Genomic DNA, 72,089 nt, shown 5'->3' with positions numbered 1-72,089 from the left:
ACCCCAAAAGAATACATTTATTGAAATATTTCATCATAAAAGATGGAAGCATTGTATATATCGTTTTCTAGAAAGGATAAGTAAGTACTATAAATATAATATCATTCAGAAAAAAAAACTATAAATATAGTATTTCACAAAAAAAGTAATATAATATGTTCGTACACATTTTCCATTATTACAATGCAAAACACGTGTTTACTTTTTGAAAAAAAAAGTGTTTAAATTAATAAATAAAAAATTGTATAGATATTTCATAACTTACTGCTAGTAATTTAATTTTAGCTGGTTGCGGACTTGTCTTACAATATAGATGAGCTTGTCTGCTTGTCTAGTCAAATAGTTGTTGCTAACTTGCTATTATGATAGCCGAGTAATTTTACTAATATAACATAATTGGATCATGTCGTACCTTACTACTTTATAATACAATAAGTAAACGAAAATTAAAGTATTTTAAAACGGGGGCAGGGGGAACCCTTTTGATGGGTTGCTGTGTTAGAAAGCGAAGCCCGAGTGGGTGTTGGATTAATTTATTGCAATAACACGCCACTTAACCTGATCCTTGTTTTAGACCAGAAACTAAAGAAACCTAAGACTTACTCTATTCATTTCCTTAGGGGAACTTCCCCGAATAGTTGGCCATGTTTTTAAGGTGGAACAAAAGGTAGTTGGGGATCCTCAACTACTTGCCATTCTCAATGCTAGTTGCTGCTCCCAAAATTATTATATCTACCCCCCTCGGCCCACAGTGGCAACCAGTCAGTCACACTGTCCAGTGTACCACGACTTCATGTCTTCATCCTAATCCATCCCCACTTCACATGTACTCAGTAGTTCCATTTAGTTTATTTTTTAAGGGTAAAAATAGTTATTTAAAAGTAAATATAAAAACTAATATTTGATAAACATGTCATAGGATAAAATAATATAAAATCTTATGATCATTCTCAAACGCATAAGATAATCTAATTTCATATCAAATGGATTTGTACAATGGCCAAGCTTTCTCTGCATTTCAAAAGAATGAAACCAAACTCTGTGATGAAAGTTAGACGACTTGATTCCATCAATAAAGTTTTTTTTTTATTCTGGGGAAATTTATTAAAAAAGAACTGCCCAAGGCAATCCCTTAAGATCAGAGATTCCAGGGTAGTGATGATGATGATGATTCTTCCATCTACAAAGTTTTACATAGTAAATGAACTAAGTAGGTTGATTGATATTTGATTTATGTTAACGTGTATGGAATTACTATATTTATTTCAATAACTTTTATTCTTTGAAAGAGACTAATTTTCGGTTAAAAAAATACTCGTGCATTAGTATACTCACAAAAAAAAAAAAAAAAACGGTCTCCGCCGTGTGAATTCTGGATCACTTGGTTGCTTGTTTATGTAGGAAGTTAAACACGCCGAACACGCGTTGTTGTGATGGAAAGGTCGGAGCAAAGTTGTCAATCATTTTCAATCTTGTAACTTTAGGAGCATGAGGTTAAGTATCCTTGATTCCACCGATTCCTTGTTTAGAGGGAACTACAAATCCCTTTTTCCGAACTAATTGGCTATTTGCTTTCTAACTTCACGAACTTGGCTTAGTAAGTATTCACAATCACATTTACTTCGTTTTCAAGGAAGTGGTATTGACATTTAGTTAACTTTTGACGAAGCATTTGCCCATTTTAATCCCCTTTTTTTTGTGTTTTTTGGTGGGCCATGTTAATTTTCCACCTAGAAAATCCGTGTCAAAGAAAATTCCTTCAAAGCAATTAATCGTCGTTCTCCTACTTTTCAATTCAAATACAATGCATCATGCTTGAATCTACCTTAATATCTATAATCATCCAAGAGGAATGGTTCACAAATATATAGTATCGAGACTTCTTTCTTAATCAACCAATTTTGCTTCATATCCCCATTTTTGAGATTGAAACTTTGAATTTCTATCCATCTTCGTGGAATTAAACATATAAGTATATGGAGCTTCTAATGACCGTTCCTTCTTAGTTTGGAATAACTGTACTTCCCAAGTCCCAACAGTTTCTATCCCTACTAGCAGATGCACTTGGGTTACTTAGACTTCTTGTGTAGTTCCTTTGTTTTTATGTTTCTAATGAATAAAAAAAAATATGCCCTAAAAAAATGTGAGTATACGATAATCAATTTCTCTCCATATTGAAGCTGTAAAAAGGTTGTATGTTTTGAAGCAATTTAATTAAACCATTTTAACTGTGTGTTTGGTTCCAAGAAAATAATCGAGAAGAAGTGAATATTTTTATTCCTTTAACTTTATCTCGTTTACATAAAAAAAATTTAAAAATTGAAGGAATGATACGAAAATGAGGGAATTAAAATGTTTAAAGTTTATTTTTATCTCTTCTATAATATTAGTGGATTTGGGGAAAAGAGGAACAAAAATTTATAAATTTAGGCATATAATTTTGGTATCTTATTTTTCAAAATATATCATCTTATATTAAAATATAGATATTTAATTTTCATATTTTTCAAAATCTATAATTTTAGAGTTCCTATTTAAAATAAAGATATTTAGTCATTTAATTGTATAAAATATACAAATTTTGTCATTCTATTTTTAGGTCATAGATCACAAGTATTTCTTAACTCTTTGAATTAAGAATTGATCTCGTTACTGATACTAATAAAAGAAAATTTTACACAAAATAAGAATTCAACATACGTTTTCCTTAAAATTCAAATCCTATAGAATAATATGATTGAATGATAGCAGATTATAAATAATTGAAGAAACAAAGTTACTTTTAAATCATAAATTACATTATGTTATTAAACTTGATTCTTAACATCTAAAGAAGACGTTCGTAGTTTGAATATGGTCGACAACCCTTTAATTACTTTCCTTTCAACTTGGCCTTTATAACAGGATGGGTATGCTTTTCTCTGTAGTTCACACGAAATTGAATTATTATAATTTGGGAGAACACTTTGATAAAGTTGGATTCATTATTGATGATCTTTTCGTACAAATATGTTCCTTGCTCTGGAATTATTTTGTACAGAAAAGGGTCCTTTTCTTTTTTCCCCAACCCTCTCGAAACCAACAGAAATAATATTACCTAGCCATTAGTCTTCCCTTTTCTCTCTCTGTCGACGCACCCGTGTCTACGTGGTGGCGAAGTCCGCATCAAGCACAAGAAAAATAAGTTTGGAATCTAACAAAATCCGTGGCCTAACCTAATCCAATCAATTCCAACATCCATGTCTATCAATGTATACAAAAAAGGACAAAGTTCCCATACACACCACACCACACCACCCAGTCATTGTAGCTAAATAGGATATACCTTAGCTTTAATGTATAGTCCTACGGCATAAGTTGATTTTCAACGCTATAGATGATGAGCATAAATTTATGTCTACACTTTTTCTGTTTTTTGTCATAAATTTATCTACACAGATTTACTCATCATCGCATGAATGCTACCTTACGTCACATGGAGAAACACAGAATCCCGAGTAAAGCATATTTGGTCGATCAGAGAGCAGTTGAATTTGTCTTGTTTAACTAGAGTAAGCAAGAACACATGTGGATGAACTTGTTAGTGCGTTTTTAATTTGTCTCTTTTTATTTTGCTATTTTAAACTAGATTATAAAAAATTGGTTTTGACGATTATGAGAATTTTATAATTATGACTTTCATCAATTTCACGTTAATATATAAGAATAAAACAAATTATAACACGTACACATCTTGAATTTGTCATTTTTGTTTACAAGTCTATTGAAATTTTCATTTCATTCGTTATAAGTTCCTTTTTTTGTATTAATTTTTGCAAAAACAAAATGACAGAAGAGAAGGGGAAAAGTGAAACAAAATAATTCAAATATTAGTCATAAAGTATCTAGAACCAATTTGCAACCAAAATCAAATAACGTGGTCCATATTTTATTGACAAATAAACATGTACGAGTTTGGCTCATGCTGTCAAAAAAGACAAGTTGTTGTTTGTTGGTTTTGTTTTTTCTTTCCTGCGTTCTCCTGTTATTAGGTCGCTTGCAACCGTCTCTCTCTGAGAATTATGTCATTATATTTGTTTCCTCTCTTCAAAATTCGAACCCTTACTAGCACTGTATTCAATAATAGACTTCAAATTGATGAGGGTTGTGTGCAGTATTTAATATATAAGTTGGCTGATGGAGTCAACGGTAGAGTGGTTTGGGTTGACCGACCTAAAAGGATGGGATGTAGTAACTCTGTTAGACTTTTGGCATTGTCAGTTGTTGCTTCCTGCATCTAAAATATTGCAGAAAGAAAGGTTACATACGAAATTGATTAAAGAAGTTAGGTTGTTAGTCTTTTGATAAAAAAATCCCAAATATCTTAAATTATCGAAGCATAGTGATATTAATTAATATAGATGTAAGAGAAGTACCGTGAAACTGAAGTTCGATCCATGCAAGACCGTGTGGCAATTCCACATGACACTACTACAAATGTTATATTCTATGACATTATTTTCAAGAAGTATTACGGTGAGAATTTTGTAATTAATAAAGTGAAAAAAAAAATTAATAACTAACATTTTAAGACGATTATTAAAAATCCTCTTAAAACATATGTTGGTGACAATTATGTAATTTTATGGAATAAAAATTACAACAGATTTTATTTAAAAATCATCTTCGTTCTCATTCCCTAACTTAAAGGCCCTACCTCTTTGCGGTTGATCGCGTTCCCATTTTTGCATTCTCCCATGTCTTAAACATACACTAAACCTTAGTCAAACAAACTTGTGCTTCCCTTATTCTCTCATTCTCCCATTTTTTACACCAAGGAGGTTCGAAACGATGATGACGATGAGGACGGCAAGAACAACGACGTCGTTTCATTCGCGAAGATCCTCACTCCCTCCGACTCCAACAACGGCGGCGGCTTCTCCGTGCCGCGTTTCTGTGCCAACTCGTGCTTCCCTCCGCTCGACTTCCATGCCGATCCACCTGTCCAGGTCATCTCCGTCGCCAACATCCACGGCGTTGAGTGGCGCTTCTGCCACATCTACCGCGGCACGCCGCGCCGCCACCTCTTCATCCACGGCGTCGGGAGGGACTATATTATGGAAAACTAAGTTGTAAATAAAACTAGGTATTCCCGTGGTAATAATCATTTTTATCTAAAGTCATCGAACACGAGCAATGAACAATCAATAATAGTTGCATAAAGAAAAAAAATTGTAATGCACGATATTTTCAATTAATGTTACTTTTTGCGCTAGTTCCATGGGCGAGCTTTTGTAATTGCATGCAGAGATTGTTTTAGAATCAGGTCAGCACTTGAATATTTCATAGTTTATCATCTTTTATCTTACAAGGAAGTGGACGAGTCTCTAATGTCTAGACTGTTTTTAAAATAATAGATATTTTCAACTTATGGGTTGAATCCTTGCATAACATTTACCATATGCTGGGTTTCTTAATGATAAGTTTATGTCTCACTTTACCTATTTCAGGCTCTTACAAAATTAGTACTGCATCTGAATCATGTTTGATCATGTTTCTATATATAATATTCATCACCGATGCATATTTCAATAAAGCTAACCAAATTACATGTATATATTGCAGGCCAAGCACACTTCTTGAAGGTAGAAAAGATTTGTTTCCAAGGGAAATCTGAATGCCAAAATATGCTAGTTTTTCAAGTGATAATAATTGTAAAACATAATTTCTGGATTACTTGGTTCTTGATCCATATTAATTTATAACTATATAACTTGTTTTTGGTTATTGGTGCTTTATTAAACGTGAAATGTTAATTAATTCCATTGCAGTCATCAACATATGGTAAGGTTTTTGTCCTTCATGAATGCGACTTACATATTTTATAGAAAAGATCTTTCTAGGTAAAATTTCAGCTATTTTATGCAAAACCAAAACAAACTTCTAATCTTTTGCATTTATGTGCAATTATTTGTGTTAAGTTAATGTATCAAGTTACAAAAGTATGTGTTTGTGATGTGTTACTTTATTATTTGACCTTTTATACAGGCCTACTATACAACTTCCCTGTGCAAGCAAAGCTGTTGTAGCTGTTCGATTCTGCCCCATATTTTTTAAACTTCGGGGAAAAAATTTAGGTATTTGTGTACTTAGTATACTTATATTTTACGAAGAGCTATTATATATAATGGTGCTAGACTATACTGTTACAATTGAATTACCTGAGTGGTCTGGGGTCAGCTTAAATCAAAGCTTGCATTGCCAATTAGTATTGCTTAAAATTTTGCCTATCTTGGAGAAATTATTGTTCAACAAATGCATAATGCTCATTTTGCTTACTGCAACTGGGTTATTTAATTTTCTTCGATTTTTTAGTACTATGATCAAATTAGGCAATTGTGTGTGAGGAGCTTGACAACTTTTGTCGCAATTATAGGCAACAAATTTTGCTCTATTCGGTGAACCCTTACTGTAAAAATATCTACCTATGTAATTAATGACCCAATACAAATATAGTCAGCTTTTAATGTTAACTAAGCATTTACTACATATTATTGTTCTAGTAAAATCATCATTAACTTGAGTGTCAAAGCGTGATTTGCAAATATTCATATAGAATAATATATATATATATATATATATATATATATATATATATATCTATTATTTTTGAAGTGGAGAGAGACAGTGTATATACTTTGTAAACTACTAATGAGTATAATATTTGGATAAAAGTTATTTTTAAAGTTTGTTTGAGTAAATGTTCTACATTTCAAACAATACACATGCCTTTAGTTATAACTTCAAAATAACTTTTATGGAATAAAAATGAAAAATCAATAAGAAAACAAGGGAAAAAAGTAATTAAAAATGCAACATTTAACCCGCTTCAAACAATATTCTTGTACATGTCTTCTAAATCATACTTATAAAATATGACAAATATTTATGTGTGTTCTAGATAGAGTCAAATTAAGTAATATAATAATCAAACCCACATTTGTATATTTTTAGGGCAATTGTTAACTTATTTAGTAGATAAAAAAATACGAATTTAATTAGCATTCATTCACAGAACAAAGAAAATCTGGGTTTTTAAAGGATGAAAAAAAATATTTGACAGAAATCAAAACCGAAATTCACTCATTTTAACATAGAAAAAAAACAATGATTTCATATTTAAGAGGAATAGAAAAAACAGAGAAAATTGTTTACAAGAATCAAAATCAAAATTCGCTATATTTGTAGTTCTACAAATTGCCACTTCTTCTTTTCTTTTCTTTTCTATTATATTATTTTCTTATTTCACCCTGTCCAATGGCCGTTTCAAGTTTCAACCAAAGGCTCCAGCTCTTTCGGGTTCTATTGCATGGGAGTATATCTGGGTTTTGGTTTTGTAGGAGTGACAATACTTGGCATGACTTGTATAGGTCTCTTTCAATGAACGTGTGTGAATGATTCAAGGGTGTTTTTGGGTCTGACAAAAAAACAAATTTTTGGCCCAAAATATGAGGTAAACCAATTCCTATTGATAAAAATTTATGCTCACTTTTAGCTGGTTTACAAATGGCCGTTGCAACCCATGCTCTCTTTTTTATGTTTTTTTTAAGTTTTTTTTTGCAAGATTTTTAATTTTAAATAATATTGTTGACAATTTTTAACCGTGTGCATAGATTATTTTTTTATGACAATTTTTAACCGCTATTATATAAAATTATTATAAATCTTGCAAACACATGCAGACCAATTTTTAAATGTAACGAGTTACTTTCACGTTAATGATTCAGTGGAAGAATGACATTGACACAAATTTATAAGTTAAGAAACTAAAATTATTTTTTTAAAGATAAATAACTAAAATGAATAAAAATAACACAAATAACTAAAAACCATTACAAACACGCAAAAGATGGCCTCGACAAATTCCATTACAAGCAAGACAAATGAGATTTTGTGTGTGTGTGTGAAAATATTAAAAACCTTCAGAAAAGAGGTCGAAACTACATCAGCTAAGACTTGAAAAGCAATAAAGGAAGGTGTAAAATGGTCCCAATGCTCAAATGACATGCTTGATTATGGAAGCCTTCTACATGTAGGTAGTATGTTTTTTTTAGAGTGATACCTTGCTGGAGAATAGTATGAGAAATGAAATTGTCAAAAAATGCTGAAAAACCAACTAAAGAAGAAGTAAAATAAAAAATTCTAATGGTCTCAATGCTCGACTACCAAGATGATCTAATTGAGTTAGTTGAATAGAGTATGTGAGTATTTTAAATCGTTTGATATCGTATTAAAAAAAAAAAACCAATACTCCAATGAGATCCTTCATCATGGAAGCTTCCTACTTATATCTCGTATGTTTTTTTTAGTGTTATGATACCTTGCTGGAGAATAATACGAGAAATGAAATTATCAAAAATAGCTCAAAAGAGAAATGAGAAAGGGAAATGAAATCACAGGTGAGAGAGTATAGTGAAAGATATGGGATCAGGATTCTCCCATGCGTGGTGCCCTCTCCTGTCCTCTCCGGCACATGTATGGGCCATTGTATGTTATTTGAAGAAAAAAAATTAAATAAATTTTATAAAAAAAATATAAAAAGTTGGTTTATTTAACAAAAGCCTTTGCAAGATTAGACATTTGCTAATGGTATGATAACAGTCTAATAGACTCAATAATAATAATAATTTCCTTTAAAAAAAAACTCAATAATAATTAATTGCTAGAATATATTTATATACTATTTTAGAATTAGAGTGAGTTAATTAAACCAAAAACTATCTTATGAGATGATTGTTATTATCTCTAACATGTCGCACTATTTTAACCATATTACAACTGAATCTACAACAAAGGCGGTAGAAATGATCACAAAGGGTGATTCAGGTGCACGGTAGAAATTCTTGTTGGAGTTGTGGATGTTTCCCATTGTGACACACAGATCAGAGAGTAGAGTGACGGACAGGCCAGCAATCCTCTCATGCTTTAGACGTTGGCATCCACATTCTGTGACCTTGCAAGCTCATTGGCTTCTGTTTTGGATGACATCTTTATGGTGTCTTTGATAGTTACATGAAAGTATTTTTAACACTTAGTGAAAAAATTAGATTCTATTTTACATTCAAAATATAAAATAATAATAAATAAAGAATAATAGATTTATTTATTTGGATATGCATTTTTAAAGTAACAATTTTTTAATATTACGAAGACTCTGCCTATATTCACAAGATGAATCTCTACTAAGTAAAACTATGAACAAATTCTCTTTTTATTTTTTAGGTGTAAAAGATGTGAATTTGAGCCTTTACTCAAAGAAAAAAAGATTTTATTTAAAATAATTTCATATCTCCTTACCTTTATTAAAACAAAAATTATCTCGTATCTTTTATTTTTAAGAAGTTTCCTTTTAAGAAGTTTCCTTCCTTATGTAAGACAAAAATAATTTACAATTAATCTACAATTAATTACGATAATTAATCATATGATCTAATATTGATATGTAATAATAGAATATTATTCTTATCTTATGAACAACTTTCACATCTATAAAATAATATTACTTTTTATATTAATTATATTCTTGGTGCTAACAAAAAATATAATAATATTTCACTAAAATATGTATTTGATTAAATTAAATTATCTAATTTAATTATCAAATAAATTATTTTCTTTTGTAAAGATTGAAACACTTATTTATGTGTGACTTCATAGGTTTAATACTAAATCGATACTAAATTAATAATGATTAATGTACTAATTAAGGTAGACGTCGAGCAACACTATTTAACGTTTAGATAACATGAAATAACATTTTTTACTTTCAAGAACCAACCAATAAAAGAATAATGTTATATTTGTCTGCATCATTTATAGTTCAAGGTTAACTTTAGAGTACATTATTATTGTCAAACTATGTTTAATTAATGAATGACTTAAGAAACTCTCATCTTTTTTCATTCAATTTTATTGACTAAGGTCTTAATTATATCATAAAATTCAAACTCATTATCTAGAATTTATGAATTCCTTATTGATTAATCATTAATTTTATAAGTATTTAATTATATCTAATATTCATTCAACTAGTGTCCTAAGACATTGGGTGTCTGAAATTAAAATATAACAAATAACTTGTTAATTACTATGATAATCTCATGTCGAACAAAATTATTATATTTCTTTTTGAGAACTTTTGACATATCAAGGTAATGTTACCTATTAGGAATTCTCAATTAAATCAGTTTAATGATTAGATTCACGTATACATAATCTATATATGTAATTTAATAAATAAGATTTATTAATCTTTATCCAATAAAGACTATTACATATATATTGATTTATCCATATTATTGATGTCTTACTCACAATAATCTTACTTTAGATTAAAATTATAAAGAATTTATTTCTCATTATCATAATTTCTATCATAATAATAAGTCTCTAATTTTAATCATGTATTTGTTAAATTAACAATTTAATAAAATAATAAATATGATAATAAAATAAAGAATAATTATTTATTAAAATTGATAATCTTCAACATATATATTTATTCATAATTTTCATTTTATAATGTTACTTATTATACCTTCTAAATTAGTGCCTCATTGGCTTTCCATTGGGCGAAAGGGCACATAAATAACAGTAGCTAGCCACGAATGCTCACTGTTCTCTTCATTTAGTGATGTAGGTTTGCAATAGCATTTGCTTTAATTTTTAGCCTTCTTTCTAGGTCTTTGAAATGGAACATAAACACTAAACAGAAGAAGTAATCAGCCACCGATTTGGTTAGGAATCCCATTCTATTCGATTTAATTATTTTTATAAATAAATTCGAATGAATTCTGTTATTTGATAAGTTTTTTTTTTCATTTACGTATGTTAGTGATTTGAGAATATATTATGGGTGGTTGAAATTTTTTAATTAAAATCTGATTAGCTTATGATGTATATATATAATATTTCCAACAATAAATAAATTATTTCTTTTAAATAAAATGAATTAAATTAGCTTTCACCGTTTCTCCTGTATCCAGGTATCTGCTACTACATACGTTAAAATTTAAATAGATAAAGTTTGGATCTATTACATCACTTCTCAATGCCTCTTTCATGTTTGCAAAGTTGCATCGATATTTTTAATCACATCCACCTTGTCTATTACTTATGATCGTAGAAAATAATAATAAAACTGTTAAAAAAGAAATATTTTTTTTTCATTGAGGCTTCCATGCCCAGGATAATGACTGTTGACTGTTCCTTAGATTCTGTTTGTTGTTGCTTTTGAGCTTCAGCCCGTTGTTCACCACTAATAAAAAGAAAAAATTTATTAGACTAAAATTACAAAAGTTATTTATTGCATATATAAAGAACTATATAATTTATAATCATTGATTTATTGACTCGGTGGATAGGTATTAGAAAAATTGCGTGCACTAGAGAAAATTCAAACAATAAATAAACTAATGCAAATATATATTGCATTAAAAAAACGCAAACATATATTTTTTAATAAAATGAATTATAGTAGGTGGCTTTCACCACCGTGTATCTGGGTAACTGCTACTACATACCTTTAGTCTTTAGATAGACAAAAAGATCTACTGCATTACTTCTCAATGCTTCTTTCTCGCATGCATACAAGGAAAACATTATCCCTTATTCTCTGCTAGCTAGTTCTTTTATGTAAAGGATATCTCAGCTGTCTAATGTTTAAGCATAACAAATAAACATTAATTTGTAGGTACGTATTTATTCGATTCTAACTTGACTTTGGCGTAAAATATGTTTTGATTGAGTTTAAGTTCAATTCGAACTTCTTCCTTATTTATAAAAGTGGATCATATATAGCATTATTTTCACGAAAAGTATTGCAACTGTAACTCATGTATAAAACACTTGAACAAAAAATAAAAATTATTGACATCTTATATATATTAGTAAAATATTTAATATTAACGTAGCACATTTAATTAATGCATAAAATAAAAGAAAACATTAAGTATATGTTATTAAATATTTTTATCATCCAATTATCATTACACTTATCTTCCACAAAGGAATTGAAAACAAATTAGCATGATCTCTCCTTGGGGAAGGGATATGCTTTTAAAATAAGAATAATTGAACACAAAGTCTAAAACTCAAGGAGTTGCGGATGCATTTTATTTATTTATAGATCAGGTAGGGTTTTGGGGAGTGGCATTTAGATCCAAACTCAAGTTGCCTTGGACGTGACCCTCTTTCTCATTCTTCATGCCCTCCTTCACATCCTGCATGATATCTTTCTCCAACGCTGCCACGTCATCGCCGTAGCTCTTGAAGTACTTGACCGCCGTGTTTATTCGGCGGAGAATGGCGTAGAACTCCTCCACCTCCTCATCCGTCACCACCTCCTCCTCACGCGCCTTTTTCTGCTGTTGGCTCTCCGGAACGGCGTCGTCGTCTACGCTTTGCTTCCTCTTCTCCTTGGCGTCAGACATGGTTGTTGATGTTCTTTGCTTGCGACTCGTGGTCGTGTGTTTTAAAGAATGCTCAGGCACAGTAATATAATGATGCCTTTCTCACACCCAATAAATGGGAGACACGTGTTTTCTGGTTATGCTTTCTGCTGGTTGGCTTAGAATTTTTTCATTTTTAAATTCAATTTTTGTACTTATCATAAAAATATATATTTTCTTTTGTAGTTTAATTTTATCAAAAACTTGAATAAACCCGATAAAATTTTATAAAGAAAATGAACAAATTTACTTTAAGCTGAAAATTATAAGTTAATTGATTTGATGAAAAATATCCGATAGCCTAACTCTCTAGATAGGAATGAATATTCATGCCTATAAAAATAAGCGACTAAAATATATTTGTGTATCAAACAAATTTATTTTAATAAAAGTAGTTTACAAGCTAACCAAATAAAATTATATAAGTTTCTCCAAAGCCGTATCAAACCTATTAATTAGTTATTTATATCCTCATTTAATTCTAAATGTCAATTCTTTTTCCTCTGGTCATTACAATACATATAATCTTTAATAATATTTTTTCCTAACACTTATTAAAAATATTATTAACATTTTTTTATAACATATATAATTCACAAATAAATATTATTTTTATGATATTTTATTAAATATTATGTATAACTCATCGTTAAAATCTTTAATAACATAAGTTTTACATAATATTTAATAAAATATCATAAAAATATATTAGAAATATTTATTTATATTTGACAATGTTGTCAAAAAAAATTTAGTAATATTTTAATAAATATTAGAATTTAGGGTATTAGGCCAAAAATTGTTGTGAAATGTAACAAGTGTAGTCGTGTATGTACCTAGAAGGCTAAAACTGTAATTACACCGGAGTTTTAATGTCATTGTCAGCTATCAGATGAAAAATTTGTTTAAGAGAATCCACTTCGAAGTTAGTCTGTTAACCTAGCTTGATCGTCAACTTGAAAAAAGAAATTATTCATTGCCTTTTTCAGCATTTTCAATGTTCCAGAACGTAATTTACTGCTTAATCTAAATAATTTTAAATTAATTCATTGATAATCTCATACTTTTATAATAGAGACCACAAGTTAATTCACCGATAAAAACATTTTACTTAAAACTCATATAAAATAATTTTAATACAATTTTATAAATAACTTTTGTGTTGAATGACATTTATTTTATTTTATACTAAACAATAATTTAAATTTAATTAATTGATATATTATTACTAAATAATATTTTGATTATATGTTTAATAATTTTATATAAGATTTTTTTATTTTGAAATTAACTTTATTTTATATTGTAATTTTTAATATACTTATGACATATAATATCATTATTATTCCTTAATGAAACTTTGATAAAAAATTATTGGATAAAAATATTATTCTTTTGATAGTTATAATTAAGAATTTAATGTTTATATATTGACGGTGTAAAATAATTTTACACTATTATTTAATTATAAATTATTATTTGAATTATTTTAAGATAATTATTTTAAAAATCGACAAATTTATCATATATGATGGAATGTGATTGGATACCTATGTAAAACTTTATACACTTCTAGTGTACCCTTTTTCTCTATAATTAATATTGTTATAATAACATATTGTTATTACTAATGTATTAGAGAACTTAATAGTTAGTAACTTAATAAATTTTTTTAAGGGACAAAGATAATGTTAAACACTTATAATAATACATCTTACCTAAGTCCTAATGAACTATAAATTGTCAACTTGAGATTAAAATGATAATTTATTTTATAATATTAATTTAATAGTTTCCATCTAATTTAATTTTTTTACATTTTAAATAATTTAATTTTTGATCAATTTTAACGTTATAAATTTAGTTATTATTTATTTATAAGATAACCGTAAAATAATTAGAATATTTTATTATTTCATAGTTTAAAATTTAAAATATATAAATTTAATCAAAATTAAATCCCTTTCAAATCTGTGTACATAATAATTTTTCATGTAATTTTATAAATATTTTAACTCAATTGATTAAATAGGATACATGAGTTTTATAAATTTTCTAACATTATCTTTTCACATATAAAAATAAGTCTTAAATTAGATGATAATTTATGTGTGATTATTATTAAAATAAATTCATTTTGGAGAGCTTTATTAGTTAATTGTGTTTATTTCAACGAAAATATCTAATTTTATGAACATGTGTATTTCTAACATGCGTCAAGGGATGGTTCGTGCGGATACCTAGCTAGTTGGATCAAGAAAAAGGAGGCCGAACATGTTGGATAAGAAGTTCTTAATGGACAATAAACCTACACTTTTAGCAGAAATTAACTTATAATGCATTCATTCTCCATGGTTTGCCAGATTCTTTTTTATTTGTCGTTTATATCTACTCTTTCTTTCACAAGTTAAAAGTACTTTTAACATGTGAGAGGTTAAATTCACTAAAAACAAATGGATACAAGAAGCATGGGAAATTCTGTGGTAAATTTTAGCAGGTTTATGTTAGTCAAATTTTAGCCATGACTATTAATTATTTCATTTCAGTCCTCTGATCAGTAAAGGTTGGCATAAACTCCAAAGAGTTGAATCAAAGCGAGTAGGATAAGAAAATGGACAGATTTGACTCACGACGCATGTGTGGTTTTAAAATGTAAAAAGACAGAAAAACAAAAATAAGTGCGAGAAAGAAATACCAAAAAGCTTTTAAGATATCCCCACCCACTTAGTGCAAAAAAATGAGTAATGCAAAGTGGGTCCACAATCCCCGCATCCACGGAGATAAGCAAGAATGTGGGGACCATTGATATTGTGGCTCAACCCAACCAAGTCACGCGTCGTAATGGATCCGATGAAGACAAGCATCACAACAAACTGAGCTATGGCTTCTTCTATTCGCTTAGTTACTCTCTGTCTCTCTTACCTCCTTCTTACTTGGCTTCTACATGTAACCGCTGAAGAGGCTACTAGCTCCTCTAACAAAATTGGCCTGGGCTACCGTCTAATCTCCATCAAAGATGCCCCTGATGGTTCCCTTGTAGGGCTCCTCCAAGTTAAGCAGAACAACAATGTCTATGGCCCTGACCTTCCCCTTTTACGCTTCTATGTCAAGTAACTCATATTTACTAGTATCGTTATTATGCATTCACATTTTCTCCATCCAACTTTTAATCTGTAAAACCTATTATGAGTAACTAGTCCCACATTTATCTGGCCAGATATATAAGAAATGTGACTCGTCTACTTAATTGTCTTGAGGTTTTGGATGGTTGTTATTAGGAGAATTAGTACTAAACTCTTGTTCATTGTTCTTGGTTTTACAGGCACGAGACTGAGAACCGTTTGAGGGTACACATCACTGACGCAAAGAAACAAAGGTGGGAGGTTCCTTACAACCTTTTGCCAAGGGAGCAACCACCGGCTCTGAATCAATACATCGTATGGTCGAGGAAGAAGAACCTAGTATCAGTGTCCGAGTACTCTGGCTCTGGCTCTGACCTTGTCTTCAGCTACATTTCAGACCCGTTTAGTTTTTCTGTCAAAAGAAAGTCAAATGGGGATACCCTTTTTGACTCCAATTCTAATGAGTTCAACTCATTGGTCTTCAAGGACCAGTACCTTGAAATTTCTACCAAATTGCCCAAAGATGCATCTTTGTATGGTTTAGGAGAGAACACACAGCCACACGGGATCAAGCTGTACCCAAATGACCCGTCCACTTTGTATACCACTGATGTATCAGCCATTAATCTCAACACTGATTTATACGGGTCACACCCTGTGTACATGGATCTCAGAAATGAAGGTGGCAAGCCTTATGCACATGGTGTTCTTTTGTTGAATAGCAATGGAATGGATGTGTTCTATAGAGGAACCTCTCTCACGTACAAGATTATTGGAGGGGTGCTCGATTTTTACTTCTTTGCTGGACCCACCCCTCTCAATGTTGTGGATCAGTACACTTCCTTAATTGGCAGACCTGCTCCAATGCCTTATTGGGCTTTTGGTATGCTTCTCTTTTCACTCTCTCTTATAATTTTTTTGCTATTTAGTATGCATTTGCATTAGTCATTTGGGTGCCACAGAACCATTCCCATTTGTAGAGGAATTATTAATTGACATAACTGGGGCTTGCTATTTGTGAGACAATAATACTTAATTGACAAATAATTCTTGCCTTGGATCAAGCGAAAAAAAAAATAAACAGTGTTTTCAACTCTCTGATTGTAAATTCAATGAGTTTCTTTATGTGTGCGATTACAGGAGCACGTTCTTGGTGTGCATATAATGCAATGGGCCATGGTTTTCCAATTAGAAGTTTTTTGGCTTTACCATGTCTGTGACATTGAATGACAGGGATGTTTTCCTTGTTTGTAAAAGTTAGGTCCGCAAAATTATTTTAATTTCTGAATCTATTTGTATTATTTGTATACTAGGAAAGCTTTCAGGTCATATTTTAATTTTAATAATGCCTTTTGGTTATATATTAATGCTCTTTTTGACAGAACATTCCATTGTAATTAGCAAACAACAAAACATTGTCCCACTAGTTGCTACTAATTAGCAAAGTGAAACTAAATTAATCTTTACTCGTAATCTTTGCCATAGAACTTTGGTTTTTATGACTTGCATGTATTGTGAATAAAGCAATTTGTGGGTCTTTTTCAAGAACCATTTTTGTATATGCATTATGATACCTATCATTCTGTCCTTCTTTCTTTCTTTCTTTAGAGGTGGTAATATATATGTATCTGTATAAAAAAGTATTGCTATCTTGTCTAGTAAATAAGGTTAGCCTTCGATTGTGGGAAATAATATCGGTAGGGCTATTGCATATAAACTAATTCATCATGAAGACAGAACAGGCATCTGTTTTGTTTATATCAATGCATAGTCTATACATATAATAACGAGGAGAGCATGAACTTGATGAAAATAGTAAAAGATTTTGTGCTGTAACTCTACTCAAGCATTTATTTTTGAAATTTTTTTATGGTAAATATGCTTGTCAGTTGTTTCCATTTTACTCGCTTTTCCACATTACTTGGCAATTAAATATATGGGTAGGTAGGATTAATCATTATGCTTTGCTTCAAGATCTAGCTTAAAACTTATCAAGAAATTGTTTAATTCCCAAATATATATCATGTTTCATGCTTGTCTGCCAGAACTATCATTTGTATGAAGAGAACTTGTTTGTAAAAGGTACTTGACAAACATGCTCACTTATTTTATTTTTGGTATAATATTATAGGATTCCACCAATGCAGATGGGGCTATCACAATCTATCCGTAGTAGAAGATGTTGTCGAGAATTACAAGAAGGCAAAAATCCCACTTGATGTGATCTGGAATGATGATGATCACATGGATGGCCACAAGGACTTCACACTCAATCCAGTTAACTACCCTCATTCCAAGCTTTTAGACTTCCTGGACAGAATACATAGCATTGGCATGAAATACATTGTAATCATTGATCCAGGAATTGCTGTTAACTCCAGTTATGGTGTATATCAAAGGGGTATCGCTGATGATGTTTTTATCAAGTATGAAGGTGAACCTTTCTTGGCTCAAGTTTGGCCAGGAGCAGTATATTTTCCTGATTTTCTCAATCCAAAAACAGTTTCCTGGTGGGTTGACGAGATTCGTCGCTTCCATGAACTAGTGCCTGTTGATGGCCTATGGATTGACATGAATGAAGCTTCAAATTTCTGCTCTGGAAAGTGCACAATTCCCAAGGGAAAAGTGTGCCCTAGTGGAACAGGACCTGGGTGGATATGTTGCTTAGATTGCAAGAACATCACAAGCACACGGTGGGATGATCCTCCCTACAAAATTAATGCTTCTGGAGTACAGGCTCCTATAGGCTTCAAAACTATAGCCACTAGTGCAGTTCACTATGATGGTGTTTTGGAGTATGATGCTCACAGCATTTATGGTTTCTCTCAAGCAATTGCAACTCACAAGGCCCTTCAAGGGCTTAAAGGAAAACGACCTTTCATATTGTCCCGCTCCACTTATGTAGGTTCAGGCAAATATGCTGCACATTGGACTGGTGACAATAAGGGCACGTGGGAGGACTTAAGGTACTCAATATCCACGATGCTCAATTTTGGAATATTTGGGGTTCCAATGGTTGGTTCAGACATATGTGGTTTCTATCCAGCACCAACTGAAGAGCTTTGCAATAGGTGGATTGAAGTTGGTGCCTTCTACCCTTTCTCAAGGGACCATGCAAACTTCTACTCCCCTAGACAGGAACTTTACCAATGGGAATCAGTAGCTGAGTCAGCTAGAAATGCTTTAGGTATGAGGTATAAGCTCCTCCCGTATCTTTACACCTTGAACTATGAGGCTCATGTTAGTGGAGCACCAATTGCAAGGCCTCTTTTCTTCTCATTTCCAACTTATACTGAATGTTATGGCCTCAGCACTCAGTTCTTACTAGGGAGCAGTCTAATGATTTCTCCTGTGCTTGAGCAAGGAAAAACACAAGTTACAGCACTCTTCCTTCCTGGAACCTGGTACAATTTGTTTGATTTAACACAGACCATTGTGTCAAAAGATGGAAACTATGTTACCCTTGACGCACCTTTGCATGTGGTCAATGTACATTTGTATCAGAATAGCATTCTTCCAATGCAACAGGGTGGAATGATATCTAAGGATGCTAGAATGACACCCTTCAGCCTCATTGTGACCTTCCCCGCTGGTGCAACTGACGGAGAAGCCAAAGGGAATCTATTCCTTGATGATGATGAGCTGCCAGAAATGAAGCTTGTAAATGGCTATTCAACCTACATTGATTTCCATGCAACTATCAAAGAAGGAACAGTGAAAATTTGGTCAGAAGTCCAAGAGGGCAAGTTTGCTTTAGATAAAGGTTGGGTTATTGACACGATAAATGTGTTGGGATTAAACCGAAATGGAGCACTACCTAAAATTGAGATTGATGGAGAACCACTAATGAGTTTGTCAAATGTGCAAGTCAGCACAACTCAACATAAGTACTTGTACGGGCAGGGAGATGGAGATAAAATATTGATGGTAGGATTGAAGGGTTTGAATATCCCTGTAGGTAAAAATTTTAATGTGACCTGGAAGATGGGATCATAACTTGAGATTGTTTCATCTTAATTGAAACTTTGTAAGTTATAACCTTCTTTTACAAGTTTATGTTTTCTATAAATCTCATCAGTGTCGTGGAAGGAGAGATGAGCTAGTATAAAGCTCCTCCTTTGGCTGCCTCTCAATGTTATGTGAAACTTTGACATGCTTGAATTCAAATTTCGTTTTGCCTTTGGTGCTTAGTGGAATCCTGATGTTAGTGTAATAAATTAAATGTATCTATTGTTTATAAATTTAGTCAAGACAACATATTTATTGGTAGTTAACTAGTCATTATATTCCAATTCATGCAAAGATACATGCACAAGCAAGGATTATAGATATTAAAATTCTGAGAATGTTGGCCTTACAAGTTACAAATGTGGTTCTCAAAATATCAAACGCAACATATTTTCTTCTGACAAAATCGAAAAATAGAGCGCTAAAATCCTGTAGAGTCAGAGACGGTATTGATTATTAAAGAACCACAATAAAAAAATGGGGGCAAAGTTGCTTTATTATAAGTTAATTCATCCAAAATTATGTCCACCTAAAGATATTTTGTACCAAATGCACCAAAATGCAATAGGGAATTATTTATCTTGATTCACCCCAAATAAATATCTAAGGTTAAGTCTAGTTTTCTCACTAAGAGAGATTTTTTCATTGTAATCAACCTGATCACACCTAGAATATTCTCAAATCAGACTTTCCAAGCCTATATAGTATATATTCGAAAACCTTACAAGGTATACTAAACTACAGGCTTTGCACAACCTTATCAATACTAAGGCTCACTCCCTAGCTTTCCTTAATCGAGGACTTTTTGGATTTTGGTGTTTGGGTCTAAACTAATACTCGAACAAAGGAAAAACAATGAAATATAACCCTGATCAACCCAACCAATAAAGTCCGACACAGAATATATGAACAAAAATTGTTCCCAGTTTATGATCAACAGGATTTTCTTTTTGGCACTTCAACTAAATTGATTTCTTCGATTCTACATTGCAAAACTGTTTCTTGGCCTTTTATTTGCAATTTTCTCTCTTATTGATATCTTGCTAAGTTGATCATAACATTATTTTAATGATCTTTCAAATGTTAATCTTTTGAAATCCTTGCTTCATTTAAAACGCGAATACCAGGAAACATATGATGATGCAAATCTTCAAGAATTTTTTAACTTCTAATTAACTTTTCAATTATTTGTGTGAAATAGAGCCATTGTTGTAAGATTAAGCTTTTGGAGGTATTGTCGTGATTAGGAAATTCTCTAAATGATTGTCTTGTCTGATATTTTAATCTTGATCCACTCCATAAGAGTACAATTTGCTAATTCTTGCATTCATAATTGTTAGCCTTCTGATAAAATCACAATATATAATATATATTTTTATTACAAAAACATGCATTCGTTTGCAAATATTAAAATCGTAATTTATACGATAAATTCAGCGTAGACCGAGTCTAATCGAACAGGGATTACACTGGATTGAAGATACAAGATCACAAAAATTCATTACTCGGCTCTAGCTTTGTTGTTTAATAAAACAAAAACAAAAAAAGTTGGAAACTAATTTGGCCTTTTGGTCGATTATTAGGTGAACAAAGTCTACTTAAAAGCGAAATGACCCCTGTTTTAGCCGACAGAGGCGTCACTCTCGCTAATTGTTTCTTGACCCGATACGGAGTTTTTGATTGAAGTTGAACTAGTGTGTTTTTATTTTTGTTTCACATTCCTTCAGATTTTGCTAATTAATTTTTTGACGTATAGGTTAATGCAAGCCAATTCAAAAATAATATTAAATTTTTATACAAATATTTATATTAGGTATCTTATATAATTATATTTGATTCCAGATGGAACTAAATATAAATTCTGAACTCACATTTTTTGATAAAAGTGGCGATATTTATAAAGATTATTATGCTTCAGTCAGTAAGGAACTAAGTATCTCTTATTCTTTTTATTTTTATTTATATATTTGAATTTTTTTTCTTGATTGCATGTGTTTCTCTTTTAATTTAGTGCTTTTCTTTTATTTTATGTCTAAATCGAATTGTAATAATTTTATAGCAAATGCAAACAATGAAAAAAAAACTTTAAAATATAATTTATCGTGTTACGTAAATTAAAACATAATTTATGTATTAAATATAATTATTTATAATATTTTAATTGAATAAAATAAATATGTATAACGTGTAATACAACAACTAAAATACTATACAGTTTTGTACAAATGTCTTTTTGTAAAAAGTAAGGGTGAATGATGATTTTTTTGTACTTGGCAAGTGTAATTTATTATCACTTAGATCCTTGGAAATATTAAATTTAAAAAAAAAAATCTTAAAAGTATAATTTATATGTTACTTAGTCATTAAAGTTAACCTATGTGACAATTAATGATATACATATGATACATACATGATAATTGATATTATACATTTAGTCGTCTACTCAAGAATCAAAATAATAGTAATTGTCATTTGTCTTCTACACCCATATTGTTAGTTGTCATTATCATTTACTTCTTGTATTTTTAAGTGTTTTATACGTGCGTATCATCAATTATTACGTAGAGAAATAACATGCTAAGTATGAAAAATGTTTTAAAAAAATATTTTTAACGGCAGAAGTAAAATGACAAAAAAAATACACTTTGAAGCATAAATTAAATTTGTAATACTTTCTTGAGCTGTGATAGTGAAATATACTTATAGATGGCAGAATGAGTATTTAGCCTAACAAGTAACTACGTAGGTAGTAGAGTAGAGAGACATACATATACATGGTGGTGAGTCGTTGACAAGGGTGCAGCCAGCAGCGAAGGACACCTGTCCCATCACTGAGCACGTGTGGCGCGTCTTGCGGACATTTTTGGCGCCAAAGATGGGTTCCACGTCGGCGCTATTGGCGGGAAACCGAAGCAAGCACCTCTCACTCATTCACTTCCGTAACCCACATGCATTCCCCTTTTTTCCCCACCCCACACCACACTCTCTATGCTGCTCATCCTTCATCATGTGCATATATAAGACCATTCCATGAGTCACGTGACCCGTCATCATGACAAGTGAAAATATCTTACTCTCACTCTCACTCTGCCTGCACACACGCTCGCATCACGTGATCTTCTAATACCGGTCGTGTTAGTACCAGTATTAAATAATGACTAGATATGATCCAACATGATCCATGGCAATTTATGATTCTTGCTTGCACCTAACAACCCTTATTATTTATTTACAACACTAATGACCAAGTACATGTTTAGATTTTGAACTATTCAAATTTAAGCTTATAAATTGAGTTTGTAAAAGTAATTAAATTTTTTCTTTGGCAAAACTTAATTTCAAGATAATTTTTATTTGCAAACACGTTTTTGAGGATAATCACACATGTTACTGCATCAAAATGACTTTACTCTCCAAATATTCAAAATTACTTTTCAACTCATTACCAAACATGTCATAGGACACTCTCCACGCACGTTCATTTATTAATTTTCTTCGGTTAAACAAAAAATAGAATAATAAACTGACGATTTTAATTTATTTCTAATAAAAAGGTTTTATTATAAACTATTTAACCAGTCTTAGAGCATTAGCCAACAAAACCCTGAAAAAGTAATTAAGGTCACCGCTTCTAGTTAATAAGAATTAAGGACGTGTTTGGCATTTGATAAAATAAATTAAAAAAAAAAAGGGAGAAATATTTTATGGAGTGACTCTTAATTAATTAATTCCGTAAAATTCAGTGTCCGAGTTGGAACTCCTTCATCTTTGCGAGATCCCACGTTGGAGCTCAGTTATCGCTGAAGCACTATGACGTCAACATACTGGAACCAGGATCGGTAACTATAACATGAAGACTAAAAAAATATATCTTGTACTTTCAATGACTGAATAAAATATCCAAGCAAGTGTTCACTATATTATTTCTAAAACTTTCTCTGACTGAATTAAAGGGGTGATATAGCATTTTTTATATTATTATTGTTATATAATATAGTTTAATAGTATATTAATACCCTACGCAGTAAGATTGTTAAACCTAATCAAATAAAAAAAATTATAAGATTTTTTTACTTTTAAAATGTTTATTTATCAATGAAAATAAATTAGTCATAAGGGTAAACACATCCCATCAATTAATTTAGTTTTTATTTTTATATCAAAATTAATCATTTGCATTTGAGTATTTTCATATTTTTACTATTATAACTTTTTTCGCCTGCGTTTTCAAATATCCATACAATATTCATGCACCGCATTATGGATGCTTGCCAGCTATTACTATTAAATTCTCATATATTATACTAATATAGTGACCCATACAATGTTTGGAGACGTATTACTTACTATTTAAAAAAAAAACTTATTTCTAATTATAAAAATATCATTTAAATTATAAAATTTTAGAGTAAAATATTGGATTACATACATAATATATATATAAATGTGATATTAGAATAACATTTTTTAGCTGCATAAATTAAATATTTATATCATTTCATAAAATACTTTTATTCTAGTATAATTTAGTTATTTGTGCATATGTTTTTTTTAATTAAATTATGTTAACTAATTTTTTTCAATCAAATTGACTTTCTTAATTAATTAAAATTAGTTATTTTTTTTATATTTAAGTTTAAAGAAATGTGAATGAATGATGTAGTAATTTAAGATTTTGTTATATTTTTATGAATTAATCTATTTAACAAAAGAACTCATATTTAATTTTCAGAGTATATTTAGAGTCAAGATATTGCAAACAATATTAATCATTGATCCAATAAGTAGACCCAAGGAAAATAAATAAGTATTTAAGTTTAAATAAAGTAGATTTTTGTTCCGGTAATGTAACTATGCATTAATTATAGGATTTACTGATGCTAATACAACTAATTAATAGTTTGTGGCATGTGCAACTTACATTTTTTTAAACTAATTACATATATAATTTAATATTTAAAGATTGCATCAATATATTAAGAATCAAATACTTCATTTAAATATATATATATATATATATATATATATATATATATACTAATGCAGTAAAAAAACAAAGAGGTGTATTAGTTGATATTGATAGGTAAGAAATTAGAAACTAAATTAAAAATAATAAAAAATTAGATGTTATATGATATTTAAAATAATAAAATATAATATTTAACTGATTAATAAATATGTCATATAATCTGAATATACCATAGTTTATATAGTAATCTCAAGCTAATTAGTCTTTTATAAAGGAGGTAACGGATTACTTTTTGATTGAATTTCTTTTTTGAGTTATATTTTTTTATCTAGGATGGTTAAACATTAGATCTTCGATTAAATTGTAATTTTGGTTTTTTAATTTTTTAAATTTATGATTTTGAACTTTTTAATTTTTAATTATAATATTTGATTTTTATAATTTTATAAATTGATGATTTTGGTTTCATAGTAGATTATTAACTAATAGTTGTGATTATCAAGAGACATTAAATTAATTATATAAATTAAATAAAAATTATTAATTATTAAAATATTAATAAAAGACTATTAATCATTGTTATCGGTGGAGTTACGAAAGACAAAATAGGTGGAAAAGGTGTTTGAAAAAAAGGAGAAGCACATTATTGTTGAAAATTATAATTATTAATAATTTATTATTATTATTATTTTAATAACTAATGATTTTAGTTGATTTATAATTAACTTGATAACTCAATTAATCAAAATTTATTTTTTAATAATCTATCAAAATAACTAAAATCACTAATTTATAAAACTAGAAATCAAAATTATAATTTAACATAAATCTTTTTTTTTTATGATGTAATGTTGGTACACATCATTATAGATTACAAAATACTAACATTCATACGTTATAATAAGAAAGAAAGGAAAAACATGTGCACACGTGCACCACAGCTACACCCACACATGCACCATAGTTGTATTGTATATAGAGCGTAAATTATAAAATATACAAATACGTACTCACACATACAATAAAAAAACACACACCACACAAATAAGAAAAATCCACGTATTTACACACGGACTCACATATAATAAGAAAAAATATTTTCCCCCTCTTCATAAAAAAGAAAGAAAGAAATATACACAGACAAGCGTAGTGAGAAAAATATGCACACACAAAATAACAAACACACACATAATGAGAAAAAAAGAGACACGGGCACACGTATGTAAGAAAAACACACATACACGATGAGAGAAACACACACGTACACTAAAAAAAAAAAATGTCTATTTTTAAATAACAGTAGCACGTATGACCACTAGTATTAGCAAGTGGTGAGGAATTGGGATAGATGCGTGAGCATGAGCATTAATGTTCAATTTTCATAGCCGTTATTGTACACTAAAAACTTCTCATATATTATATGAGCATTTTCAATTAAGATGATTTTTTAAAATATAAGTATAAATATACAAGAAAAACACACAATTGTTAAACAAATGGTAAAAGTTTTCTATTTTAAGAAACTTGTGTATAATAGAATATATTTTTTATTATTACTGGTGATTGGTGAAGATTATATTTTATCAGTATTTCTATATATATAATCATTTGATAAGATAAATTAAAAAATTATTATAATTTTCGATGAGTAATTTTTTTTGGTGGAAATTCAATGAGTGAATTAATATAAAAATATTTAATTAAATTCAAAATTTTCTAAATTCATTTTATAATTATAGCATGAGGTTATTAGTTTGAATTCTTCACCAGTAAGTAAAAAGTAAGTAAACTAATAACTAACATTTTCTCATAAAAAAAATTATAATTATAAAAAGGATATTTGAAAGACAAACACATTTGTTATTGTAGAATTAAAAGGATTCAATTTGAATTTAAATTTTAAGGTCATAATACAGTCATAATAACTATTTTATAAGAACAACAATAATATAAATTTAAAAATTTATGAATTTTAATGAATTGATCCCACTGCAATTGTAATAGTTTTTTTTAGAATTTGTTCGTAAGTAATTCAAAATAACCTTATATCATAATTTAAATGACTGTACATAAATTTAAAATATTTGCTTTTTTATATAAATAGGAATAAGAATATTCAACAAAGAGTTTTTTAAACGGCTAGTATTAATCAACATGAGATTTTTAGTATTTTTTATATTTTTTTTAACTTAGTATTTTTCTTAAATGAAAGCATTTTTTAAAGTGTTTTACAATGTTATTGGTCTCATTGAGATGCCCGTCTTATCTAAATCTCATACGTTAAACTTAGTGTCTTTTTTAAATATTATTAAATACGTGAAATTAAGAGGGATGATGCGAAAAGTAACAGTGTTATTTCGGGTACACGTCACTTAACGGTCTCATATTAATGGCATGTATCAAAGTCAACAAATTAAAAACGTTAGATAAAAAAATATTAAATAAATAACAATCTAAAAAAATTATATATCTCATATAACAAAAATATATTTAAGCCTATATATTATTTGATCTAAGAAATATTTTTATTTTTATTTTAAATTTTATTTTATTTAACAATTAGTTAAAAAATTGTCGACATTTTCAAATCACTCTAACTTGCTTATCTATTTCAATCTATATATTTTAATTTTATTATTTTTTTAAATTAAATATCAAATATTTAAAATAAACCTGTATCACAAAAAAAAAAAAAAAATCGTTGGTATCTCACTTTTGAAATTGTTTGTTGTAGTTAGACTGATATTTTTTTTATAGTTTAAAAGAGATGAAATTAACTTTTTTTATGATTAAAACAAAGTAATAAAAAATAATGAGTGTAATCGCACTCTTAATATGCATGCGTACACGTTGTAGCTTAACCCGCATGGTTATGGAAAGACACATGTTTTATTGAGAATAAAAATAAATCTAAAAATACTTTCATCAAAGAATAACTTTTAGAGATGTTCTTATTCGAGGATGATATATAATAAAAAACAATAATTCAATTTTATTATACACGCTAGATTAATATTAAAATATTTTAATAAAATGTAAAATATCTCCTTTAATATGTTATTAAAATATTCTATGACATATAGTGACTAGCATGGCGAATCGAAAGCCTATTCTTTTTTCTTTTTTTCTTTTATCGATATAAGTACATTATCAATTATCATACAGCAAGTGTTGAGACAACTAAAAAAAACAGTATTATAGTTAGATTTTCTATATTTTTTAAAAATACTTGAATCATTATCTTGACTATTAAATATAGAAAAAAACATTAAATATGCTATAATTTCAAACATTAAATATATTTTCATATACATTGAATATCATTTTTCATACACAAGCACGCACACACTAACATTTTAACATGCGTAATTTATTCAGTAAAAACAAACATGTGTAATTAATGCACATGACAAATATTAATTTTATATAATTAAAATTTATAACTAATAAATATTTTTGAATATATAAATAATATTACAATTAAAATTTATAACAAAAATATTGTTTAACATGTAAATTATATTTCAATTTTATGATAAACATTTTGTAATGTGATATACCATTATTTTTAATTATTGACAATTTTTTTTTTAAAAAAAACTATAGGAAGAATAGAGAGACATAGTTAGAGGAAAAGACATAATGAAACAGATAATTTTTTTATAGAAGTTAAATAAGATAAATAGTATTATTTATTTTATGATTAAAACAAAACAATAAAAGCATCAACGAGTGTAATAAAACTGTTTAACGTAACATGGATGCATGTATAATGCATCTTAAGCTACATGATTATGATAAGGCACATGTCTCATTAAGAAGAAAAGAACTCTGAAAATACTTTCACTAAGAATAGGGTGTCTCTATGAGCTGAAAAATGAGATTTGGAAAGTGAAAGGAAATTTCTAGAGTTGTGTTTTACTGCATATTAGGCGTGATGCAAACAATTTAGCAGATGGATTGTTTTTATGATTCTGTTCCTAGTTATGCTTCAAACTCCTTCCTTTATGGAGGATGTAAATGTAAGTTTAACTCAATTGGATATTAATTAACTTTTTTGTCCGGGGTGATTCTTGTCATGCAATTCAGGAAAATAGGTATGATCACAAGTAAAAATTAGCTTAAATTATTTCACCTTAAGTGACCTAATAAGATTATATAAATTTTATGTATAAAAAATTTGCATAAATGAATGTATTTTATTGGGTCACATGATGAGATACGATTGTTTAACTCCATTTTTAACTGAGATTAGTTATACAAACCCTTAAGAATAACATTTTAAAATGTTTTCATTCAAGAGTGATAATTCCTTTTTTTAAGTAAAATAATTCAATTATTATTGTTATCATGATAATATTATAGAGTATCTAGTCATTTGTAATTTGTTGATTATTAGTTTTTGTCAATAATTCAATCGGTTCCTTTCATTAGATCTTAATTCTCAATCATATTCTTTATTCATAAAATTCAAATATAAAATACTGTTTATTTTTTCTTAAAATACTATATTGCATATAGTCACTAGCTGGGAAATGGAAAGCCATTTCTTTATCTGTATAACTATTGTATAGTAGGTGCTGAAACAAATCAAACCAAAAAAATTAAGAGTGTTGCAGTTATATTTTCTCAGCTTTTATTAAAAAAAATATTCTAACCATGATCTTTAAGATTTAATATAGAAAAAAATTAAATATTTTTATTTTGATTGTAAATTGTAACTTTGATCCCTTTACTTTTACATAATTTTTATTTTGATTCCTCTAAAAATTTATTTAACATTTGGTTGTTTTAGTTTTCAAATTTTGCAATTTTTGTCTTTATGCTGATTTCAAGCATTTAATTGTTATAGTTGACAATTTATTAGATGATATAACACATTTAAAATGATTTTATTAAAATATAAATATAATAATTATTTAATTAAATTAAGTAAAAAATAATTAAAAACATAAATATTCTGTCGGTGTCATTGTCTTCCAAAAGGCCAAGGGTTGGAGAAGAAGGAGTCGCCAGATTTAATTTAATTTAATTTTTAATAAACTCATTTTAAATGTATCATGTGATTTAATAGATGATGGTTAACTATAACAATCAATACTACAAATTAACAGAAGCACTAGAATTGCAAAGTTTGAAAATCAAGGGACGAAATGTTGTAATAAATAAAATTTCAAGGAGGCTAGAATTGAAATTTTGTAAAACCAGGGAAACTAAAATTACACGTTCCCCTATTTTGAAACATTAATATTAGTACCGAATAAAATTTTACACACACTCACTATTAATTTAATGTGTGTAATTAAAGCACATGAGAAATATTTTTTAGACGACTGAATTTATAATTAATAAATATTTTTGAATATGTAAATTATGTTAGGTTTTTTTTATAGAAAATTATATTAGAATAAAATTCATCATAATAAATATTTTTAACAAGTAAATTACATTTTAAATTTATGAATGATTGAAATTAATTTAAAAATGTACCAAAAAAAGAAACTTAATTTAAAAACAAAAATAAAATTTATTGAATGAAAAACACAATACAGCGAGTAGCTAAAAATAGTAAACTATTTCATGATCTTTATACTATTTTTGATATATTATATTGTTATGTTTATGGCATATATTAAGAGAAAAAAAGTTATGCATTAAGAATTTAAAAAGTTTTATACAGTTGTTTAATTATATAATCAATAATATAATATAAGATGAATTTATTAATTTTTAAAATAATTATCTTATAATAGTTTAAATGATGATTTATGATTTTTTAAAAAAGAAATAAATTACACTTACTTTGTTTTCTCCGTACTGTAAATAATGGAACAAATCAAACAAAAAAGAAAAAAATACTCAGTATTTAGGGTTAAACTCATATTAAAAAGATAATATATGTTTTCTTCGTATACAGTAAATAATGAAACAAATCAAACAAAAAAGGAGAAGTATTTTGCAAAAAAATAAAACAAATTCCTAGAAAATAGTAAATATATAACAGTAAAAATTAAAAATACATTTACTCTATTTCCCTTTTTTCTCCTCCTTTACCTTTTTAAATTTTTTTATAAATATAATTTAATTTACTCGGCGAAAAGACAGGCACCAATATTGGCATTTCCAGTAAAAATATCAGCAGCGGTGTCCGTTATCATTGTGTAGTGTTGCAACCGAAGCGTTCCTTTTGTTAGTCACCGTTGGCGGCGTAAAAAGCTGCATCCCCGAGGCTTTCGTTCCCCCAATCGCACTTTACGCGCGTGGATTTCACTTGGCGTGGGATCCTCGTAAAGAAGCCAGCCCTGCACGTTAGATGCACGCGTGGAGCAACAGAAACATGGGATTCCGAGGGAGTAAGTATCGAAAGACGAGACGTTACACTATATTGGCATGATATATGTTGATGGGTCATGCATGGTTGATGTAGTATGTGCAGTGTTACACAGCCCCATGCCAGCTCACACCTAAAAATAATAATGGAAATAAAATTAACTTTGCATAATTAATATTTATATGTTTTACCTACTCGGTACCTTTAATGCCAATTTTTGACCGGCGATAAAAAAAGGCGAATGGCTCAGGCCAGTGCTGTGTACAAGTAGTAGAAAAGAGCAGAGAGAGAGAGAGAGGTCCCTCACTGCCAAGCATAGAAGACAGACAGAGACAGAGGAGAGAGAAACCAAGAGAGACAGAGGCAAAGACAGAGTAGCCTCCTCCTTCCCAGTGAAAAACAAACAAGGTAAATTTCATTGTGGAATGTGTAATTTCAATCTTTTCCGTTGATTTTTCTTCTTCTCCTTCTCGAGAAACTCATTTCGATTGAAACATTGCCTTTTTTTTATTATTAGTGGTCGTGTAATGGCGTTTTCTTTATTCTTAAAAATATAAAATTCTCAGTCTGTGATGTTTTTATAGAGATTTGCGCGTCTGTTTCACTCTCTGTGTCAAGGTCGGCTATTTTTTTTTCTTCTGTATTTATTGGACTTGGTTCACCCGAGTCACAGCCTAGTGTTTTCTTCATATCGATAAAACTAGTATTTTTGTTGTACTGGAGGATACAATCTTGGCCATAGATTTGTAATTTTTTTTTAATCTGAGGAACTAAACTAGGCTAGAGTGTTTTTGTTTTGTTTTTTGGTTATATATATCAGCATCTTTCACTTGTTGATACTCTTTTCTCTCCTGCTTGGGCGAGTGAAGAGGTGAAAGCTTGAGAGCATATAAAGCTTGAGGCCTGATTTCTGCGTTTCTCGGAGAATTTGTCTTCAAAAAAGAAGGGCAACCAGTGGATTTATGTCGTCTTGGTTTATTCTGGCAGTGATTGGGGCTCCGTTGAAGCTCTTCATTGTTTATGCTTTCGTTTCTTTCTTCTTGACTCTCTTCGTTTGCTACTGTTGCTGTATGCTACACTGCATTCTGAGCCACAATACTGTGAACCTACCTGTTTCAATGCGATTGAGGCCAAAAAGGTTCGTTTGGTGTGTGTTGTTTTTTTTTTATTTCCTTGGTTTTGTTTTATGGGTTTTGGTTCTGATGTTTTATTTTTCGTGTTTTTTTTAACAGGACTTGTTGTGGAGTGGAGTGTTTCGGAGGCTTTCACATACAAAGATTTTCTTATCTCTTCATATTCTTAAGAGGGGATTTCACCTAAGACCTTGAGAGATTTTGCTACCTTTTTTTTTTGTTCCTTGGAGATTCCCTTCTTTGATTCGATTCGGTTTCCTTTCTGGGTACTCTTGAGGGAGGTTTTTGGAGGGTTTTTCTCTTTATTTTTTTTTTACCACCATGTCCGAGTTTCGAAAACAACCGGCTTCTAGACCGAAGCAAAAGCTTCGCCAACAGCACTCCTCGAAAGAGTCAAAGGCGATGAGAAAACTTCGCATCATTTGCGACGATCCTGATGCTACTGATTCATCCGAAGATGAGTCTGAGAGGGTTCAGAAGCCGAGAAGAGTAAAAAGAAGCGTGTTGGAGATGTCTCTTCCCCCTCTCCCTCAAACATTCACCACCACTACTCCTGAAACTAGCTCCTGTGAGGTGAATAGCAGCAAAAATGCAACATTGAAGGTTTGCACTGAAGGTCAACCCCAGAGCAAGAAGAGGGTTTTGACTCACACTCCATCAACGAGAAGGAGCACTTGTGGGAAATATAGAGGTGTTAGGCAGAGAAAATGGGGTAAATGGGCTGCAGAAATTCGTGACCCGTTTCAGTGTACTCGTATATGGCTTGGCACTTTCAACACTGCAGAAGAGGCTTCCAAAGCCTATGAAACCAGAAGGCTTGAGTTTGAAGCCATGGCAAAGACTCAAACTCTAAAAACTGGTTCTGAACCTTTGTCTACAACTTCTGATAAGAGTAACTGCTGTAACTCCTCTGCTGCTGCCGCCGCCGATGTGTCTGTGTCTGAAAAGTTTTCTACTACTTCTGATGACTCGGAAGAGAGTATGTTGTCACACAATTCACCATCCTCTGTGCTTGAGTTGGATACCTCGGCTTCCAAATCCGTTGAGAAGGGTAATGGTTCAACTGAGGAAGCTACTGGGGCTAATAATTTGGTGGCTGAACTTGCAGGGCTTGAGATACCAGATTTGAGTCTGTTGAACCTGCCACCACCACCATCTGTTGCTGCGGATGCTGCTGGGATTGAGCCAAATTTTGGGCTTGATTTTGATTGGCTGTCGTTTAATGATTATGGACAGGGTTTTGAGGATTTCGGTGGCTTGGAGAACATTCATATTGGTGGGTTTGATGACACTGAGCCTAGTGAGCTTCCTGACTTCGATTTTGGTGATTTTGGTGCTGATGAGTTTGCTGGTTGGATTGAGGAACCCCTCAATATACCTTGTGCCTAAGTTTTGTTATTTGTTATGGCCTCAAGTTCTGTTAGTTTTGTTTTTTGTTTTATTTATTATTTGTGAGATCTCAGGAATTTGCAATACCAATTTCTGAGCGAGTGAATGTTACTTTATGCGTTTTATATTTTCATTTGTTTTTGAGGGAGTTGTTAAGTTCTTAGTAAGAGTTAGAGCAGTGAGATGGGGAGAGAATCTTTTGGGTTTTTCCCGTGCTGTTAAGAGCCGTCCAAGGGGATCTCGAACCATGTTATACTATGTTATTAATTTAAGGTTCTTCTATGGCAGAGTATTTTAATGAAATGAACTTCGATGTTTTGCATCGTTTTTTCTACCGTCTCATTCGACATGATTTTTTTTTTGACGTCTGAATTATTCTTTTTCAAAATATTAGTGATATTTGTTTTTTTATACACGAATTTGGACATGTGTGAAGAAGTTCCGTTATGTATGTATTTTCTTCATAGTTCGTAGTTTACTAGTTTATGTTTATCAAAATCGATTTGGCTGGTTGATCTGTGGCTAATTATCATAATGAATCATATCACTTTTTATGAATTGATAATTTAAAATTCGATAACAACTCGACATTTTGTTTGAATCAGTAACATAAAATTGATTTCTTTATTAATTATTCTTGAATATTTATAGTTAATTCATTTATTTTGGTAAGAAAAAAATACAAGTTTTAATTGCCATATATTAATTTTTTATTCTTCAATTTTTTAAGTTAATAATCGTTTATTAATTATTAATTCATTTTATTTTAATATGAAATTAAATGTTATATAATTTTTTTTAATTACTATATAATAATTTAGGCTAAAATGTAATTTTTTCTTCCCATTTTTTAAAATAGTCTCTCTGTTTTTCAAGTGAAACTTTTCTTCTTCCAATTTTTTAAAATAGTCTTTCTGTTTTTCAATTGAAACTTTTCTTCTTCCAATTAAAAAAATTGGCGATTAAAATCTCATTTTTAATTAGTTTATTATTTACATCACAAATATTTTTTAAAATTATTTAATTACGGTCAACAAGTATAAAATTTGACTATTATAATTTTTTAAAAAATGGAGATAAAAATGTCTCATTTAAAAAATAATAAAATTAAAGTTGTATATTTTTCAAAAAATAGAAGACAATATTTTAATTAAAAAATAAAAAATTAGAACCGTATATTTAAGAAAATAGGGCAACACATTATATTTTAGCCAATAATTTATTATTTATTTAATATGTAAAAGCATTTATTAATTGTTAAATAATTCAATTTTTGGTAAGAAATTAAATTTTATTAAAAATATAATATTTTATAGTTTCTATATATTCACTTTTTATTCTTGAATTTTTGAAGTTAATAATTCATTTATTTTGGTAAGAAATTAAATGTTATTAAAAAATACAATTTTTAATTGCTATATATTAATTTTTTATTCTTGATTTTTTAAGTTAATAATTCATATATTAATTGTTAAATAATTTGTTTATTTTGGTAAGAAATTAAATTTTATTAAAAAATACAAATTTTTAATTGCTATATATACTAATTTATTGTTTATTTAACCTATAAAAAAATATTAGTTATTTAATCTGAATTATATTGCAAGTGTTTCTAAATTTGAATTTGATTTCAAACACTAATATTAAATTCAATTACTATTGTGCAAACTAATTTTCCGGTCTTCTTAGATGGTTACGTTAAAGTCATTTAAATGTAGAGAGTGAATGTGAACATGTGATTCACGTTCACGTCTCTTTGATTAAATTTATTTAAAAATATTTTTCTTGATCTATTTAGGCTGTAGCCTTTTATGTCATAGGAAATGCTTAATGGCAGGGAAATCACTATAGTTTATTTTGAGTAGCAAAATGTATTTATAAGGGGAATAAAATCTAATTAGAGAGCCTTGATTCCCACGTTTCTGCATCGAAACAAATCAACTCCATAAATATTATTATTATTAGAGGAATAAATCGATATTAATATGTGATTATTGACTTAAAAAAAAGAAGAAGAAAAGTTGTAGAGTTGAGGGTAGTATATGCAGAAAGTGGGGCCAAAGAGGACTTGTTTTAGCTCAGAAAGGTGCACTGTAGAGGTTAGGGTAGAATAGAGCACATAGCTGTATCGCATTGCCTAATATTAAACGTTTTTGAGGGTAGAATAGAGCACAAAGAAAGTGGGACCCTTTATTCCACGTGTCCCCTGTCAATAAACGTTTTTGTATACGCCACTAGTGCTACGCCCAAAAGGATCCCATATTTTCTGCAACATCACGCATGGCCCTGCTAAAAAAACAAATCACCATATTCATTCGGATTTTCCATTTTCGACTATATTTCTGCTTTAATTTAAATTCAATTTCTTTTCAGACAATACTCAAGACATCATCTCCACATTTTTTTTTCTTAATTATTAGACAACCCCTTGACTTAGGAATTTAAATATAAAAAAATGGTTTCGGTGAGTTTTTTTATTATTTTTTATTAGAGTAAATAAACTTGTCTTTTAAAGATGTCTAGAAGTTCAACACTAAAATTATGCATATGATAAAACATTTGTTACAAAAATCAGTTCCTTAAAGAAATATTAATACTTCAAAAGATTAGTTTTTGATTCGTGATAATGGATACCTTGTGTTCCCCAAAAAATAATTTATAGAAATTAAATCATAATATTTTTATTACTTAATTTTAATCTATTATTAGTGTAACAAAGTTTACAATATCAATTAATTAAATAGTTACAAATTTTAAAGTGATTATTTACTAAAATTTATTATGTCTAATAATTTGTAATTAGATGATGATATATAACATTTTTGCACTCTTAATGTTATCATTCAATTTTTCTGATTATTCAGTAAATTATTATTAATTTTCATATTAATTTTTTCGTTTCATTTTAAATCTTGTATGACTCAGGTTTTTTTGTTCTTCTAGCAGCGAAGCACTCGGTGTGGGTTGTTCATGCAGACAATTGAGAATCTCAGATTTGGTTCATATGCCTACGACTTTTTGATTTTTTTTTTCTCCCATAATTATAGCAATTCAGTTTCATTTTATTTTTGTTGTTGTTGACATTTCCAACTTTTTTTCATGCTCAAAAGGAGAATCCTAATGTAACAAGTAACAAGTTGGTCCATGCATAGAGAGTGTAGGGGTTTATTGAACAGGACACGTGGCTAGCATCAAGAAGTGGAGGACCAGAAAAAACTTTGGTGAATGGTGGTGCGTCGAATAGAATAATGTTGAAGGGATCAGGGATAGGTAAGGGGTGATAGTGGGCCCCTTATTGAGAATTAATCATATTCTGATGATGGGAGTGAGAATCAACATTTGTACATGGTGTTGGTTTCCATGGGCAGATGCACAACACACTATTGGTCCTAACCTAGTCCATGTAATCTCTTCTTCTTCAACTTTATTTTTTCTCTTGGTCATCATATAATATTAGTAATTGTACTAATCTTTTATATTAATAAGCCTTAATTAAGCTTTATTTTTTGGAGGCAATGCTGACTTTGTCACCATTGGTTGCAAATCTTTGTCAATTGTCTGTTTCCCACACCCAAACAATAATATCAACATCTCCCCACTTGTGTACTTAACAAAAGTGTTTATACTGTGCTTTCTCGTGTTAACTAAAAGTCGAAGGAGTATAACAATTTTGCTTGGGCACCACGTTATGGCGGTGGACTTTATATGATCCTTATTTTCTATCGTGCAATTTACGTCATATCTAATTGAATTGCCTTTTTTTTTTTATAAAAAACAAAAACTTTTCAATCTGACTTTTAAACTTTTTAAATACTTCATTATCCTAAATACAGTATGTCCTAAAATTTTAATTACTCGAGAAGAAACTAAATATTTAAAAATTTTATATAAAGAAAAAACTGAAATTCATTAACATTTTAAAAATTTGAGAAATTGAGTCCATAATAAAATATTAAAAAGACTAAAATTACACATTAATTTATGCCAGAATAAATCACACATTAATCATGACAGAAACAAGCTCAATTTATTAGTTGAATCTTGAGTTTAATTATACTGTCAACAATATTTGAGAGAACTTTTCATGAACTGGTGCCTCTGCCAATATTAATTTCTTGTGAAAAAATAAACTGAGTAGACTGTGTGGGAGAAGAATCAGACGTTAGGTTTAGTGGGTCCTTGAGAATTGCCAAGCTATAGTATGGAGAAGGAATGAGTATATTACGAGGTTTTTGAGAAAATTTCCGTTCAAGATTTGACTTCTTCGGTGGAATAATAAAACTTTGGGACAAGAATGGGGTATACTTTAAATAAATAAAACGAAAGAGAAACATGATCAGACGTGATTACAAAAATAAAATAATCAGCACAATAAATTATGTTAATTGCATGCATGCTACTCATCATAATACTCACACTTTGGCAACTGAAAATTATATTCAGCGCTAATATTTTTTTACTAATATTTTTAATTAATATAAGCTAATTGTATTCGGAAATAAATTAATGTTAATTGCATGCATGCTACTCATCATAATACTTTAGTGTAAGTTTTTTTAGAAAATTTTAATTAATACAAGTTATTGCATATATATTTCTTTCATCTTAATAATAAATAGGTTATACAATGCGGCAAAATAGCAATAATAATTTTTTTAACACATTTATTATTAGTTCTACTGGCTTTACCTCTTTATCTTCTTCTTTTCTTAAGTAATCATTTAGAAGTATAAACATGTATAAAATGTGGGTTTTTTTTAACCACGAGTTTCAATTCTTTGGATCATTTATAAAATTAAATGATTAATTTTCAACTTGATACTTAATCTCACCTAAAATTTATCGCTCATTCTCAAGACAAGAATGTACCGTAGGATTGACAAAATGTGGACTATACTCAACAAAAATTTATTATACTGAATCTTGTGGTTAAATTATGTGATCACTCATTCTTCTTTTTTCCTTGAACTTTGCAGAGAAATGTGTTGGTAGATTTATGGCATTTTCAGTTTCACCAATATCTTTAGTAAGACTGAAAACCCAATCTTATCTCGATTTTCATCCTTTGATCAATCTATCCATTTCTTCCCAATCGAAACAATGTAATTAGGATTCATCTGCAATGTTTTTCAGTATCGTGTATGGATAATGTATTAATATATTTTTGAATAAAATACATTTTCTGAACCTTTTCTTGTAATTTTTTTTTATAAAATATCTTACAAAATATATAAATTATTTTCCTTTTAACGGAAATGATTCAAAATCAAAGAATCTAGTCCTGGAAAATGATTATAAATTTGAATTTATTATTATGTGAAATTTTGTGTAACCAATTTTTGCATTGTATGGAGAATTTGAAAGTTGTGGATGCATTCGTTCTATCTAAACCTGGGCATTTAGTACAGGCTCATTCATTCAGACATTCACTTCAGTTATTGTTTTTTAAGAAAATTACAAGGGTTTTTCTTTGGGCACCATACAAATCACTAATACACCCAACATAACATATAAAATTTCAATTTTACCCTTCCGTAAAACTGATACGGATTGACAATCCATATGAGGCTTACAGATTGTCAATCCGTATGTAATCCATAGGATTTATTTTTAAATTTTTTTTCAAAAATATATTTTACGAATTAATTTGAAATTAATGGTCAAAACAGAAATTTAACATGTGACTTTCGTGTTATTAACATGACACTCTAATCAACTGAACTAATAAATCAATTATATTATAAAATAATTAATGTTGTTATATATAGCACTAAAATTTCTAATGTATATTTAATGCACATATAAATTTACATGATAAATTTTGTGACAATTAATTTTTATTTAATAATTAATTTTTTGACATATATAAATTGTAAATAAAAATCATAGGTTTAATAAAAATTTACATATGTAAAAAAAATACATTATTAACATAAATCTACTAATGTATTTTTTGATCTTATTATAATTAATTTTGATATAATAATGTATTTTTTTACATATATAAATTTGAAATAAAAATCATAGGTTTCATAAAAATTTATATATGTAAACAAATTAATTATTAGATAAAAATTAATTGTTACAAAATTTATTATGTAAAATTATATGTGCATTAAATATACATTAGAAATTTTAGTGTTATATATAGCGACATTAATTATTTTATAACATAATTTATTAATTAACTTAGTTGGTTAGAGTATTGTGCTAATAACGCGAAATTCAGATAATCTTATGAAAAGACAAAAGTGGAATTTCCAATATTATGCTTGGTGTACAGCAATTTGCACAAAGAAAAGCCCAAATAACAATAAAAAGATCAACCAGTTTCAGCATGAGCTTGAAACATGAGTGAGCTAAGAATCAATAGATCTATACTGTAAGGGCATTACTATTAGCACTCCCAAAGGCTTAACAAATAATCATTGTACCTGTATGAGTTTTTCTATACCCTCGGTCCTTCTCCCTTCCTCTCTCACTTCTTCATAATAACACCCCACCTTCACTCTTCCTCTCTCACTTCATCATAACACCCCCACCATTTCCCTTCCTTTCTCACATTATTTTCTTCCCCTCCATTTTTTATTGTAATCATATTAATTATGAAATAAATTAATATCTGATTTAATTACTATTAATAAAAGTAATTCATAATAATTAATTCGATTATGTTTATAATTGATAATTTCTATCCAATTAATTCAATTTTAATTAAAAAATATACTGATTACTATTAAAAATAGTAAATTACATAATAGTTCATTTGATTGTTTTTAAAATTAATTAAAAAATTCATAAAAAATACGCAATAAAGTCATATTTCCGTTGTGTAAAAGGAAGTGTAAAAAAAGTACATAATGAAAATATGATTTTATTGTGTTAGTTGGAGTGAAAAATTATACAATAGAAAAACAATTTTGTTATATACTTGTACAATAAAATTATATTTCCATTATACTTTATTTTTTCATTCTATATAGGCAACAAAATCTCGTTGTGTTTTTGTCAAAATAAATTTTTGGAATCCTATTTAAAGGTGTCGATGTGGGCAATGTCAATAGCAATAATGATAGTACTAATAGCAATTCCCTACAATATCAGGCTTCGCTTTTCTTTCTTTCTTTTTTTCCTGCCTATCAACCATTGAACTTTATGAATCACATCTTTGTTTTGTATTTTTAAAACAAAAAATAATTACACAACAAAAATATGATTTCATTGTGATATTTGTTGAGACAAACAATAGAATCGTATTTTTCTTGTGTGTTTTTTTGTTTTAAAAAATACAACGAAATCATAATTTTGTTTATTTTGTTTTCACTATTTTTTTATTAATTATAAATGCAAGTTACCTTTTTTTAAAGTAATCAAATTAGTTGTTATATAATTTATCATTTTTTAATAATACTCAATATCTTTTTTAATTAAAATTAAATTAATAGGATACAAGGTATCATTTATAAAGATAATTAAATTAATTATCATAAGAATTATCTTTATTTATCATAATCAAATCAATTCAGGATATTATTTTGATTATAATTAAAAATATTAATTTATGTTATCATTAATTTTAATTTAAATAAAAAGACAATTTATGTAACAATTAGTTTGATTACCATAAAAAAATGTAATGTGTGCTGCCATTACTATAATTTGTATCAAAATTATTTAAAATAAAAAAGATAATTTAATTATGCAATTAATTTTTCATTAAATATACCTAATAGAAACACATTTTCGTTGTATAAAAGGAAAAGCCAAAAACTTACACAAAGAAAACTTGTTTTCATTTTGGATTTTGTACACGGAAATACATTTCTATTATGTAATTTTTTCACACACCCTTTTTATTCAACGGAAATATGTTTTTGTTATTATATCTAGGGCAAAAAAAAGTATAAAATGGAATCATGATTTCATTGTATATGTATACAACAAAATCACAATTTTGTTATAATAAGGGGTGTGAAAACCGTATAACAACATAATCAAAGAATCATGATTTTGTTGTCCATTTTACTTAACGGAATCATGATTACATGGGAAAGATAATTTTGGAATAAAATTTTTTTAAGCCTCTTGATAGGGGCCAAGAGTAATTTGTATGGGACCAATAGTAACTCCCTATACTTATGAGGACATCCATAGTGAAGGTTCAACAGATGACACATAAACCTTTGTCAGCATTGTGCTTACGTTGTAGGGGCTTGGGGCTTCAATGACACACAAAGGAAAAAGGGGCAAGGAGGTGTTAATGTTGAGAAAGGAAGGTGTTGAGATTTAGTGAAACATAAAATGAGAGGTGTAGGATACAAATACCTCAAAATACTTGTGACTTGACTTCTAAAAAGTAATGTTATTTAATCAAAGAGAAAGAATTTTGTTTGTTTGTTTGTGGATATTCTATTTTAATTGGAAGAAGGAGGGGAATATGTAGTCAAGTAATTTAAATTCGCGTCCAGACAAAATAACCGTTAAAGTTTTACTTGAAAAAATTAAAAAGAAATCAGGATATTTATTTTTAAGAGATATATACATTGTTATTTATTTTCTACTTTTTCTCAAGTGTTTTACAATGCATTACAAAACTTTTTTAAAATACGAATCTTTATGAAACGATATGTAGTGGTATTTTATGGAAAAACTATTAACTTAAGAAAAATAAAAACTACAAAACTGAGCAGAAATCACCCCATATATCTTTCGTGCAGTTTTCATCAAATTCATTCGTGGTCGTCAAATTCAAAGACGACTAAAGTTTACTCTAGACTTAATGTTACAGCATCCTATAAATTTTTGAGTAATTTTTTAATATTTTTTTTTACTAAAACGTAGCATCTCTATCGTTATTGTACGAGTTTGCTTGAATAATAAAAACTCAACTTTCTGTTTGCTGCTTCTCTTTCTATTTTCGTCATTGTTTCTTGCTTAGGCCTGAGTATGTTGGAGGTTCTCAACTACTATTTCCCCATCAGAAATAGCCACATAATTATGGGTGGCATACGTGGTTTATTTACTTGCTTTGAGGGCTACGGTAGGTGGCCGATGGTTGTTTCAACTTCTCCAAATTAATAATGGGTCTCATTCAGTATAATAATAGAAATAAGGAGAATGTTAACAATATCTATAAGATACAAGTTAAAGACTTAAAAATAAAAATAATGTTATAAATACACTTGATTTTTAATACTATTGAAAGTTTTAACAAAAACTTTTTATTTAATAATTTTTACTAATATCTTTAAAAGTTTAATAGAGATACATTGTTAAAGTAAATGTTTTTATATTACCGACCAATAAGAACTATTGATATGATTTTTATTGTAATTATTATGATAAAATAAATTAAAATTATTATACTTATATAATAATTTATGAGTGAATGGGAATATAAACATTCCTTACCGTATTAATACATGTATTATTTGTTTTATCTTTAAAATACTACTAACAAAACCCTAAAAATAATTAATAATAGAAAGGAATGGAATCAAACAAAAATACACAACGTGGATTGAAATCGATCTTGTGGGTGTATAGTCTAATTTTTACACCTAGAAAATTAAAGTATGGAGCAGATCAGTTGTCTCATTTTTAATGGAGAAACGTGAGAAGGACAGGGACAAAACACACAGTGAAAATTTTAAATCGTATCATTGACTTTATCGTCAGTCAAGATGCTGCATGCATATAGTGCTTTTAATGAAAAGGATGTTCACTCCCATGCTTGGTCTCTCAGAATTTTTTATACAATTATCTTAGTTTTGGTAATTATTATACGATTATCTTTGATGAATCATGAAACCGAAAAAACTCCAAGTGGCCAAGTGAACCACCACACACACACACAGGAAAAACGAGCAACGAATATTCTACTTATTATATCATGGGAGATTGTAAGTTATAACTAGCCCAACCAAAATGACGGGAAACGATAATATTAAACAAAACTTATACTATAGTACAATATTAATTTAGGTTGATAATGGCTCTAATTACAGTTAACTTTTTATCTCATCCTCTAACATTAGCAGTATGCAATTACTAAAAAATTCTATTTTGAATAAATAATAAATAATACTTATGATGCTGTCTTATAATAACATCACAATTTCATTCAACATCTTGAAACAACAATTAGTGATTTTCAATATGGATATATTCATGACCCATCATGTGCCATGGATAAACCTAGCCTAAGTTGAAGTTATTTTAAACAATTTTTAATTTTACAAATAATATTTAATGTATATTTTGAAGATATCTTTTTTAACTCGTAAAAACAGGTTGAATTCGATTATAAAATCAAGTTAGTCTGCAGTAATATTAATAATCCATTCTCATAATTCCTACCATAAAACCAAAACACTCAAAATATATCACAGCTTCATATTTTTTAAAGTATATTGGCTTAGAGCCTTAATTAGCTAGATACTAATATATACTCACGAAAACGCAATAGCATGCATATATGAAGTTATCACATGATTGGCAAGTAAAGCGTGTGGTGCTGAGTTTCAGCGTACGTTTTGATTATCACATGTTTGGTCTGATAAAAAAATGATAAGTAGTAGGCATCCAATTATATATGCTTTTGTCCTCTGCATGCAAAAGGGAGTGTCCACGAATTGGAAACAAAATATATACTCGCGCTTAAATGAAGTACGTAACAAACAAGCCAGTAGCCTAGTAGTAGTAATTCTTTGCATCAGGCATCAGCTATTAATTAAACATAAACTGTAATTTTACTTTTAAGTTAAATTATACAACGACTCAACTGTACAACTGATCCCAATGAAAAAACGATTAAACTTAAAATAGAATATGATGTGCATGTATTCAAGTATAACTCCACATATATATATATATATAGCCTGTAACATCATCATCAACTGCAGAAATTCAGCGGCACGATTAAGAACAACTACAGCTTTTATGACAAGAGGCTTACTTGTTTGCCTTCTCCCATGAGTAGGACTTTAAACTTGTATTTAATATTTAATTTGTATAATTAGATTTCTTTCGCTTAAACACAAATCTCTAAAAGTGAAAATACATTTGGAAGATTTTCTGTAACTTAAATTATTTCAATTTAAAATGATCCGACCTAGAAATTCTTACCGTATTAGTTATAATGAAGCTCTTTTATGTATTAACTCACTTATGTCCATAAATTAAAACTGTGTTTAATCACTACTGACAAATTCATAATAATTAAAAATAAGGCCTATATGTAGGCGTGTTGATACATGCATGCATGTTTTAAATTAAGGACAAGCTATATTATATACAAGTCTATTACCATCGATGCGAACAGTGTTTGTTAGCTTGGGTTGTATTTAAATCACCAAGAGCATCAACGGTGAAGCATGAAATCAAGTCAATCATGGAATAGAGAAAACTAAAATAGTTTCAGTCAATTTTGGCATGGATGTTTCTGAGAGAATTAAATATATAGTGAGCAAAATGAAGGAGAAAACATTGTCGAAGGAGGAACAAAACCTAATCAAGGAAATCCGCTACTTGAGATTTGATCTTGATCTGGTTAAGTTCAATGAATAGTCAAGAGTAAGCTTATGTGGAAAAACAAAAAGATAACTTTCATGTGAATATCAGGAAGAACATATATAGGTTAAGAGACCTTTGCTGACAAAAAAAAGGTCAAGAGACCATACACAAAACAAAAAGCAAACCTCAATAAATAAAGCCTAATATTGTTCAATTTCCTGATTGAGTGGATGACATGGATTCTTAAGTTTTCTATCATGTTATAAATAAATAAGCAGTTCTTATTGTCTCAAACCTTGTTAATTGAATTTTACAATGCTTCCTTTAGCAATTAGAGCTTTTATCCAAAAGAAAAAAAAGAAAAGAAAAGAAGAAGTATCTAAAGCATATCTATTTTTTCATATTCAAACTTTGAGAAGCTGAATCAACAGAGATGAACTAGAGAGTGAATTAAGAAAATTTAAGTTGAATGAATCCGTACAAAACTAAATCGATGATGGAAGGTGTTGCTTATAATGTAGTATAAAGAAAATTAAAACTTAAAAAAGAATGAAAGAGAAAATAGATCAAACCTGAGCATGTACTGGAAGAAACTTGTGAGCAGTCATGATCAGCTACTTATTAATCAGCGGTTAGCATATGACAGCACATCAAAGTGTGGAACCACAGCCAATCTACCTTACAATGAAACAAGTAGTGTATATATATAGCCTCTGAAACCACTGCCGCATATACACACACAAAGATAATGCAAAGAAATTAAAGTTTTTCGGCAGCAAAACCTTAATTAATTTTTTAGGGTCCTGCCGTAAAAAGCTCAAGCGCATGCAGATGTGTAGGGTCTGTGCTTTTATTAGTTTTTATTCTCAACTAATTACGTAAATCGTGACTTTTACTGTTTAAAAATAGATATTAATGGCTGTAGCGTATTTTTTTTTATATTATTAAGTATCAACTAATAAGAAAATATTGTTGGTAGACTTTGAGGTAATTTTTATTTTTTAATATATGATAATTTGTGAGTGAATAATAATATAAAAATTATTTTATATTATAAGTATGTAACATAAATTTTCTTAGAAATATTTTACTTAATAGATTTATTTTTATTTTTATAATTATTAATTTTTTATCAGACATAATAAATAATTTATCGTACATTTTATTTTATAAGTATCATTTCTCTTTTTAATTATCATTTCAGTTAATTTTATCAAAAATAGTAAAACCAGTAAAAAAATTCAAATATAGTCCAAATGTACCCTTCATTTTCTAAACAAAGAAAATAAAATCAATTGTTGACATGAATTGAAGGAATTAAGATAATGATAATTAATACTAAAAATAAATAAATAAAAACACATATGGTTTAAAAGCAAGATGAAAAGACAAAACAATGAAAATAATTAGAATATTAAATATTATTTTTTATATAAACAAATATAAAAAATAAAACAACTATTAATTTGGGAAATTATAATAATAATAATAATAATTTAGGTATAAAATAAAAAAATATTTATCATTACTGTTTCATGATAATATGTCTTTATCATTTTTTATTTTCTTAATAAAATTAACAATAATAAAGATATGAAAAATAGAAGTTTTTTTAGGTGGCCTTAACAATTAATTCTGCGTGAGTACTGAGTACTCTATAGTCTAAGAATTTTCAGAAAATCTGCAGGTACGAAAGTCTAAACATAATTTAAAACGAATTGCCACCTGCTAGTGACATACTTCTGCCAACGCCCACCTTCTCATTTACTTTGCAAATTGCAAACTACCTTACTTTTATGATACTTTAATTAGTTTTCAAGATCGGTGACCCAAAAACTTCTTAAATCCGTCGGTGTAGCTTTCTTTAAAAGATCTGCTCTGCTCCTATCGGCTTCCGCAATATCGTTTCTACTTTCCTTTTTGTTTTTTCGTTTTAAATCCTCAAATCGTAGTTTGAATAAAACCTACAATATTCTATAAGTTTTGTTATCATCATGACCCAATTCATATTTTCATCTCTTCCTCAATAATCTCACCCTACACCTTCTTTTGTTACGGAAATTAAGATTAATCTAGAATGAAAGTTTTACATTCCGAATTACCTAATATGAAATTTATTAAAGGGGTGGTTGTCTAGGGTGAAATTGTTGTGGTGTAAGAAGAAAAGACTATAATGTAATAGGTCACCTCTTTATAGCAAATACCAGCCCTCGATCCCATCATGCTTCTAGAATATTAAATTGAGAATTATACCACATATAAAACTAAATCTAGCAAGAGTGACAATATATAAATACCTCTATATATTGTACACTATAATGATTTCATCTTAAGTATTTCTTTATTTCTTTCTGTTTCTTTTCATTCTTACACTTATTTTGTTGTTCTTTTCATCTCTAACTGTCTACGTATTAAAGTTTGATGTTCCCCCATTTTTTCCTCTCTAACTGCCTATCTTTCTTAGCTGTGATTTATTAACGATAGACACAACACTATAGAAGGGGAATCAGGTTCCTCTATCAAAAGTTAAATATTCCCATCGCTTAAAAAAAAACAAAAAGAATTATACAGAAACAAAAGTAAACTCCTTTTAAAAAAAATAAGCAGACTGAATTATTTTTTTGTCTTAAATCCCTAATTTATTAGAGAAAAATGTCTCTAATTAATCTAAAGTTCGATAAAAAAAAGTAAAATCTGATAAAAAAAATATTTTCAAAAAAAATTAAATTTAGATAATATATCCCAACGATTCAATCTTAACTTTAATATATTAGTCACTTATATTTAATCACTTAACTAAAGGAATTAAATAGAAAGCAACAAATTAAAAATAGAAACAATAAGCAAAAAGTTAAAAATATAAAGAGCATAAATTAAAATAAATTAAACAAAATGAGAGACCAACAATAATAATTGAATATATAACTCGATCAGAATAGTAAAATTAGACAATCCAGCATATATTCTAATTTGATTCAAATGACCAAACCCCATAACTTCATTTATTTAGAATTTTTTTTATCAGCAAAAATATATCTATGATAAATAATAGTTGGGCATAAGAAATAACCAGCATTACAAAAGTACATTTAGAATGTATATTGGTTTAAACGTTCGGCTGCAAAAAAGAGGTTGTTAAATGATCAACAATTTTGACTAAGGTTTTTCATTCAACGACACGTTCAGCTATCGTTTGTGTTGCTATCGTCTTTATCAATTGTTGAAGCAATCGTTAAATTGTTACAAGCAACAAAAAAAGTTTATTGGTCACAATGTTGTTACTATAAGTGACAAATATATATTATTTGGTCACTAAATTCAATCATTATTTGTGTTTTTTTAATGGTGATTGTTAAAATTATATTAGTTTATAATGTAAATTTTATAATTATTATAAATAAAAAGTAGTTTTAAAATTCAATCATTTTTGTTAATAAGTCTTATACTCTTATATATAATTCATTGTTAGAAAACGAAAACGTTAAATATAAATGTTAGATTCTCTCAAGAAGAAATTAACTAAGATAAATACAAACTAAGAAATAATTAAAAGGGACTACTAATTTACTATCATTTATATGATAATTGTTAGCCATGAAACTGGATCCACGAATACAGATTATTTTTCATTATCGTGTTTACGTTAATTTTGAAATATTTTTATATAAGTTCTATCATTGACTAATTAAAGGATATGTAAATGTTTAAATTTTTTAACACTGTATTTAAATTTTACGGATAAAAAAAAAGAATATGAGAGTGTTTTTTCAGATGTTAAAGAAACATATTTTCGTATGATTAACTTTTCTTTTTGTATAACTAATAAACCATATGCATAACAATGTTTGATTAAGACTAAGAATCATAATATTGGTTACATAAATAATCAGATGACTTACTTTTTGGTCTACCCATTTATGAAATAAATATGAACTGATGAGGTGGTAATTGACTTGTTTCTTGGTGACTTCCATGGTGTGACAATATTAGTTATTCAAAGGATGTGGATTTATTCTAAACAGGCATGTGTTCCTAAATATTTTGTTAATTTTTTTTTCAATCACTGAATGTTCAAGTGTGTACTTTCTTGTATGCGCGCACATCGATCGAAATAAATCATCATAATATTATAAATAGCAAAAAGCATTCAATTTTGATAAGATATTATTTTCAAATTCAAATGGTTAAGAGAGTGAGAAACAACTATAGAAACATGCCAATTTTTGATGTCAAAACTGAATTGATCGATGATGAACCAGTTCAACAGTGAACAAAACTTGTGACTAGTCCTAGCAAGCATGTATAACCAATGATTCAAGAATCAATGTCTAAAATGTTGAACCGACACTGAAATTGGCAAAACCAGTAACTAGCTAGACCAGTTTGCCTTGTAGTAGAGACTATCTTGTTGCATGAAATAAAAATACCGATATAATTTATCCAAAGAGTCAAACCTACAACTTATGATAGTGACAGAACCTTCACCCATCACTCCACCTGCCCCACTTAAAAGGCTTATGCATATGCACTTTCTAATACATATATTACACTACATTTGAATATGACGGGAAAAAATTACTAAAAACATTTGATATTAACTATTATTATAAAATACATGGTTTCTGATATGAGACGATTCGTAGCCTGATATTGAGCCAATAGGATTAGGCATGCCTAAAGGCCAAGTCCAAAATAGTTCGCTAAATTTATGATTATGGACCTTATTAATTAATATGTCGATCTACATCGACTTTTTGATAGAATTTCTAACTTCTATTCATGCATTTGGTTTAATGTGGTTGTAACTTGTAAGTTTTTTATGAGGAATGTAGTTGTAAGTTTAGGAAAATATATAAAACTTTTTCTCTTAATTAATATTTTCTTTTAACACTTAGTGAAAATATGAAGAAAATAAGGATAAAAATTAAAAAAAAGTCACCCTTGCTTTTAAAGATAAATAAATTAAAATATCTAAATTATGACATTGTGATATTTGAGTTTTCAAGAAAACTAAACTAATGTGTACATGTCAAGTTGTGTTGGATTAAACTTATCTTATCTAATTAAATAAAAATATTTTTGTTTTTGGATTGGATTGTGTTTTTTTTCTTTCAAACTAGTTGAACCAACCTAATTAGTGAGTAGTTGAGTTCGGCTAGGTCATGTTTATCAAATAATAAAAAACTTAAATATTATTTTAAATTTGTAACAAATCATAAATAATAAATAAAATATACAAAATCTATAAATAATATTTTTTTAAAAAAATATCACGTCAATACAAAAATTAAGGGGATGTTTAGTTTGATTGTTTATTATTTTCATTTTCACTGAAAATAGAAAATGTTGATGAAAATGTGTTTAATTAGATTTCTGAAAACGTTTTTAGTAAAAATATTTTTTCAAATGAACCAAAAAATAAAAATAATAAAATCTTGTTTTAAGTTGAAAACAAAGATCTCATTTTAGATAAAATAAAAATATGATGATAAAAAATGAAATTTTAAACAAATTTTAAAAAATATTTTCTTCCTTTTAAAAATAAAAACAGTTTTGGAAAAATAAAAATACAAACAAAAAATCTAAATGTGTGTTTGGGTGAGGTCCCCAATGTGGGAAACTTTTTGTAACCATCTTTATTAATTTTAATGGATGGAAGAGATTTATAGATTTATTCTTTTTTCTTCTTTTTCCCGTTTTACCCATCATCTCTCTCCTTACTCAGCCTTCATCTTCTTCCTTCTTACCCCAACCGCCATCGCCACCATGTGTTAGAGGCAATTTTCGGCAATGACATTTTGTATTTGTTTTTTTTTCTTTCTTTTTCCTGATAATAGCCAGCCTCTTCCTTTCCCTCTTCTCCCTTTTCCCCTTCCTCTCCATATTTGCAAATCCATTTTCCAAACCAAATCTGAAAATTGAATCCAAATCACACTACTCATCCCAAATCCCAACAACCCATGTTTCTTAATTGATCTTGCGCACACTTCTGTCTTCTCGCGGTATGCCAATTTGGGAGCGAACGAAAATAATACGAAGACTTTGTGGTCGTGGTGATTTTGCTGTCACGCAAGGATCATCATGAACCGCCGTAAAACCCATCGGCAAACCACCACGACCCATAAACATGATCAATATCAAATTCCATATCACTGTTAACCACCGCGACCCTTTGCAAAAAACCACCATGAATCGTAGCGAATCCACCGCAAAAATGTTTCGGGAACTACCGTAGATCGTCTCCTTTCGTCTATAGTATTGCATTTGCTATGATTGATTTTTGTATGATTAATCTTTGTTGTCGCTAACGGTGGTGATGCTATTGTGCAACAACGTTAAAAGAGAAAAAAGGAAAGGGAAAACAAAGGGGACAAAAATGAAAAAGTGAGAAAAAAGAAAATAAAAATTGAAAAAAACAAAACATAATGATTTTAAAATAAACAAATCTATCGGATAAAAAAAAAAAAAAAACTCTCTCTGCTAAATGCATAGGGCACTTAGTTTTTTCCAGGCTGCCACCTGTTTAACCAATTCGCCGTGCGTTGGTCCAAAGGAAGCTTTCTTTTTTCTTTATTTTATTTTCGTAATAAAAATATACTGTTGTCTGATAGGATATTACATTACACGCTCCTGCTACGCTATTAGTACTATCACACTGCACGGTTTAATTGTGAACCCAAACAATGTATTTTTTTTAAATAACAATCTTAAATATTTTTACGAAATTATTCAAAAAGTAGTTATTTTTTAAATAATTTGATTCAATCACGTACTAATTAAAGATTTGGTCCTGTGCTTCAAATGTTTGGCCTCATACTTTTGACGGTTTCTAGTTTATTAAGAGAAAACAGTTTTCCACTAAAAAAAATAAGAGAAGAAAACAGTTTTCTACTAATAATACACGAATTAAGTTTGAGCTAGAAACCAAACATTGATCAGCCGCCCGACATTTTCATTGTGTATTAATAGACTAAAAATCGTATAAAAAAATAGACCAAAAATATTTCATATATATATATATATATATTCTAAAAGCCTGTATTATATAAATATATACAAATAAGCTGTAAAAAATACATATATACAAATAATAGAAAATTCAAATATTTTCATGTATGGGTTAATCTTATTTATTTATTAATGATATATTAACATGTGAGATTATATATGATATCATAGAGATGTTTAAGTAAACAACAACATAGAAACATTTACAATATAAAAGTTATTCGGATGAATTGTTTTATCTTTAATTTTATGAGTTTTATAATTTCACATAAATTTAAATATTCTATAAAAAAATTCACTCAAATGTTAAAATTATTAAAATAAATATTTAAATTAATTTTATATGTCCTACAATGTTTAAAAATATATTATTTATGGTATAATCTTGTTAAGCAATAATTACTTATATAAACAATTATGTTTATATTAGTAATTCCATATCATATACTCAATTGGTAAAAAAAAAGAGTAAGTTAAACAACTTATGCAAGTGTTTCCGCTGAAGACACTCTAACCAAGTATTTAATGAGAAAAATAATGCTTGCAAAATTCTTTTTAATATTCTCTTTATTATCATTCAAAATTTATTAGATTTTTTTTTGTAAATATCATTTTTTATTTAAGGGGTCTTATGATTTTAGAATTTTTAATAAATTTTAATCAATAAGAAAAAAGTATTAAAAAGTATGCTACTGACCCTTCTTATTTGTTTTTTTTAACCACACTTCTCATTTATTAAAAATAAGAGTTTATTAATTTAGGCAAGTTTTCTTAAATTCTCAATTCAATTTTATCCTAAATTAAAAAAAATTACAGATTTTTTTTTACATAAATTACCTCAAACCCTATATATATGAACTAGCTAGTAAGTATATCTTCTTTTTTTTACTGCAAGTACATTTTTTATTAGATTTAATAACAATTTTAATTTCTTTAATTTAAACAGTGCAAAAATTAGGTCCTCAAGTTATTTTTGAGTCTTCTAATCTATCTATTTGTAAACGAAATTAAGTAAATTTTCCAGCTATTCCTTTTCTTCAACCTAAAATCATGAAATTCTCTCTCTTTTTTTTCTTCCTTTTTATAAAAAACTGCGCAAATCAAATGAATTAAACTATTTTAATCCCTTTCTACTCAAAACTCACTAATCATCTCCTCTCTATAATTTAGATTTTAGAGTTGAGTTATGTATAGTTCATTTTAAAACCAAATACTAACGATTCTTAAAATTGTTCCTCAGATTATTAATCATTATGCAGAGCAAATAAACTTGAAAATTTTATCAAGACGTACGTGACATACTAAAGTGTGTATGTATATATATACGCACACAAAGATATTTAATATTTTTTTAAACAATTAGTAAAATATAATGTTTTTTATTTAATAAATGGTTTTTGTGATTCTGATCTGATGTAATAATTTCTTTTTCTTTTCCTTTAACATTTTCCTTTTTTTTGTCTCTTAATTAATTTATAGACTTGGTGAATAAGATAAAAAAAAATTGAAGTAAAAAAGTGTGTTAGTGGTGCACGAAAAAATGTCAGTGATAACTATTAAAATTTCCTTGAAAGAGGAACTATTATATAAGCTAAAACTATCTCATGAGATTAGTCAAAACTATAAATATATAATAGTACGTCCTAAAATATATTAGTATATATTTTAATTTCTCCTAACAAATCTTTAGAGTATGTTTGGATAAAGTAATTTAAAATTCTAAAGAATTTTAAATTTTGAGAATTTCAAATACTCTATTTTAAATTCCTTTATTTTTAAAATTATGTGTTTGAATTTCTTTATTAAAAGTAAAAGCAAACTTCTCGCATCATGCTCTACTTCTATCATCACATGCTTAACAAGTTCGTGATCTTACTCTACCGACGAGGACGAGGATGAAGACCCCAACGAGTTCCATGACTTTTTCGTCAATCCAAACAACAGTGACGGAGATTCCAGAATAGTTCAGGTGAAATTGATGCCGGAGTGCGCTGTCATCTCAGCCTCACAAGCATACGAGACCTACGCTTTGGTCTTAAAAGTGAAGGCTCCACCGCCGCCACCTCCTTCACGGAGCAGCGTGGCATCGTCCCAGTGTGCACCAATAGATCTGGTGAAAGTGCTGGACGTAGGTGGAAACATGACCGGCGGGAAGCTTCACATGTTGAAGCGCGCGATGCGTTTGGTTATCTCATCGCTTGGCACCGGTGACAGGCTCTCCATCGTGACTTTCTCAACCACCTGCAAACGACTCTTACCTTTGCGAAGAATGACAAGCCAAGGTCAGCGCATGGCTCGTCGCATCGTTGACCGGCTAGTGATAGGTCAAGGCTCCAGCGTAGGAAATGCGTTGAGGAAAGCCACCAGAGTGTTGGAAGATCGCAGAGAAAGAAATCTGGTGACCAACGTCATACTCTTATCAGACGATCAAGAAAAAAAGATTCAAACTAAAGAATTTAAAATTATATTCTTTCAACTAACTAAAATCTCTTTTAAAATTTTAAAATTTTGAATTCTTCTTATTAAAATATCCAAATAATTACTTTTAATAAAAAAAATTTAATTCTCCATAAAAAATATATTACCAAGTTAAATTATCTTATCCAAATACATTCTTTAAGGATTTATATCTACTACTGCATATGCCAAGCTGAAGAACAATTATTTCATTTTCGTGGTTGCATAAAAAAACTCGTGGAATAAGAGAGGTATTGAGCTGTAAGAACCTTCAATCAAGATCGAGCTTCAAACAAACTCAGGTTCGGGTCTTCCCTATATATAGCTAGCTAATCTTTTTCTGGTGTTGATAGCTAGCTAATTTTTTGGAATGCACTGTTTACACAATTACACTCAACAGTTTAATTTACAACAACTTAATTAACCAAAAAATCTGCCTTCAATTTTCTGCTTACCATTGAAACTCTGCATGTCAAAATGCTACTTGTCACATATAAAAGAGGTTGAGAAAAAGGAGAACAAATTTAAGGAGTAGCAACAATTAATATATACAAAATGAGCATGCGTTTATTATACGCAGCTTAATATCATACACAGTACCTATATATCTAAACAATTTTTTTTGACAAAAGATATGAATAATGTAACAATAAACATTTCGACTCTCTCTATAATTTATACTTAGGTTATTATATTCGTACAGCCAGCTTTTGTTTCATTCTATTTCTACTCTTTTTTTATCTTCTTTTCATTTCTCCTCATATTTACCAATTGTTGTTTTTATTTTCTTATATACTTTTTATCCCTCTATTTCTATCTTTCTTGCACAGCTGCAGTTGCATTTATACGTTGATAAATTTTTCCTATATACTTTCGCAATTATAATACGCGCGCGGTTTGTCTGTCCGTTGACTGTTACTATATATATAGTAGTACTTATTTATTTCAGTGTATGAAAGCCGTTGTTTTCATTTCCAAATTAAAATCTCTATTCGACCTCGTCATAAACCTCAATCCAACCACAAAGACAAAATTTAGAGGGGCACGGAGGACTTAAAGCCTCACAAATTAAAGTCCTGAAAAAATTAAAATATATTTGGGGAATTAATTTTTAATTTTCAATAGATATTCTTAATTAATTTCATACATATAGATGTTGAAATTAAATTAAACCTATGATTACAAATTAATAATGATATTGGGTAAGGTTGACCAAATGCTTAAAAAAGAGTACTTAAGATGAATGAAAAAAGAAGAGAAAGAAATTACGTATTTAAATTTTTCCACTGATATTTCTAAACAAAATCTAACAAATTTCCCGATAAATAAAATGATACTGGGATCTCTCACTCCCTTTTCTCTTTAAGGCTGAACTCATGACTGATGGTTGCCATTCATATGTTCCACTAGTTAAAAGAATAAGATTGACAAATAAACAACTAGAGTTAACGTGAGTGCATTAACTCGTTAAGATACAATGCACGTTATAAATTATTAAATGAACGAATAGTCAATGCTTGACTGTTGAAAACCTTTGAATAGTCAATGTTATCTATTTATCCTTGACATGGATTTTGGCAACATTGATGTTAATCCAGAGTGGAAGGTAAAAAGATATGTCATCTTTAAACGCATGGCATATTTTTTTTTTAAAAAAAATTGATGCATGAGAATAAAAAATAATATAAAAAAATTTATAATAATTTGTATATGTTATTCAATCAATTAAATTAGATTACCTTAAAACAACATGTTTAACATGATAATTAGTGTATAATCTTTATATCTTTTTTTATAAAGATTGATTATAAATAAAATTTATGGATACTTCTCACCTTAATGTTATGATAACAATAATAAATAAATCAAAAATCAATTATCACTTCAAAGGCGCTATATATAATTAAACAATGTCAGTTTTTGTTTCTTTCTTTTTTTAAATGGACGATGAGAGTTTAAGGATAATATAAGCATGAGTTAATTATAATAGCACAATATTTTCTTGTACTAAAAGATTACTCATTTTAAAAAAGTGAGCAATATCAATAAATTTCTTTTAATGATTTATCATTATTTTTTTATACAACTTCATATTAATATTATGATTATAAAAAAATAATTTTAAATTACATTTTAGCTTGCATATTCAAATTTATAAAATTAATTTATCATAATTAATTTAAAATTACTTTTTAACAGATTATTATTAGATAGCCTAAAATTACTTTTTTTATAAGAATCGTGTAATAAAAGAAAACATGTTAAAAATTGAGAAATGTTATTTAGTATTCAATAAATATAGTTCAATTGACTATACGCATTCAAATTGTGGGAAAAAAAGCTTACTTTGATTTTGGTAGAATACATTCTTAAAAATAGATGATGAATTTTAAGTGTGATTAAATTTTAAATTAAAAATTAATGTCATAACCGATCTAAAAGCACAAATAATCTACTGTGTTTACCAAAAATCAATGTTATTTGGCAAAAGTAGCCAAACACAAAACAAATTACTAGATCAGGCGACTTAAATATTATTTTAAAAATAAATATTAATTAATTTTTCTCATAAATGTAAAATAGGTTTCGATGGAAATCACAGGTTGTTGCAAAAACAATTCGTACAAGACGGCGTTTTCCGAAAAAAGCATTTTTTAAAAAATTGTGTATATTTGCCTGTGCCACGAAAGCCTAATAAGTTCTCTCGTTTTGAAAGCACGTTGTATCTACATGTGAACGTATTAAAAAGTACCTAAATTAATCCATGTTTAATTAAACTTGCGGTGTTGATCTGACTCATGGTTTTGTTTTTATTTTTATTTGTTTTTGTTCCCCCATGATCGGTTAATATTCTTTTGGATCCATGAGATTGAGGTGGTTTGTTTTTTATTGTTATCAAAAGATCACACACGGAGAGGAGATATAGTAGTTGCAATAGCAAAGAAAAGGGTGTGTCCCAATTTCCCCATGAAAGCACAATTAAATGAAATAAAGCATTTTACGGGTGTTAGGGTTTAGTTAGATGTCGAAGGGTGGAGTTATGAAAATTAATACCAAGTTAAGTGAGCGTTGAGTGACGTGAAGTGTTTCATTAATACCTCTCATCTGCCCCCGTTCAGACCCTAGGGTCCCTTTGCCTTTAAAACCTCACCACACCCTACGCTCAATTATTACACAATTCAAGCACCTTCTTCTCTCGTGTTTCACAAACTAAAGAACAACAATATGCCTCCAATCTTGCCGGATTTCTCCAACTCGGTGAAACTCAAGTACGTGAAACTAGGGTACCAATACCTGGTGAACCACATTCTGACTCTCACTCTCATACCCATGATGATCGCCATCTTCATGGAGATTCTACGCTTAGGCCCTGAAGAGATCCTGAACCTCTGGCACTCCCTCCACTTGGACCTTGTCCAAATCCTCTGCTCCGCCTTCCTCATCATCTTCATCGCCACCGTCTACTTCATGTCCAAACCCCGCACCATCTACCTCGTCGACTACGCCTGCTTCAAGCCACCCGTCACCTGCCGCGTCCCCTTCGCAACCTTCATGGAACACTCCAGGCTCATCCTTAAAGACAACCCTAAGAGCGTCGAGTTCCAAATGCGTATTCTCGAACGTTCCGGTCTCGGTGAAGAAACATGTCTCCCCCCAGCAATCCACTACATCCCTCCCAAGCCCACCATGGAGGCCGCCCGAGGAGAAGCCGAACTTGTTATCTTCTCCGCCATGGATTCTTTGTTCGACAAAACAGGTCTCAAGCCTAAGGACATAGATATTCTTATTGTCAATTGCAGTCTTTTTTCTCCCACTCCTTCTTTGTCTGCTATGGTCATCAACAAGTACAAGCTCAGGAGCAACATCAAGAGCTTCAACCTCTCCGGCATGGGTTGCAGTGCTGGCTTGATATCCGTTGACTTGGCTCGTGACCTTCTCCAGGTTCACCCTAACTCAAACGCCGTCGTTGTAAGCACCGAGATCATCACCCCTAACTACTACCAAGGCAAAGAGAGAGCCATGCTTCTTCCTAATTGCCTCTTCCGAATGGGGGGTGCTGCTATTCTCTTATCCAACCGAACCTCCGAACGCAGGAGAGCCAAGTACAGGTTGGTGCACGTTGTTCGCACTCACAAAGGCGCTGATGACAAAGCCTACCGTTGCGTTTTTGAAGAGGAAGACAGAGAAGGGAAAGTGGGAATTTCACTTCAGAAGGATCTCATGGCTATTGCAGGTGAGGCTCTCAAGTCTAACATTACTACTATGGGTCCTCTTGTTCTTCCGGCTTCCGAGCAGTTGCTGTTCCTTCTCACTCTCATTGGGAGGAAAATCTTCAACCCCAAATGGAAGCCTTATATTCCTGACTTCAAACAAGCCTTTGAGCACTTCTGCATCCACGCTGGTGGACGTGCTGTGATTGATGAGCTTCAGAAGAATCTTCAGCTTTCTACTGAACACGTTGAGGCTTCTAGAATGACCCTTCACAGGTTTGGGAACACTTCGTCTTCTTCGCTGTGGTATGAGCTCAACTACATTGAGTCCAAGGGGAGGATGAAGAAGGGTGATAGGGTGTGGCAGATAGCGTTTGGGAGTGGCTTTAAATGCAACAGTGCTGTGTGGAAGTGCAACAGAAGCATTAAGACACCGGTTGATGGGCCTTGGGCTGATTGCATTGATCGTTACCCGGTCGATATTCCTGAGATCGTTAAGCTCTAGGATGGAGAATTGTTCAAGAACAAGAAGATAATTGCTTATTTTATGAAAAAAAAAAATAGATGAGTTCTCATAACCCTTCTCTATCTGCTCACCGTAGCCGTACCACAAATCTCTCTCATTTGTCAGTCATATTGGTTATTTTATCATATATCATATCCCACTTTTATATATATATATTTTTTTTCTGTTTATTTCAAAACAATTACATGGGCCTCTTGTGAATTAGCACAGAAATCGATCGCCAACTGGGAGGGGGTCTGTGTTTATTCATGAATTTGTGCAACATGTACGTAAGGAAAACACAGTTTCTATTTCAAGTTTGTATTTGCTTGCACTATTATTGGAAAGCTTGTAATTAGGACTTGAAATGTAAGAAGTGCTTTGCTTTGTTGTTGTTGTCTTGTCAGCGAGATCATATCATTAAATTAAAGTTTCATTAGCATGACCAAAATGAAGTGCTTTAGCTATAAGATTGTCTGGTTGTGTGTGAGGAATGTTACATTTAAGAAGCCGTAATAATTGCCTTTTTCTGATTGTGCGCTAAAATAATGGCGCCTAGCCTGCTACTATTGATTAGAAACACCTACCATTACCAATCATAAAATACTCTCATTCAGATATGCAGTTGGCAGGTTATCGTTTTCTTCCGAGATGGTTGTTTTCAATTGCTCTGGCGTTTGGTAGTGTGCATGCATTAAATTGATGGTTCCCTTGCTTTACTCTCTCGTTTTTGTCACTGTTGGCAATAGGATTTGTTGACGGGGTCCATGATTGGTTATTAGGGGGGATGGTGGTTATGAACATCTTTTTATTAGTATATATTTTGGGCTCAAGAAAGGTAAAGTTGGGGAAAATCACATGAAACATTTATTTATGTGTTTATGTGAAAATGAGAATTGAATAGAAGAGGTGGGACTCCAGTAGGGGCACTCATAGGAGTAATATATATAAATCCGCAGAAAATGGCAAATACTCATGAAAGCATTTGATTATTTTGCTGAACACGAACGCTAACTGAAGCACCTAGCTAGCTACAGAATCTCAGCTGCTACTGGCACTTCAACCTCTTTCTCACACAAAAGGGTCTTTTATACTATAATTCTTAATTAGCTGAAGATTTTGACAGGAATATTGACTTAATACATGTTGATTAATTTTGTGACTATATGGATAATTGTATATTCAGTTAGAAGTTTTCAACATTGTTAGCTTCTGAATATTAATGGAAGGAGATAGTGAACAGTCAGCTTTGAATGCATTTTGACATTCTATTATACTACATAGACAACTATCACTATGATTGTCAAAGAGAAATTAATTGCATGGATAAGTAAATTTTGCACTTTTATATTACGAAAGAAAGAAATAGGAAGAGAAGTGGAATGTTATATATATATATATATATATATATATATGATCAATTGGACATTGATCGAAAATCAGTGACACGATTAGTTATTTATCTCACCATTTTCGGTAAGCAGGAAACAATGATCAGTAACTAAAGTAAAATATTGTATATTTGGAATACTCACCAGCCCTATCATTTGTGATATTTTTTCCTTCCCTTTATTTAAGCAGGCATCACTTTGAATGTTATCATGGCTATTATTTTTTTATCTTTGTCGGGGCAAGAAGGTAACTATCATGGAGACGAGGAACTCGATTAAGGTAAGTTACGCACTACTACTTGCGTACAAATTAGAGATGGTGAAAAGTGAAGTTGAAGATCCGTCTAGCTGCCAAACTTTTGAAGACTAATAAAAGATGGCAAAGGGCTACTAAGTCGGCTAACAGAAATAGAAGAAAGCCAAAACAAACACGATTGAAATTAATACAACTTTGTTAGTTCAAGAATGTGACTGACGCCATTATGGGTATGAACTGGCAGGGTCTCAGTCTGAGGCCGCGGGGCATCACCAATACAAAAACCAAAGGCCATCAAAATCATGTTATGTCGTTCCTCGTGTCCATTAATACCGTTTTGGTAGGTTAGACGTTTTTAATTTTAACCTTTTACTTACGGAATAAATGACTCTACAACGATAAATTACCAATTTATTCCAGCATAATTATGGAAGGTATAACTATGCATAGATTCAGCTAGCTAGCTGGGTAAACTTAACACTCGGCTACTGATTGATCATGCCAAATTTATAGCTCGATTTGAATTTGATTGATCGGGAAATAAGTACAATCAGCACATACCAGAAATTATTATGATGCACTTCTTAATTTCTTTTGTCCGCTTTCTATTGGGGCATTCATGGATTGTAATTAAGTGCCAATTCTTTCGTCTGAAATTAAGTACTTATTACAGTAAGTGAAAAGTGAAACAGTATTTACAAGTTTAAGGAGTTATGATAGTGGTAATACTTTTGTGGGCAGAACCAAATTCGTCCTGTAAGTATAAGGTACTGGCGACTTAGTATCTGAAGGAAGGAAATTAAATTGAGATTTTTTTTTTTTTTTTTTAATTTGCATTTCGTTTATCATCTTAGTTTATACATAGATAGACATTAATTGGTGACATTATTAGTCGATGATGAGGTGGCATCATGTCATATCCTTGTTAGCTTGTCATTTAAAATTTTTATTTTGTTCCATGCTGACACTTGACAAGCGAGCATGAATATTAAAATAATAAATGAAATATTAAAAAAAAAAATAATCATGTGACTTATTAAGATGAGAATAGTTTCTAAAAAAGTTTTTATTTAAAATAATATTAAGTTACTAAAAGACGTACAATTTAAAATATAATCTAAATACGTGCTTAAAATGAATTGAATTGAATTTTTGAAACTCTAATCATTAAAATTAATTTTAAGCTGGGTCGAGTTAGGGCTCATACATGTCCTTCATCCGTCCTTATCTACTTAACATATACTTGTACATGCGGATAAGGATGGGTGATGATTGGAGCTAATACTTATACTCTCTTCCTCCATCTTATTGTCATCACTATATAAGCCAGCTTAATGTGAGACAAGAGGGATAATTGATCCTTAATTGAAATTCACCAGAAAATATCAAGAAAAAAAGTTATGAAAGATATGACCGTGTTCTTATGTTTCATAATTAGATTGCTAAAAGAAACTAATCATATATAACTTCCATGAAAAATCTTTTTGTTTAGAATATGAATGGACAATAAATTATATCATCCATGTATAAGACCATTCACATGAAAGGAATTATAGGCTTTCAATCTAAGCTCAGGAGTGTGGCACACATTAAATATACACTTCTCTATATGATAGTGCATCGTATTAGTCATTTGCCAACCGGTTAATGATTTCAAGCCTCTTCATGTTTAGGCACCTGAGACTAGAGGATCGAATATGTACCATACCGATCATTCATCAATCAACCCACAACTTCAAGCCTTTTCATGCTTAGACACTCGAGATTGGAGGATTGTGTACCGTATTAGTCATTCGTTGACTGATCAATGACTTCAAGTCTCTTCGTGCTTTGACACTCGAGAATGAAAGACTATGTGTCGTATTGGTCATTCGTCGATCGGTCAAAAATTTCAAACCTGTTCATATTTAGACATTCGAGACTGGACAATTGTGTACCGCACCGATTGTCTGCCGAATGATCCAAGACTTCTCTCACATAGCATAGTCTCTGTCTATCAGTTTCAGATCGATTCCTTACTGATAACAGTAAACATTCTATAACCCCCTCTAGAGCTGTAATAATTGCCCAAAAGTCGTCATAAGACACCTATAATAACAATTAATGGAGAGTTAAAGATAAATATAATTGTTACATAGCTTAATTAGAAAGAGATTGTGTCTATATGAACTCCAAGAAAAGAACTGAAAAAGACATTATATTTAGTCTTAGTTAAATGGTCTTCGATTAGGTCTCGTAAACCTTATGCAAGATTTATCTACAGGAACAAATAGCATTGCCCTTTTAGCTTTAGACAATCTATCAATAGTTTCTCTTATTAATCATTCACCACTCTTTCTCTTTTAGGAGCTAGATATCATTTTTTGAGTAACATTACTCTAAAATTTTCAATATCTCTTAGTATATTTAGAGAAATTAGCATGTCAACTCGATCAACGGTCTGCTCATTCTTTATGGTAGTCCATTAATTATCTTTTGTACGTCATTATTTTTCCTTGGCAGTTTCAACCCTACAACATCCCATCTTTGTCACTTCTATGGCCACTTTTATAATACATGCAGTACAGTATGAATTACGTATCCTGTCCACGTTTTGTTTGACATATATTTTAGAAAATAATTAATTAATTTTATAAAATTTCTATTAATAAATTGGTAAAAATAAGTTATTATTTCACTGGAATAAACTAAATCAAATGTAATATTTTATTAAAGAATTATTTTTAATAAGCAAAACAAGCTTTATCGAAAGAGTACATTGGAGCGTAAGTGTGACTAAAAAATCATACATTAAATATTGATAAGTGTGTTAAGCAACATATAAGTGATAAAAACCACAAATATAATGTCTTACAGAATATAAGGTGTACTCGAAAATACATATATTCATCTTAAAATAGTTAACAAATGAGAATTAAGCAAATCTATTGTACACAAGGTTTCATGGACTACTCACCTAACAAACAAGGCTCTTTATTAGACTTTAGCTATAAACCATCTCCATGATATTACCAAATAAGGTCTTAGCAATAACCATAACTTCGCCCATCCGGCTAAACATTGGTTCTTCAAAGTTTAAACTGTCTCCACAAAACATAATTTAGATTTTTTTTTTCAAAATTAAATTGGGTTAGTTATGCATTTTATCATCTAACTATCATTATTTTACCATTATTTTACGAATTTTAATCGTACAATTTCACAATTCTCTTTCTTTAAACATATTTATAGGTGGGATGGCTCAATGCTTTTAAAAGCTCTATTCTTGGGCCTTTTGAGTTGCCCTTTTATTATCTTTTCCTAATCCATTGGATCTTCAATTTCCTTTCTTAATTACCTAAAAAGAAAATTTTGCTGATAAAGAAAACCTAAAAATATAAGAAAATAAATAAAACTTCTAATTAGATTTAACAAAAAAATAAACAGATAATCTCTAGAGGTAACGGTTATAAGTTATAACAGTCATAGACTATTTTAAGTTTCCACTCTATTGATGAGAACCATTATGAGTTGATAAGCATTCTCACAACCTGTAAGTTCAGAGAGTTGAAGACATTCTTCAACAACAAGGTCATAAAGGGTGGTTAGGATCGACACAGTTTGACTGAGCAATTGTGCAGTGTGCTGGCCCAATGTGTTGTTGGTAGGTAGTTATAGGGCTTGCAATATGCAGGAAGTAAAGGAAATACAAAAGTAACTGATAATGATAATGATCGGTTCAGATGTATGGAAATGCCATGCCTCTCTCTGATAGCTAAGCAAGCTCATATGTATATAATATACTCCACTACAGTATGTTTTTAATATGCCATGTGGGTCTAGCAGATCAGAAATTATTTTTATTGTGATTTTCTTGGTACATCGCCATTCGCCAGTTGGGTTTTCTTGGGCATGTTGGATTTGGTTGTTGAAATTCAAATTCAATACTACCACCTTTTACACTTTCTATAGGGATTTATTTAGATGTACCCTTTTTGTCGGGACTCTAAACCAACAGATATGGCATTTTCTGAATCATGGATAACTTTCTCAGGACTTTCCCTGTGGCTAACTCTCTTCGCTCCTCATGCAGTTATTATAAAGTATGGCAGTCGCAGAGACTGTATGGATCCTCAATTCTTTTTCAGCCAAGTAAATGTTATTCATAATTAAAGAGGTCAGCAACAGCAAGGGGCTCCATTAATACCACACCTCATTATTTACTACTATATACATACAGAGATGACACGTATTAAATAAAGTTATTTTAATTTATACCAGAGAGGAGTAACTTGATCATACGTTTATACTTAAATGGTTAAGTTATTTAAAAAATCAAATAACGACTTAACGAGAATTAATGCATGGTTGGTGTTTTTTACATACGAAAGACTTTCTCGTTGGATAGATTTACTACTATATGTTAATATGTGTCTTTAGAGAATGCAGATGCAAGTCAAGGTCTTCTGGAAGCTAGAAATTAAGTTACATCGATTTTCGTGTAAAGTACCAGATAGGTATATGAATGTTTTAGCAGTCACTACTAATGGCCGGAAAGGACATAATCAGTGGCGCTTAATAGTTTACGTCAAAATGAAGTAAGGAGTTCTAGATTGTGACTTGTGATCAACTTTTTTTTATTTTTTTCGTCTTCAACTCATCATTATTACCGCTTTGGTCCAAACGAAGAAAACAAACACCAGAGTTACAGTTACTAGCTATAAGAAGAAAAGGAAAGGATGCAGAGGAGAAAAAAAAATTATCTCTTTAGTTTAATTGCAAAAATGATCCTATGATCAGATACGTACTGGAAGAAACTCACACAATTAAATCCCGAAATAAACGTTTTCCAAACATATCCTAAACTGTAAGATTAAAATGTAGCAAGCGAGAGGTGAAATTAAAACCAAATAAGCACTAAAAAGGGATTTTTTGTTATTATTATTTGCAAGCATGTCTCGTTTTAGTGTGACAAATTGTCCTGGTAGTTAGGATACTTGATGATATATTTGTTTAGGTATGTCAAGATTGGCAAGAGAAAGTGAGAGCTGTGTTTCCATAATTTCCATCTAGTGAGACTGTGAGAGTATGAATCCATAAATTTTGGGCACCCCACTGAAAAAAGATTTGATATCTTCATTGACTAGAATATAGAAGCTGCAAAGCGTTGAAGAATGATATTTTGTTCTATTGCTTCGTTTGTGTCTTTTTTTCTTGTCAAAATTTCAACAACCCCAGGTAACAGAGGCCCAAAATAGAAACAGAAACTCACAAAAGAGTGGCCCAACACTACACTTCGTTTATATCTTTTTGGGGGGTTTTAACACAGCGTTTGGTCATTGGGCCTCTCTGCCAACCGTGGATCCAATAGTTTAGACGTAGATGGTCTTTATTTCAGGAAGTAATAGTCGTGGAGCCAGTTGTTTTCTGCACGCTCAATAATTGTTTCCTACACCTAATTCAGAATGTAAACTTTTACACTCACATTTAGGATTTTTACCTTTCCTGAAGCTAAAAATTTACATTCTGGAAAGGTTAATCCAGATATAATTTTTTATTCCGAATTAACATTTCCTAAAGCTTTAAAAAGGTGTAAAAAAGTAAGTGTTGTGGATGGTTTGATAGGTGAATGCTAATCGAGCCAACTAAGTCCCAAGAACCTCATTTTTTTGTTTATGAGAATGGAGAAGTATTGGGCGAATTAATTAAGTCTTTGGAAACTATTTTTTCTTCTTGTTTTTTAATTTGGCATTTAGGTTCTACAAAAGATGGAGGATTAAAAAAATGTTTATAAATTATTTTTATTCTTAATTCTTAAAAGATGTAAGACTGTTTTAGTGTACCGAAACAATAATAAATAATTATTTTAATTTAAAATAAAAAATCAACATTTTTTCCTGTTTCATATATATATAATTTGCTTTGGAACAAATTTCTCTCTCTCTCTCTCTCTACTCAAATTTAAAATTAAGTGAAAACTGCCCCCATGAGGTACGTATTCGATCTGTAATAATTGCTGAGGTCCACCGTTACACTTTTGCATTGTTATTAATGCTATCAAAATGCCCAAGTATTATCAAAGAATTTCGATAATTACTGATAGAATAGCGTGAAATACATAATGAAACTGCCACATTATTACATAATGGATACTAAGAATTAAAAAATACTACACTATCATAAGTTTTTGCTAAGAGATAATAATTTTACATTTAACAAGCATTTTATATAATAAAAAACGACAACGTATAAAAAAGAATTTAGTTTATGCTTTATTTATTTTAGCATGTAGATTTGGGCATGAAATATCCCACAGAATAAGATTCGAAATTGACATGTGAAACGGAACGGAAGAGAGAGAGAGAGAGAGGATGGCAATGGGTATTGTCCTTGTCACGTCGAGGAATATGTTTCCCCATGAGACAAGTCCTCCATATATGGTTGCCAAATTTTGCATCTGACGTCGCTATATTTTAACTTTGGAGCCATTGATGAGAATTGAAAAGTCTCCACATCCCTATATAATATCCATTCGCTTGTTCCACATTTTAATCATAGCCAAATCCTTATCTATATTAGTTTCTATGTCACTGTATATAATTACGTCCGCTCGTTTGCTTTTTCTCTTTTTTCATGAGTATTTTCACCATGACTTCAAAGCAATAATACTAGTAATATGCTATTTCATATTATTTAATTTAAATTATGTGGATCTTTTATTTAGACACACTTTATTCAATAGTCAAACTTAACTGCAATTCATCCAATATAAAAAAGTAAGATTCAGTTTTTTTTTTTTTTGAGAAATTTTTTCACGCTATTAGAAAATATAAAAATATTGTGTTAATAATGTTAAGATTTTCCCCCAATAAACAATGATAATATCATGTTATAAGACTAAAAAATAAAATAATTATAACAAAATTCATAATTATTTATTTATACTTTATTAATTTTATTTTATTTTATTTTATCTTACAACATGACATTGTCTTATTTTCTATTAATACGGAAAAATTTCTAAAAATATAATGTTTTTTTTACAACTCTAAAAATATAATGTTATGAAGTGTCCATAAGATTTCTCTAACTCTTTTTCTTACAAACAGATTTCTCTACCTAATCCTTATCAAGTAATCGAATCTGTAATGATTTGTCAGCTTTCAATCGAATTCATCTTTTCTTGACCGAGATTTTCCATTTACCCATATATAACTAGAAATTTCCTTTTTGTCCCATTCTTTCGAAATGACCCTCAGTATTTAATCTTCATCGGTCTCAAAGTAATAGTTTTCATATATATTGTTTTACACAAAAAATTATAAATAAACAAAAATGATAATTTTATAAAATAACTAATATCATATTAAAAATTTAAAATAACAATAATTTTAAAATAATTTTTTATAGAATAATTATAATGAAAGACAAGAAGTAATCATTATGTGAGTCACATTTTAATATTTTATTGCAACCTTTGACTCTCCATAAAAAAAATGAATGGTTTATGAATGAAATCATAAATTCAATTTGATCAAGAGAATCAGTCAATCGTTCAATCACTAATTCACTAATTAGTCTGATATATATTAAAAATTTAAAATTATGTATGTATCTATTATATATAAGTATATAATTAACATTATTTGAATAAGAAAAATTTATTCATATTTCAAAATCTAAAATAATAATTAGACATCAAAATGATGTCGTAAAGATGATTAATTTTTATTTATTTATTTATTGTAAAATCGGTCCGGTTGAATCAACTCAATCGAAATCTGGTATCTAATTGGTTAGGTTTAATCGAGTGATCTCAGATCAATTGTGTGACCAATTTAATAATAAAATTGATTTAATTAGACTATCAAGTCTCGATTAAACCGATCCAAATGATTGAGGCGAAACTCTTCCCCAACTATGAATGAAATGTGTTAATGCGCGTGTGATCTTAATTTGTTTGATATCCCCCAACTTGGGAATTACTACTGTCTACTAGCTAGTAGACTGTGGCCTAATGCGCGTGTCATGAAGTAACCACATTTAATTGATGGATTACATACCCTAATGGCCTGAATGGCTTGGAGAGAAATGGGAATGGATGTGAGTGTGACCCTATTATCCAATATATCCAAGTCATGACATATTGAATTTAGCTGGGCATGGTTCCATTGTTGCGAATCAGAAATAATTGGTAAAAGGGCAGAAAAAAAAAGTGAACGGGACCGCAGAACGAAAGTCATGCACTCCTAACCCAACTGTGACGCTGAAGCGACACAAACTACCAAAACCGTCTCCCTCGATATTTCCTAGCAAGGAAAAGACGCGCACAGATAATTTCCATTCCTTCCGATATGGGATTAAAATTTTAAAAAAGGCCATGCTCATCCACTTGGCAAGTGAAGTGGGTCACCACGCGAAATCCCTTGGATTAGAGAGGCAGCCAATGAGAAAGCAGGGATTAGGATGAACTTTCTTAGTTCCACCAATCAAAAACCAGATAAGGCCTTCAATCTCTTTCACTCTCCAAGGTCCCAAAAGTGCAAAAGCCTGTTATATTGGACTGCAAAAGCGCCTCTTGTGGGTCATGCTACCTAGCTACACTCTCCTTTTTTTTTCCCATCAAAACAATCATTCCCCTGTTACCAAAACCACACTGTAACCCCCCTTTTTTTGGTATTGGCTTCAAATGAGTTCGGCTACTAAGAACGCGGCAAACGCGGTTGGGGCCAAAACGGCAAGAGCATGTGACAGCTGCATAACCAAACGTGCACGTTGGTACTGTGCTGCCGATGATGCTTTTCTCTGCCAGGCCTGCGACTCTTCTGTTCACTCCGCGAATCCTTTGGCTCGAAGACACGAACGAGTCCGCTTGAAAACGGCGTCCTACAAGTCCACTGATGAACAACAACAACAACAACAACAACCTCCCACGTGGCACACTAAGAAACCTCGAACGCCGAGGCACGGGAAACATTCTCGTAACAACAACCCTTTCCATTTGGTCCCTGAAGAGGGTTCGGAGGAGGCGAATTCCCATGATGAGAACGAGGAGCAGCTTCTTTATAGGGTCCCCATATTCGACCCTTTTGTTGCTGAGCTATGTGGGACTAATAGTTCTCCTTCTCCTGTTACTTCAACTGATCAAGGAGTAGTTGCTGCTGCTGAGGTTGAATACAAAGGGTTTCAAAGCAATGGTTTTTGTAGCAATAGCAGTGAGATGGAAAACTTGCATGGGATGCTTCCTTCTGATGCCGAACTTGCTGAGTTTGCTGCTGATGTGGAGAGCTTGTTGGGTAGGGGGCTTGAAAACGAGTGCGTGGGGATGGAAGAATTGGGATTGGTTGATGCGAAAGAGGAGGAGTGTTCGGTAGGTAGTGGGAAGGTGAAGATGGAAGATCAGGAAGAGAGCCCTCTGGTGGAGATGGAGATGGATATGGTCGTGGGCAGAGATGATCAATCGTTTGAGTTGAGCTTTGATTATGAAACGTGTGAAGAGGTGAAGGTTTGTGATTTGGGATTGGGGAATGAATTAGGAGCGAAGAAAGAGAATGATGATGAGGTGAAAAAGAACAAGATTTCGTTGCAGCTAGACTATGAGGCGGTAATCATCGCCTGGGCTAGCCAAAAATCTCCGTGGACCACCGCTGACAAACCAAACTTGGACCCTGATGAGTGCTGGAAACAATGCATGGTATATTTACTATTTTGATGTCTCAATTTTCTTATAAATTGCTATTTTCATTGTCATTGCCATTGCCACTTAATGTTGTGTTCTTTGCTTCATCTAACAGTTGTTTGATTAAATACAAACGTCAAGTGGATTTTTTAAGTATTTTTTAATTTAAATTACAATTTTATCTTAAGAACTTGCATTATTTTTTAATGCACAGATACTTAAATAAAAATTTAATTATGAATAGAGAATCCTAAAACTAAAAGCACCTGGTCTAAGTTTTATCCTTAAATTAACCAAATTGGTTCCCTGAAATTTCAAAGGCAAGAACTAAGAAAAGATTTTTTATTGCAAATACTAAATTGATTATTTGTATTTGTCTGATTTGAAACATGGGAATAAGCTAAGTTTTGGTTAGGTGGGGATGGGGGAAGGCTGATGATGGATGGTTGTTTTTTATTATGTTAAATTGAACATTGAATGTTTGTTTGACTAATGAAGTTTTGTGCTGTTTTTAATTAACCAGGGAAGTTGCGAAACGGCATATCATCATCCTTGCGGTGAAATGGGTGGATTTGGGATTCATCCAGTGATAATAGACGGGGGCAGAGAGGCGAGGGTGTCAAGATACAGAGAGAAGCGCCGAACGAGGTTGTTCTCGAAGAAAATAAGGTACGAAGTTAGGAAATTGAATGCTGAGAAGAGACCCAGAATGAAGGGGAGGTTTGTCAAGAGGGCTTCCTTTGCACCACCAACATTTCCTTTGCTAAATAAATAAGAGCTACATTTGTTGTTCTGCCACTAAAGTTTTGTTAGTATTTGCTAAGTATATTTTTGCGACGTGATATCGCTTTTCATTTCATTTTCTTATTTCTTTGTATATAACAATTTTGCTAAGTTAATAATTGTCCAAATTTTTAATCATGTGGCCTTGTAATTTATTTATATACATATATTAACATGAACGTGACTTATAAATTGTAATACACCTACCTCAATATGTGCTTAATATTTTGATGATTATTGTTGACAATGGGGAAAATTGAACTTTATCGTCAAGCTTAGTACATGGCTAAAAATGATGGATTGGAATACGGTTATAGTATATCTGTTTTGCACCTTAATAAAAAGTCTCTCTCAATATTTATGTTTTCCTGTTTGACTAATGATTTCACCCCAAAGTTAAACATATATTAAATAAGAAAAATATGAACAACAGTAAAAATTAATGTGTTTTCTTGCCATTGGTCGATTGGCAACGAAAGCCAAGAGTGAGTTCCAAGTCCAACCTGGTTTCACCAACTCGGTTCAACTCATCTTGGCTCACCAATGAAGCTTTCATAGCTTCCATGCTCTCACTCTGTCCATTGCAAGTACTTCAAGAGCTACGGCGATGACGTGGCAGCGTTGGAGAAAGATATCATGCAGGATGTGAAGGAGGGCACGAAGAATGAGAAAGAGGGTCACGTCCAAGACAACTTGAGTTTGGATCTAAATGCCACTCCCCAAAACCCTACCTAATCTAAAAATAAATAAAATGCATCCGCAACTCCTTGAGTTTTAGACTTTGTGTTCAATTATTCTTATTTTAAAAGCATATCCCTTCCCCAAGGAGAGATCATGCGAATTTATTTTCAATTCCTTTGTGGAAG

General features: G+C 30.1%; 4 protein-coding genes and 1 long non-coding RNA gene across 6 annotated transcripts; 4 read left to right on the top strand and 1 right to left on the bottom strand.

Moving 5' to 3' along the window:
* Positions 1-15,315: 15,315 nt before the first annotated feature.
* Positions 15,316-19,806, top strand: LOC114369954 (alpha-xylosidase 1-like). Its single transcript, XM_028327234.1, has 3 exons — positions 15,316-15,598; positions 15,811-16,493; positions 17,742-19,806. The coding sequence occupies exons 1-3, from the start codon at positions 15,369-15,371 to the stop codon at positions 19,604-19,606; spliced, it is 2,778 nt and encodes a 925-aa protein (XP_028183035.1). The 5' UTR covers positions 15,316-15,368; the 3' UTR covers positions 19,607-19,806.
* An 11,331-nt stretch (positions 19,807-31,137) lies between these two features.
* On the top strand, positions 31,138-33,774 carry LOC114372243 (ethylene-responsive transcription factor ERF118-like). Its single transcript, XM_028329717.1, has 3 exons — positions 31,138-31,326; positions 31,739-32,056; positions 32,151-33,774. Exon 3 carries the CDS (start codon positions 32,373-32,375, stop codon positions 33,438-33,440), a length of 1,068 nt encoding a protein of 355 aa, XP_028185518.1. The 5' UTR covers positions 31,138-31,326; positions 31,739-32,056; positions 32,151-32,372; the 3' UTR covers positions 33,441-33,774.
* A 1,720-nt stretch (positions 33,775-35,494) lies between these two features.
* On the bottom strand, positions 35,495-45,736 carry LOC114370503. Of its 2 annotated transcripts, none has more exons than XR_003657841.1 (2): positions 45,527-45,736; positions 35,495-35,726 (listed from the first exon to the last, which is right to left on the bottom strand). It is a non-coding gene; the product is annotated as an uncharacterized LOC114370503 (long non-coding RNA). The 2 variants fall into 2 exon arrangements; XR_003657842.1 differs by lacking the exon at positions 35,495-35,726 and adding an exon at positions 42,148-44,987 and having other exon boundaries at positions 45,527-45,735.
* Positions 45,737-57,580: 11,844 nt separating this feature from the next.
* LOC114372330 (3-ketoacyl-CoA synthase 6-like) lies at positions 57,581-59,541 on the top strand. Its single transcript, XM_028329828.1, has one exon. It carries the CDS (start codon positions 57,645-57,647, stop codon positions 59,133-59,135), a length of 1,491 nt encoding a protein of 496 aa, XP_028185629.1. The 5' UTR covers positions 57,581-57,644; the 3' UTR covers positions 59,136-59,541.
* Positions 59,542-69,348: 9,807 nt separating this feature from the next.
* On the top strand, positions 69,349-71,421 carry LOC114369511 (zinc finger protein CONSTANS-LIKE 16-like). The gene is made up of 2 exons (XM_028326746.1): positions 69,349-70,455; positions 70,964-71,421. The coding sequence occupies exons 1-2, from the start codon at positions 69,451-69,453 to the stop codon at positions 71,213-71,215; spliced, it is 1,257 nt and encodes a 418-aa protein (XP_028182547.1). The 5' UTR covers positions 69,349-69,450; the 3' UTR covers positions 71,216-71,421.
* The last annotated feature ends 668 nt before the right edge of the window (positions 71,422-72,089 follow it).

The sequence above is a fragment of the Glycine soja genome, chromosome 10 (genome assembly GCF_004193775.1).
Source record: "Glycine soja cultivar W05 chromosome 10, ASM419377v2, whole genome shotgun sequence".
Classification (NCBI taxonomy): Eukaryota; Viridiplantae; Streptophyta; class Magnoliopsida; order Fabales; family Fabaceae; genus Glycine; species Glycine soja.
This window is presented reverse-complemented; position numbering and strand designations above follow the sequence as displayed.

What these genes read in the sequence shown, in the direction of transcription:
- LOC114369954 (XM_028327234.1), top strand. Translation starts at nt 15,369, where the DNA reads ATGGCTTCTTCTATTCGCTTAGTTACTCTCTGTCTCTCTTACCTCCTT. An exon ending in CTTTTACGCTTCTATGTCAA is followed by an intron (nt 15,599 to 15,810) that starts GTAACTCATATT and finishes TTGGTTTTACAG; the next exon opens with GCACGAGACTGAGAACCGTT. An exon ending in AATGCCTTATTGGGCTTTTG is followed by an intron (nt 16,494 to 17,741) that starts GTATGCTTCTCT and finishes ATAATATTATAG; the next exon opens with GATTCCACCAATGCAGATGG.
- LOC114372243 (XM_028329717.1), top strand. Translation starts at nt 32,373, where the DNA reads ATGTCCGAGTTTCGAAAACAACCGGCTTCTAGACCGAAGCAAAAGCTT.
- LOC114372330 (XM_028329828.1), top strand. Translation starts at nt 57,645, where the DNA reads ATGCCTCCAATCTTGCCGGATTTCTCCAACTCGGTGAAACTCAAGTAC.
- LOC114369511 (XM_028326746.1), top strand. Translation starts at nt 69,451, where the DNA reads ATGAGTTCGGCTACTAAGAACGCGGCAAACGCGGTTGGGGCCAAAACG. An exon ending in AGTGCTGGAAACAATGCATG is followed by an intron (nt 70,456 to 70,963) that starts GTATATTTACTA and finishes TTAATTAACCAG; the next exon opens with GGAAGTTGCGAAACGGCATA.